This window comes from Argiope bruennichi, chromosome 1 (genome assembly GCF_947563725.1).
Source record: "Argiope bruennichi chromosome 1, qqArgBrue1.1, whole genome shotgun sequence".
NCBI lineage: Eukaryota > Metazoa > Arthropoda > Arachnida > Araneae > Araneidae > Argiope > Argiope bruennichi.
The window spans coordinates 106,138,233-106,210,321 of record NC_079151.1 but is presented as its reverse complement, the minus strand read 5'-3'; the positions used below and the strand labels follow the sequence as shown (position 1 = coordinate 106,210,321).

Below are 72,089 nucleotides of genomic sequence, written 5' to 3'. Positions count from 1 at the left end.
TTTTAATATCTGCATCATCTTGCGTAGGGCATCTGGAGACATTGGAACTCTTCGTATCTGCTTCATACCATGAAATTCCTTTAGAATTGGAACGGAGTTTTGTTGGTGCTGGTAGAATAATTTCATCAGTAGCGCTTTTTCTTGTAACGTAGGCATGGCGAACAGAGAAGAAACTAATGTTGATGCAGAATCCGCCTTCGTTTTATCCAAAGAAAAATGGTAATAAAGGTCATCTGTGTTACAGCGGCATCTACTGGTGAATTTTTGTACTAAATTTTTTTTAGTTAATAAATGTAAAGCGTATCATCTGAATAATCTGTATTTCAAATTTTATCTTATTTGGACCAACAGAACGCATTTTTGAGCCTTCTGAAGTGGGTAAATAATTTCTTGCTAACCCTGTATTTGGGAAAATAAAAAAATAATGCTTTTTCTATTAAGATTAAAAATTATAAGTAAAGAAATAGGCCATTTACTAATTTTATGTAATGAATATTGAAAATCTAATGAGAATTATAAGAAATTAAGAGAAAAATAAAATATGACGAATTTCTCCAAACCAAATTGGATATTTAGTACTTCAAAGAAGAAAAGAAATATGTTTCAGGATATTTACTTTATCTCACTTGTCAATGGCAACCACCACTTTTCCATAATATGACATTTTTCTGAACTCGCTAATCTTTATTGCGACCTTGAAAAACTCTTGGTGTGACAAGAATTCATGTCGCGTGATCTTGTACCATTCCTTTTAAAGAACATTCTCTTAAGTGAAAATGTCTGGTTTATTTTTAGCAATAGGCGATGAAAAAATTTACTTTTCTTGATTGCCTAGCACGGTGGAAATATTCTTAAATAAATGTGAAATTATGGGGCATTAAAACAGATCATTACCGATACGTTAGGTAATGTACTTTACTCATTCACAGGTTATTACTGAATTGTACCAGTCGAAACTTAACTACTCTGCCATAAAATCTCATACAACCGATTTCGGATCTGTTAAAATTCCATGTTTTATAGATCAATATCTGGAAGACTAAACTTCTCTCGGCAAGTTTTTTTTTGGTAAAATTGTGTTTTTTTTCGGAAAAAAATATTTAGATATGAATCTCATACTGATTACATATCATTATTTTTATTTCTACCTACATATGAACTGGTCATTTAAATAAAAAAAAATCATGAATGCACTGAATTTAACATGTTATTCTAAACAATCTGCAATATTACAGTATTAATTTTACAGTTTTTCGATCATTACTTTATGTTTTTGTACTTACGCTCAATTTTACCATGGTGAAATCGGGTCCGGGATGGCGCTATATAACATTGTCAGCATGAGAGTGTGGTGAATCGCATATAAGCCAGTAACAGCGCTTCTGTCCGAACAGCTGTTTTGGCAAAATCGGAATGTTACTGGACTGCTAACCTAAAGGTCCCAGGTTCTATCCTCACGCGTCTCATACCGCTAAAAGAGCAGATAGAAAAAGGCTCTAATAGTTAGCTATAAAAAATTTTTTTCTTTGTTTAAAACTGCGTTTTTTTTTTTTTTTTTTTTTTTTTTTTTCAGGAAAGACACCTATATAGATAAAAATATTAAATATAAATACATAAGTAAAGGAACAAAGTAAAAAGCGTGACTGGAACCGAGAATCACGTGACTGGAACCGAGAAACCGAACACACGCGTCATTCATGTATTCTTACCGCTATATTGCACTGCCCACATTTCGAAGGGGAAGGTGAATATACTTATTTTAATAGTTAGTTATAAAAAATGATTTTTTTTTCTCTCTGTGTGTAAAAACGATTTTTTCAGGAAATACACCTATATAGATAAATTTAAAAAGCAAAATTTTGCCTAAATATAAAATTTAATTCAAATCGTTAGAACCGTTTTCGAGATACACGAAATAAATTTATATGTACACAAGAATTGCTCGTTCAAATTTATAAGATTTTGTTAATGTTTTACCATATACGTAAGATGGTATCGTATCGATCACTGCTGATGTTTTACCGTATTAGAAAAAGCTCGAGTTTTATACATATTACAAAATGGTTTTCCCTATTAATAGTTTAGTTTGTTTATATTAACTTCTCGTTTTGAATCAACAGGAAAGCTATTTTGGGAAAGCTATTTCCACCATTTCAAACTATGGCATATCCGTGAAAACGACATTTGACAAGGAAAAAAAAATCGAATTACAGAGAATTTGAAATAAAATTATTCAAGTTAGGCAACTTTAATTTTATAAATATTTGACTTTAATAGTAAACTGCAAGCACGTTTATCTTTACAAATTAAATCTGCATAATTTCATTATATTGACTATCCTTACCTCCCCTTCAAAATTACTCTTTCCGTTTAGTGACTGAATACAATGAAAACAATAGTTAGACACGCTTTCTCCACCATTTCAGCAGCTAATAAATGATTAAAATTCCTGAAAAAAAAGGAAACAAGCGAAATTAGCGGTTAATTACTCTCATATTTTATCAGAATAAAGGTGCCATTAAGTGTAATTATCTTATCCAGTAAGTGGGTAAGTATATCTTGTGGTACATAATAATAATTTACGAAACTGCAATTTGTTCCACATTTGTTTTTCTAAGCCTTTTCTAGAGAATTTAATGGCGTTTACGTGGATCAGATTTTAAAATTTGGAAATATTCTTTGTTAAAAGCATCGTTTGGTATAAAATGGGTTTCGAAACATTAGAAAAATATTAACAACAGTATTGAAAAGAAACTAATTATAAATCAGATTTAATTGAAATAAGAAAACAAGATTAGATTAGAAAAAAAATTACATTATAAGAAATCAAGATTTTTACATCAATACCGAAAATATTCATAGTCAACTTGCTCAAATGAATATCAATAATTCTAATAAATTATATCCTATAGAATTTAATCATGGATTTTTTTTATATAGGATAGAATGTTTTCACTTTTAACATTCACGGCTCCTTTCCATTTAAACAGTAAATATCTCATTTTTGTTCAAAAATTTTTTTGTCATGATTGTGAGATTTAAATGATATAATTCAAGTAATGAAAAAAATTGTGCAATTTAAATGATATAACAGCCTAATGACAACATAATTGTTCGTTTAGTATAAAATGAGTTTTGAAACATTAGGAAAATATTAACAACAGTACTGAAAAGAAAACTAATATATAAATAGTATTTAATTGAAATAAGAAAAAAGGATCATAAAGTTTTTACATAAACAGTGAAAATATTTTTAATAAACTTGCTCAAATGAATGTCATCTTGATAAGTAATACCTAATACAATTGACTCATGGCATTTGATTATTTAGGACATATTTTTTTTCACTTTTAACATTGACGACTCCTTTACATTTAAAAAATACTAATTACCCAATTTTTGTTCAAAAATGATTTTGTCCGGATTGTGAAATAGTCCGACATTTTACACTTTTGAAAAAAAATCCAAGAATTACAGAACTTTAATAAAGCTAACACATACTACCAGAATATATACATTGCTATTTCCAAAAAAAAAAAACAAAAAAAAAAAAAAAAACTGGTGGCTATTATTATATTTTAATGCATACGAAACGCCTGCAAAAATGCCACTTTTATTCACAGGTGTTTCCATTATTTTGATAACCACCTGTAAATATATAAAGCGCCAATGTACTTGGCAAAGAAATTGCTCTTTTTATTTATTATCAATTGTCAGCAGTCAAATGTAAGCGAAAAATAAACGTTTCAGATTATTTCACTGAATATTTTAAGGTTGCACTTCATTCCACACTTCACTTAACTAATTTATGAAGACGCAAAATATTATCAGAAATTCTCGGAAGAGAGTTTGACGTGTCATCGAAATTTCCAAAACTCCAAATCAAGATAATAGAAATAAATTTCAATCAAAAAATTTAATTCATATTTAATCGTCATTAGATGGGTAATTTCTATGACTTACTTATGGAACTGATGCTCATATCTCCAGAAATTATTATCTCACAAAAATGATTTTTGAACTCTCTTAATACTCAAAATATTATTCTTTTAATAATACAATTTTCATTTCTGTACAGTTTTGCTCTTTATTTTTAATAAAATGTTATAAAATTAAAAGAATGATGTGCAATCCGCAATAATGTTTTTAATGTTATGAAATTCAAACTCATCGATCCAAATATTCAGTTGCGTACTTTCGCCAAAGACTAAAAAATTCTTTTCTTTGGCCATTAATTCGAAATTGGAGTTATCCATTTAATTTCGTAATATGCACACTTAATTTGCACTCATTCCTGCATTAATTTGTTGTAGATTAATTAAATTAAATGTTTGTTTTTCAGTTGTATTAAATAGGAATGTGTAATTAAAAAATGCATTCCATATTAATCATTTAACACCAAAAAGCTAACAGTCTAAGCGAACAAGCTGATTTTCAATGGTAACTTTTATTATAAACATGCCCATTAATATCCTGCACTTAATTTATATTTTTTGAGTGCGTTTTCGTTTCGCTTTTATAATGGGAAAAAACACAACTGTGGTTCATATGTTGAAATTTCTAGTTAACAATCTGGAGTATTCAACAGCACGGATTATGTATTATGGAATTATGGGTATATATTTTTTAAAAACATAACAGCATTGCTTAAGTATCATATAATACATTGTATTTTTTAGATCTATCTATAATAATGTTTGCTAATCAATATGGTATAGTATATATATATATATATATATATGTACATGGTATATTTATGTATTAACTTTCAAAATATAAGAATGTAATTTGATAAATAATTTAAGTATAATGAACTAAATATATAATAAATTTTGAAATAATTTATCGATATATATTATTTTGAAAGTGCAATATTAATATTGACATTGAATTTCCTTATAATTTTTCTTCAGCCTTCATTTCCTGAATTTCATTTTCCATTTTTTTTAATTGAGTTTTTGTTCATGAGCTTAATAAATAATAAAACATAAAGGTATAGTATCTTTTTTTATAATTTTTAAAAAAAATAGAAATTTGTTTTTAGACTTTCATATATTATAACGATTTAGATTCTTAATATTACATAGCGTATGGACTTTCATTCTACAAGAAAAAGAAGTAAAATTACAAAATATTAAAAAATCGTATACAAAATTTCTCGGTTTTAATTGCAACAAAAACTGTAGTTTTGTATTTGTAAATAATAAAAACTGTTTTTCTTTGCAGAATTAAGTTGTGATGTTATCAAAAAGAATTTTACCACCAAACAGAACAAGGTAAAACCAACCAAGAAAGAAAATAAAAAGAAGTTGGAAAAAGCTCCAAATTTAGACAGTGTGCATATTCTCCCAAACACAGTACCGATGCAAGTACAGGACCTTAAATCCATAAAATCTGAAAAATTGCCCAAGAAGACTACAACCTTTGCTAAAAAAGTCTTGATACTATCATACTTTAAATCAGGTTCTCTTGAGCTTGGCGACATTCTAGGTAACCATCCTGATATATTTTATTTTAACGAACCTCTCTATCCATTTGACTCAACTGCACAAAAAGATGGCGAAGAGCCAATCTCTCGAAGATACATTTCTGAGGCCACCGAATACCTGACAGATCTTTTCGAATGCAAGATTGTTGATTCAAAATTAGGTTATTCTGAAGATATGGTAAAGAAAATAGCCAAGAAAGCTTATACTCTTTGCCAGCAGCAGCAGCACAGTAATGTTTCTGAGTGCGTCCAACAACTGTGTCTCTCCAAACCCGTTATCTTATCCAAGACCATTCGTGTGTACATCCAGGATGTCCACTCATTTTTGATGAAGAACAGAGGATCTGCAAGAGTGATCATACTTCAACAAGACCCGAGAGTCAATCTTCATTTGCGAAATAGAAAAAGTCATCCGGGATGGACCACAGGGTCTGACATGTTCTTTCAGGGTAGAAGTCTTTGTGCCAGGATGCTTCATGATGCCCAGAATGCTAAACGTCTTGAAGGCAGCGGGCACAAACACTTTTATAGAATTGTTTTATATGAGCATTTTTTGAAGAACCCCGAGAACATTTTAAGGGGTATTCTTTCATACATAGGTATGAATTCAGATCTTGAAGATGTCAAAATGTTGCTGCGAAGTGCCAACGTTTACAAACACATACGAAAAGTTAATCTTAATAAGTGGGAATGGATACCTGATGATGAAGCTGGACTAAATATTGACAAAGCATGCTCTTTCTTTTACAGATATTCTCTTTATAATCCAATGGTACAGCGAGCCGGACTAGTGCAGAGATACAATTTATGTCAATATTGTGATTAAAAACTTTCCGCAGATCTCAGTTAGCTTGTGAAGTTTGTTAGTTGTTCTCAGCGAGCTTGTTTTCATGGAAACTGAAACACTGCAAAGTATTTGATTACTTCACAAATAATATAAACATTAAAATTCTTTTAAAAGGTCTAATTTTTATTTTAAATCTTACTTTTATGAATATCAGTTTGATGATTGTTTCTATTGTTTAATATCTGAATAATTAGCATATTATGTGCAGATGTAAATAAGGCATTGCAATGTTGTTTAATATTATCATAACTTTGAAATTAAACTTGTTTATAAAATACTGAACGAGTTTTTTTTCTCTCTAATTGTTAAGAAAATTCATGAAAAAAATGTAGTTAAAAGTGCTTGTTAAAATTTCTTTATAATAGAAAAAAAAAATTCTTTTTCCCCTTCCCCCCAAAAAAAGAACAAAAAAATATCCCCCCCCAAAAAACAGGAATGTTTTACAGAAAGACAAAATATTATATATTTTTTATTTCTCCGTTTGAAAGTTAAAAGCTATAATTTGTAAATCATAATGAGATACTGGAAATGTATATAAATTTCTTAACTCTCGCCTTAATTTAATTCATACTGAAGTGAAGATACTATTTAACTACTATATATTATTAATAATTAAAAGTAACTCATAGGCAAATTAAGTAAATATTCAAAATCATGACCAATGAAAGTGGCAAACATATTTACCAAGCTAAATTGGACAATTTCTTTTTTTTTTTAATCCTTTTTTCTCAAGAATTTTTTTGTTTAGTAATAAATTAATTATGTACTGAATGGCTGTTCATTGTCTTTTTAGCAATCAATTCTTCAAATTATTCAATCAGTCATTTTGGGACAATTCACATCAATCATAATGAATACCAATATGGTTATACATCATGATAAATACGACATAATCAGCTGAATTTTCCTAAAAAATATTTAAAATATTCAAAAAAATTTACTAACATGTTTATATTTTAAGTATTTTCATAAGTCAGAAGCCATGTAACCAAGATGGAACAAGTTCCGTTTCGATTTTCTCTCATTTCCCTTCAATTACAGTAATATTAGATTTTTTTTTTCAGTGACTTTCTTCGCTATTTTCTTCTTTCATTTCGAAAATTTCTGATTTTAAATTAAGGAACAAATACAAGATAAAAAAATAAAAATAAATATCCGAAATGAAAAGAAAACGTGTCTTGCATTTTTTTTAAATGAATCCGTAACTTTGTTAGTAGCTGATTAGGTCGTTGATGTAATAGAAATTGTCAGTCATCTCAGAACATTATTAAATTGATAGTCATAACTCTTAAAGTAAAGAACTGACAGACGATATACTTATAGAGATATTTAGGCTAATCATTTATAAAAAACCGGCGCCTTAGACACAGATATTCTCGAAAATCAAATAACAACCATAAGTAGGGATTGCAATACCGGTATACCGGGATACCGAATACCGGTATTTTGAGCCATTTAATATTAATCTATCAAGAATTGCTTCCTATAATTTATAAAGTTCGAAAAATTGTTAAGATATTTAAACTTTCCCCTATAAAAAAGGATATATTACTAAAATATATACTAACTGAAAATAAAACAGAATATATGTTAATATTAGATTCTAAAACACGTTAGAACAGTTTACTCCTAATGATGGAACGATTTTTGAAACTGAGAAATCCAATCCAAAAATCAATATCCAAAACTATATCAGCTCTACTTCCAATAAAACGGACTACTGTGGTATTATGTCGGAGAGATTCTAATAACAGCAAATGCAACAATAAATTTCATGTTGCAGTCACTGAAAGAACAGCACACATCACTATCTAAAGATTATATATTACACTGAAAAATCGCATAGAAGAAAGGCATACCGAAATAGAAAATGTCTTATGGTATTAACATAATTAGAATGATTTTAAAAATGAAAATGAAAAAGAAGAAAAGAAAATAACCAGTTCAAATCTGATTAAGTTTAGAGTAAATTTTCTTAAAATTTTTTACCCACAAACCTATCCACATTTAGAAGAATTCAGTTCAATTATCGAAGATTATGATGTCACTACTGTCGATAGTGAAAAGGAATTGTCTCTTGAACAAAAATTAAAATTAGCGATAGATAAAAAAAAATTTCAACGAACCAAAATACAATACAGAAATTAGATATATCCAAAATCATCCGACGAGAAATCGATTTATTTGAAGATGAGGGATTTAGAGGTAAATATATCGCGGATTGCTAACAGTACCACCAGCTGGCGTGTAGATACCGAAAGAGAGTTTTCGACAGCTGGCCATTTACACAAAATTACTTTTCAGGCTTAATGACAGTACAATGATACATTATGTTTTTTTAAGATCACATTTCAAAAATTTGTAATAGTACCACAGACTGAATAGTGATATTTACACTTTTTTTGTGATTTAAATAAATAAGATGTTTCTTTACTTTTTTGTGATTATATACTGTTATAATTTATAAGTTACAAATTAATTTTTTGTGATATTTACACTCTCTAACAAAACTGGCAAATAAAACAAAGAAACACCTGTGTTTTCTTTCTTTTTCTAAAATTTCTAATACCGGTATTAAAACCGGTATCCCGGTATTAAGATTTAAAAAATACCGAATACCGGTATTGAAATTTTGGTCCTGTATTGCAATCCCTAACCATAAGTATGACTGAATGTTTAGCACATTTAAAAAAAGTTTTCAGATCTTGAAGGCAATAAATTTTAATAAGGAATGAATTATTGACATGCATGAAATGAATATTATTAGCATGCCATGAAGAAATTTTACAAGAGAAAACCAGCGGGACAGGTCTTCCCAAAACTTTCTCGCAATAAAGTTGTGATGATTTCGTACAATGTTATGAAATAACAGACTTCGGCATGAATTTAGTATTTACTGGATCTATCGGGTCATCCTTGTAGAGTTATGTGGCAATTAATCCCAAGCGTGCAGTTAATAGAACCCGAAAATCGAATTTGTGCGTTTGGATGAATTTTTCCCATCCTTTTCAAATAAAAACTTGACTCAAAACTAAACTTGTAATCTCAAACCAAATTTAATAAACTCAAATATTTCCGCTGAGTTATTGCATTTGCATGTTTCTAAAGTACAGACCGACAGACGATCAACCTCTTATTGAATTTGACGATAGGTATTTACACTATAGATATTAAATGTCTGTACCGTATTTTATTCTTGTAGCTCTCTTCGTTTTGTAGTTATTCTATTAAATTACATTGCAACAGCTGGGCAGACGGACTTCCTCTGAACAGAATTTACTCAAAATTTGACTAAAATCTGCAAATTTGGTGCAAAGACCGTATATCAAATTTCAACCGTCTACTTCAAAGCGGTTTTGAGTTATCGGTGTCACAGACACAGACACATTTTCTAAAAATGTGTTTTTAGACAAAAAGCACATTTTCTAAAAATGTAACAAAAAACACACTTTTTAAAAATGTGTTTTTCGAACTCAGGGTGTCTAAAACGTGGAGATTCGTTAAAATCTCGAGTTCGAATTTTGTGACCATTACTATATTTTCTTTATACTACGTATGCTAGAAAGTAAAAAAAGAAAAAAAAATGTTTCACGGAGTTTTGACATGAATTCCTCAAATTTCACTAATAACATCTAAATAATTCATAATTTTGTAACATTTTTAGTTTAATCTATGCTATTTTGAATCGATATTTATAACAACAATATTTTGTATACCATATTATTTAAAATAGATTTTTTGAACGCCTTTTCTCTGTTCAATTAAAATTCACATATAATTATAAGCAAGGTTATATTTTTACTTAGAAGTCTTTTTTTTATCGGTCTCATTCATTGCGAACTTGGTCTTGTTATTATAATTATGATGTTAAAAATAAACGTTTTAAATTTATACGTTTATAAATTGAGTTACAATAATTTTTTAAAATTCTAGTTATAGTTTGACAATTTTAGAAATAATCACGCTATTACATTGGTGACAAAATTCAACGTGGGTATTTTTTGTAACATTCACCAAACGTACATATTTAAAAAAAAATCTAAACCAGCGGGGGTGATTTTCCCAAAATTTTCTCGCACATTCTGTTATAAACTTGCCATGCCTTACATGACATTGGCATATAATAGTTACGTTTTTTAACTTTTGACCTGAGTTTAGTATTTTTATGGAACCTAACGGCCTCCTTGGCGAGTTATTTGGTGATGAGTCCTTGGCATGCGTTAATAGTATCCAAATATAGCATTTGTGCTTTAGACACGTTTTTCTCAATCGATAAAAACAAAAATTTGACACAAAGCTGTACTTATAGTCGCAAAATCTCATACCAAATTTGATGCATTTGTCATTGCAGTTTAGAATTAGTACAAACAGATAGACGGTCAACCACTTGTTGGATTTTACTCAAAATTTGGTACTTGTCTAAACTATAGATGTCGAATCCGTGTATCAAATTTTATCTATCTAACTCACTGTTTTTTTCAACTATCATGTTAACTTCATCCGGCTGTCATCAGACAGCCGGACTTTCTATGAATAGATTTTACTCAAAATTTGATAGAAAGCTGCAAATTTTATATAGTGACTGCGTACCAAATTTAATCCCTTTGGGACAAAGCATTTGTGAATTACATTTGTCACAGACAGATAAGACGGACATTTTCCGAATTTGTGTTTTTCGAACTCAGAGAGGCCTAAAGCGTGTAGATTCATTAAAATCTCGAGTTCGAATTTTTTGACGATTATTGTATTTTCTCTATACTACGTATACGAGAAAGTAAAAAGAACGGAAGCTATGTTTGTGATTTGCATTTTAATATTCTTACTCTTCTATTGAATTCCAATTTCAAACCTTTGAATTCTTCCTTCTGTCAACTCTTAAACGAGATCTGACATACCAATGAACAGGGATTCAAGCATGTCACTTAAGCAAAAGCGGCCATCTGCCTCGATAACGATCCCACCCTGCCAGGAAGAGTGATTCAATTTGGCGAGACAACAACGGCTTCAGGAGCTTCAAAAGGTCCCGCAGCCCTGAAGGGGTTATCCATCCAGTCATTTACGGGCAAACGGATACTTTGACTTTGACGATGCCCTATTAAAAATTCTTTGGCATTCCGAACTGCAGGCTAAGTCTCCGGGTAATTAGATACTAATTAAAGCGGTTAAATGAGATGGTGACTGGCTTTGTCCGATTGCTGTAAAAATGCCATTCTTCCTCCTCCGTTGGGAAGGAAGTTATAGAACTGCCTTCAAATTTAATTACTTCACTGAAGAGTGAGATCTCGCGTTCCGGCCGGAGATCAAGAGACCCAAGATAAGTATAATTAAAATGCAATGCGGATAACGGAGAGCTGCATCGAAGGGTTTTGTAAAGGAAGAGAGGGAGAATTATAACGCGGCTATGAATAAAAGGCGCAGTTAGTTTGTTTATTTTGAAGGTATGCATAGAATATTTCATAACAAATGGATAATATTGTGTTTTAAAAATTCGGTAAAAGTAAAGGTTATGGATATTCAGGATGTCCAATCTAATTGTGGCCCCATAGCTAATTTCTAAATCATTAAGAGCTGGGAAGTTGGATAATTTCTCTAAACGATGTAAAGGATTACAATTTATGTTACTTCAATTAATAAATGTAGTGCTAAAAATTACGAAATCTAAATGTTTAAATAGTTCTCTTATATCTAGCAACAAACTTCATATCTTGATACAACGATAATTTAATCTAGAAATTTTCATTAATCTTCAAGTTAAACTGGCCAAGTTATAAAACTTTGAATTTTATTGTTTTAATTCTATGAGTCCGGTTAATCTGAGAATTCAGTACTTCAAAACCAGGGGTGATTTTTCGTGCACGGAAGCAAAATGGAATCATCCCTTTGGTATGAGCGACCGATAGCGAATTATTTTTTATCCCTTCATTTCAACTACGAACCGGTTGTCAGGTTTTTGTCGAACAGAACGATTTTGGGGCGAATCCGGACTTATAGGGTTATAGTATAAACAACCCGTTGAAGTTTAGTCCTTTTTTTTATGTGACTATTGAAATTTATATCACAAAAATGTTTATTCTTTTTTTTTTTAAATTTACAGCTAGCTACTTTTGGTGACCAGCTAGCTCACCCGAATGAATGGACACTAAAATTTTTAATTAAAAGTTTTATGTAACTTGATCTTAATGGCTTCTTCAGGAAGATATTTTTTAAGTTTAAAATTTAATATTTATATCATTACTATTTAAAAGCTTTATCGCATTTTACTAATTTTACTATCCATAATTTTTTACCAGCTCCCCGAAAATTCGTAAAAAATGGGCTTACTTTAGCAATGTAATTTAATTTCTAACTTTTTTTTTTGCATTATAAGAGTTGTAAAATAAAAATATAAATAGCATAGCATTAATTCAATTTTGAAGCAATCTTTTTTAATTGCGGCAATACATTTTGCTATTACAATATAATTAAATTATACACATTTTAATGAAGAAATAAGGCTGAATTTAAAAATGCAATATTCTGTAATAAACTTCAATTTTGATTGCTATGCACTTTTATTGATTATTGTTAGAAATGTGATTTGTAGGAATTCGAGCATCTAAAAGCTTATCTACTTTACAATGTAACAACAAAAAAAAAACCTCAAATGAAATGAATATATCTCAATTTCATGGCTCATACAGTTATGCACATACATTACTCACTGGTTTCCATCCTTGTTGAGTATAGTTTTCGTCGAATACATTCATCACTTTTTATTGCTTCTTTTCATTTAACGCCGAGCTTCATGATTTTAGCCAGACAACGCTAAACCCAAAACAGTTTATGCTAGTTTTTTTGCTCTTGAAGAAAGTATGCGATCGCTTCTCGAAATCTTTCCAAGGTCAAATATGCAACTATTCATTACGAAGTGATCCAATGTTTACATAATACTGGATCACCGTGTCCAATCAAATTGCATTTAATTCCAGACGAATGTGCAAACGATTTTAGGTAATCGCAATTGTAGGTTCGTGAAAACGTTTCTACGCTGGCTGAGCTGTATTATAACGAGAATTTAGTTTGTAATTTTGATGTACGTACCGAACTAGTTAATATTTTAGTACAAAATGGAATATATAATCTCCTCCCGTAGATATGACCCTGGAGAATTGATACTTAAATCAAAACCTTATATGAGAATTATTCGACGAGATCTATGGGACATCATATGCGCTTGCTGCTTGAAACGGTATGTTTATTTTAATTGTATGAAATATTGAATTAACCACTGAAATGACTTAACTGTACATCATTCTAGCATAAAATTTTTGAAATTATCATATATTAAAGTTGGTCATTCTTAGAAGCTATAATTTGATAAAAAAATATGTGGTATCTACAGAATGGTAACTATAATACTCTTTAAAAATGGTACTAATAATGAATTTCTAGCCTAACTTAATCACATGTCTGAGGGAGATTGATAGATGGTTTGAAATTATTTTATGAGTTTATTATGATGTTATATTAATTAAATAATACAGTTTTTGTGAATTATAGAGTGTTAATTGAAATTTTTTCTAGTGTCATTTCTCAAGTTTCTGCTTTTTCAAATATATTCTCTTAATAATTGCAACATTTATGAACATAGATTATCCACGTTAATAATGGTGTGAACATGAATGGATGTTGCGCAGTATTTAGTAATAACAAATGAAAATGTATTCTTTATTAAAAGAAGACTAAATAAAACATAAAAAGAAATTCAATCCAAAGCAATTTAGTAACTTGCTGTCAAGTTAAAAATATTTTTGGTATCTGAAATTGTGTAGATATTAAAAGAGAAGCTTCATATTTTAAATAAAAACTATTGTGGCTATGTGCTATATCTATATATTGTGTTCTATATGTCCTCCAGGGCCGAAATCAACCAAATTTTCTACATGTATTATGTTAGACAAAAGTCAACTTTCGTTGTATTGTCTCAAGCTAACAATACTGTCATTTTTAAAAATTAAAAATTAATTAATTTTCAATTGATTAAAAATTAACTGAAATATCGCCTGTAGTCCACTGTAACTTCAGGGGAAATTATTCCAAAAGAAATATTTTTGAACCATTTGAAATGCCGGAAGCATCTCATCCTCATTTCGAGGTGCCCCCCCGAGGGACAGCATTAATCGTAAAAGTGGAAGTAATTTTTCCCCAATAAGTTGCAATTATTTTGTGCTTAAGTGTGAGATGTCCGAGTTTGGCTTACGGACTCTTTTTCACTAATTATAATTTTATGACTAAATTTTTAATTATAATTTATGAATTGGTGCTATTTGACTTTGTTTTCAGTTGTACAATACATTCACTGTCAAAAAATCTTTTAGTTTTTTTTCTAATTCATTTTAGCTAAAATATTTTAGCAGAGCAAATTTTTTTCCTTTGGTGTCCGAGTTTGGCTTGTAGCAACTGTATATTGCATTTGTAATTGTGTAAAAGTTTATTGTTTTTCAGTTCCATAACAAAAATTGAAAAGTGCTTCATATTTATTAGAAATATAACAGTAAAAAAGAAATTATATTCCATTAATATAAATACACTTGTTTTCAATCTTAAATTTATCCAATCAATTGATCTTTTCCAATAGACAATAAAAGTAATTAAAAAAAGGCATTGTTTTTTTATTTTGTTGTTATTCGTAAAGTTTCTGTATTTTTATAGGTTTAATATGAAGCGTTTGTTATTTAAGGGCATGGGAGTGGATATTTCTTTCAATGCCAAAAGTACAGATATAAGTATTTTAATAAGGCATGAAAAATCGCACACCTTTAAAAGAACTGTTGTATTTCGTGTTATTGTGTTAGATACCGTTCAGTGAAGAAATCATTCATAAAAAATATAATATTGATTATTTTCATGTCATCCATGTTTCATATGGCGTTGTTGCGACACAGTTGTATTCAGTATTTGTAGCACTCAAGGAGAACACTTGAAAGAAGAACGCTGGTCTTGACGCACCTGATTTTCTTTATGTCTATCGTCCATTTTAATGTTATGCTTGTCTTGTAAAATAAACTGTAGTTATTTAAAACTTACAAGCTTCCTGAGAAAAAACAAAACAACCACAACGGAACAACACGACAGCCACTCTGGTACAATTGAGGTAATTCTTGATCCCTTATATTTCCTTAGCTACCAGTGAAGACCGAGCCGTCATTTAGGCGGTAACATATTGGATATTTTTCTGAGTATCGATCTCATGACAAAACGAGCTTGGAAGATTAATAATAATAATAACAATAATAAAAACCCCGCGTTGCTGTACATGGAAGCGCTACCACAGTCTTGAATAAACTTGAAACCTTATTTTCTTCAGAATTATTTGAAGATTATAAGGAAAATTTAAGCACGTCACAAGAGCTTTTCATTGAATATCAAGATAAATGAAAAATTATTGATTCAGAGATCTATGTTTTAGTAATAGTCGAAACTGAATATTATAATGAGTTACTTGCATGTGAAGAGTATGAAGAAAATATGGTTTTTAAATCTAAAATTGTCAGTAAAATAAAGAAAATTTACTGAAAATTCTAAAATAAATGTACCTGCAGCCAGTAATATGTCAGCAATATATTTTCGAATAGTGCATCAATAAAGTTACCTAAATTAAATTTGGAAAATTTTGCTGTTGATCCGAGCAAATAGTTTGAATTTTTAAATCTATATGATAATGCAATTAATTCCCAACATGTCTAATCTCCCGCTGGTGTGGCGTGGTGTGGAGAGGGGGTGCCAGCTTAGGTGTCGTCCTCGTCATCTGACAGCGGTTCAAAATTACGAGGTCTGTCCCACAACAGCCCTAGTGTTGCTTAAAAAACGGGACGTTAATATAACTAACTAACCCAACATGTCTAAAATTGAGAAATTTACTTTTTTGAAAATTTTATTGATAGGTAAAGTTTGGAACAATGTATCGGGGTGTAGTTTATCGGAAGATAATTATGATATATGTATAAAAAATGTAGAGCAGATGTTTGGCCGTAGAGACGTGTTACTGATGAAATTTATATACTAGATGCTCTTATAGTTGGAACAATTGAAAAGTTCTTCTAATATTTTTGTTTTAAGAATATTCTATTGTCAGTTACAAATATGTATTATAACTTTAAGTAGTTTCGATGCCACTAGCATTTCATATTGCCAGTTATTAAACTGAGTCATTCTTCGCTACCCGAAGATTTATCTCTTGAATTTCTTAGAAGAATATCACCCTAACAAAATATTGGTGACTGAATTAATAGAATTCATCAAAACTGAAACAGCATGTAAAGAAGCCACTGTGTTGACTAAGAGCTCTAAATATCTGAGATTCATTCAAAACAAGGATTCAAAAATAATAGCGGTCGGTTTAAAAATAAATCAACTAACGCATTTAGTATTTCCTTTAAGAAATATTGTTTTTTTTTTTGTAATATTTATAAATAATTCTCTTGAATGTATGAAATATACTGATGAATAGAAAAGAAAACACTTAAAAGTTTAATTTATATTTTATCATTGCTTTAAAAAGCACAGTTTAGTAGTGCAGTATAACAGTAGAACGAGAATCGAAACTTGTAAAAGTTGTTTAATTCGTATTTTGGTTTAATTTATTTTTTATCCTTGCTTAAAAAATCATAGTGTATTGTAACTTTAGAATAAGAATCGAAACTTGTAAAAATACATCCCATCATAAACTTTTTTAGCGCGACCTCAAAGAAAACGGAACTATCGTATTAACTATGCAATTGAATAAAAAATACTCATTATTTTAAACATTTTCTGTTATCGCTTTAAAGTAAAAATATGTCTAAAGGCTTTTTTGTGCTTTGATAGATCCGAGTTCTGAATTTAGTTATTATTCAAAAAAATTAGTTAGAGCCTTAAATTAGCTCAAAAAGAGAATAGAAAAACTAGTAGGATACTACACTTTCTCGCATACTCTATAATAAAGTTATACCAGAGGACGCCTTGCATGACATTAGCGTACAATCGTTAAGAAATTGCGTAATTTTAACATTAAATCGTTTTGGCTTGATTTTAACATTTTTCCTGAATCTATCGTGCCTGTTTGGCTCCTTTTTGTATTTGGCTCAAAATTTAATCGATGGTTACATTATAGATGCTAAATCTATCTTGCTCTCTTTATTTTGTAGTTATTGTGTTAACTTATATTCGGACAGACGGACTTTTCTCCGATCAGATTTTACTCAAAATTTGATAGAAATCTGTAAAGTTGTGCAAAGATCGTATACTAAATTTCAACTATCTGCATTTGAGCGGTTTTGAGGTTTTCTTTGTCACAGACAGTTTGACATTTTCTAACAATTTGTTTTTCGAACTCGGTTAGTCCAGAATGTTGGGATTCATCAAAATATCGAATTCGAAAGTTTTAACGATTATACAAGGTGTCGCACAAGGTATGCAGCGTCTAATTTTTACAAATTCGGATAGAACACATCAAGACGAGTAAATTGACGTATAACATGTGGGGTCGCAGAATATAGCGTCGTAGTCTAAGATTGTGTTATGAAAACTTCAAGAAATGAAACAAAACCAAGTGAAAATAAATGTTTATTGAGAATTTTCAATACAATAGATTTTCGACGTGTCGACCTTTCGAACAAATAAAATTTTGAAGTTTGGAATCGAAATTCTCAAATGTTTTTTTTTTTTGCAAAACATCTGTTCCAATTTCCTTGACTTCGGTTTCAATTGCTGCTCTCAAGTCATCTAGTGTTGAGCGTTGTATGAGATACACTGTGTCTTTCAAACATCCCCGTAAATAACGGGTTAAGATCCTGGGAGAAAGGTGGCCATTCTCCACCATTACATCTTTCGTAATGGAATCCAACTCGATCAGTCTGTCGTGAAAATGTTCAGCTATGAGATCGAAGTTTCGAGAGTGGTGAGCTCTAGCATTATCTTGCATAAACCAATAATCGTTTATCTTGTCTATGCCCTGCAAGAATGGGATGTCACTGACATTCAAAAACTTTCACTTTCTGAACATTAAGTTCTCTTCTTGCACGCGTCTCTTTTTTCCGTCCACATTTTCGCTAGCACATTGTCCAACACAGTGCCGGTTTCCTTAAATCTTTCATATGTTCTTTTGATCGTCGTGACGTTTATGTTACGGTGATTGTGTAATTTTTTTCACCACACTGTGAAATGATTGCAATTCGTGGTAAGTCAGCACGATGAAAACATGTTCAATCGAATTTCTGCAAATTTCAGAGCCTCAACAAATCAACATATTACACAGAAATTTTTTAACGAATAACGCACGATTCATTCTCATCTCAAACTCATTTTCATCGAACCTGTTTTCTAGCCTTATATGCCGCTACAGGAATTTGCATTTTCACTTACAGACACGCTTTTCCTCTCATTCGTTGCCACGAATTTACATAATCACCTAGGGAAGTTCCTATGTTGGGCAATCGTCATATGCATCATAATTTGGAAAACAAACTGTCGGATTCATAATTAAAGTTTTCATGTAATTTGACTATGATGCTATATTCGGAGACCCCACATGTTACAGATCAAAATACTCGTCTTAACGTGTTCTTTCTGAATATGTAAAACTTAGACTCTGCATACCTTGTGGGACACCCTGTATTTCTTCTATACTATCAATTAAAACAAATCAATACAACAAATCAATTAAAAGTCTGTTCATTCGAAAATTACTGGAAGAAAAAGAATTTCCAGTTCGCTCCATTACTTTAAAAAGTAGAATCATTCCTTCAAAAAAATTAATTATTGAGGTTTACATAAGGATAAATAACAGATATCACATGATTCATGATAGTTTCATTCAAGGTCAAATATTTGTTTTAGTTATGGAGTTTATGAAAAAAAAAAAATAGAAGCAGATGATGCCTTAAATGAACGCAAAGCAAGCATATTAATCGGAATGAATTACTTCTGTAGCATTCAATAAATACCTTAAGCCGTATTAGAAAAATACCCGAGGAATTATTTTTTATTCAATGTTTTGAGAAACGCTCTGTGGGCGAACCTCTTCAAATCAAAACATTTCCGTTAATAATTCATGCCATACTTCAAAGTAGATGAGTCAGCTATCTAGTTTAATATTCGGCCTTTTTTGCGTGTAGAGGAATTTCTTCTGACAGACGGTGATTCATTTGCGTGAGAGGATTTAGAAATCATTGAAATGTTTAATAAAAACTTGCGGTTTAAAAAAAATGGAAAATCTCTCTATAGACGATACTAATGTACATGGCCCAGAAATCACCTTATTACTTATTCGTGAGTGCAAACAATCAAATGTAAACAAAATATCATACGAATTTTAGACTCCTTAATTGAATATATTTACAGCTGCATTAAATTGAGTACTTCGTTTAGTTAAATGATGGAGTTGCAAAATATTATTAAATGTTCGGAAAGTTTTGTTTTTGTCGTGTCAGATAAATAGTCAATTTAGTAAGAGGAAAGAAGCAATGAAACAAGTTTCAAACAGAAAGTTTAATCGTAAGCAAAAATAGGTAATCGCTGACTTGCTTGTGGAAAATGACGTTAATATCTTTCAAAACAATTATCTCACAGAATTCATCTTCGTATTAATCATCTTCATTTTAGGATTAAAAAAATTACGGAAATGAGATTGATTTCATTAAATAGCTATAGTTAATATCTCTTAATTTTAACGATATTGTTTAGTTCAATTTATTACACGTTTTTAAATGTTATGTTGGAATTCAAACTCATTTTGTTTTTATTTTATATACAATTTTTAATTTTAATTAATTCAAATGAATTCATGTTTTTCAGTTCGTTTCAAATAACAAGGCGAATTAAAAAGTACTCTCCATTACATATTAAAAAGTCAGTAATGTACCTACATTACTGACTTAATGACAAGTTGGACGCCACAGGCAGCAAGTATATCATTAAGTTGTTATATAATGAATTTAAATCTCAGCGTAAAAATAATTTCTTGATTGCTAAACAGAGATTTTTAAAGTTCGAAAATATGTTAAAGAATAAGCAATGGTTACTTCATTAATACAAGAAAATAATTAATCAGCAATTAGAAACGAGAATAATCGAAAAATGCTTTGTCAGGAATAATTGTGAACATGAAAGAGATAGCTGTTTTGCTCCTCATAATCCTATAATTCGTCCTGACAAGACAATATCCGCTGTTCACATTGTTTATGACTGTTCATATAAGAACAGAAATGATAAATCCTTAAACGAATGTTTAATTCCGAAACCCAACTTGTGTAGCGACTTATTAGATACCATTTTAAGATTCAGGTTTTATGAAATAGCCTTTGGGGTTATACAAATGGAATACAAATGGTGCTTTTTATTCTATTTTACCCTAGGAAGGTTCGAAAAATTATTCAAAATTTATTTGGGTTCGGAAATGATGAAATCTCACAATTTCATGTATTCAGAATGTCACGCGTGCCCTTTGGAACTTGTCAATTGCCTTTCAACTAACTATTAAATATCACTTAAGAAAATATAAAGAGGAACAACTTGTAGAAATGTTAGTTACTCCCTGTACATAGATGACCTTCTCCATGGGTGAAAGATACAAACAAACTTCTTCGTAAAATGAAGAGTAATTCTATAAATTTAAAAGAATTCTGGGTTAAAAATGGTGCAGATGAAAATAATTAAATTAAAAACTCTAGGTTTGAATTGGAATATGTAATTAGTTGCTGCATATGTAATTAGAGCTAAATTTATGATACAGGAATTATGAAAATCTGACTACAGTTGGAATTATGAGGTATCCGATGAAATAAGAAATGAATTCTTGATTTAGTATTCTGAAATCGAGGAACTTGTATACACTAATTCATATTCCTAGAGGATATTTCTTGAATTGTTCAGCTATTAAGACAGAAGATATGATTGTAATAGTATTTGTTGACGCTATTATCGAAAAATAGGTTGGTATAACGTATTTTCAAAATTCCAATTAAAAATGATCATTCTTATTTAAGGAAGTTCGTTTACGCAATAAACAGAACTGTTGTTATGCCTTTAAATTAAAATGGTTTTAATGCCTATCACAATTTGAAAGATAGATATTAGTTTATCATAGAAGGATCTTTTCACCGAAAGCTTGATAAATGCAAGATAATTTATGTATCTTACAAATGGACATTTATTCGGTTTTGATGGTCAGAAAATTTTGCTAAAATTACAAATTCTTTTTCAGATAGTTTTATTTACTTGATTAATATTTTCGTATGTCGTATTTCATTTATGGTAGATTAGAGAGATTAAGAAGATATGATCAATAAAATTAATTATACTTTGAAAGGTAATGTCCCATAAATTTTATAATGCCATTACGGCTGTGATATCTAAATTTGTGTGAACGAATCGTTTCTGTTTATTTAATTGAATGCACGATCCGCGAGTTAAATAATAATAAAAAGAAACGTCATGGAATAGTAAAGTTAAAATTGAAGGTAAGTTCTTTTTTATTTATCCAAAAAGATGAAGTACTTTTTAAAAATGGTTTCGGTTTCTCATTTTCTTCTTCAATAATTTCTTGATTTTTAGAAATGTATTTGTAAAATTTGTGTTCTCGATTTTTTTTTCCTGCTGTAATAAACTTTTAAAATTCCGTTTCTAATAACTGGAATTATTCATTTGACAGAAACTTCTTCCTTTAACTATAAAAATATACTTTCATTTTCAGAAATTTTCTCTATTTCCCCCATATAGTGAGCAATATTTTGTGCAAAATAAACTTAACTATTGTATTTTGTCACAGAAAAAGGCTGGGTGTGTGTGTGTGGGAGGTATTGCAAGTACGTAAGCCGGACACGCCCTGACAAAACAATTTAAAATTTGAAATTGAATTGCTATTATATCTGTTATACAATTGATCTTATTCGCATTGCTTGGTAATTTTTGAATTTTTGTTATATCTTCGTTAATTCCCGGCATGCTCATAAATGAAATATGAGCTGTTTTTTCTAGAACTTTTAGTTCTTTCCATAGCATGAGCTTTTCTAATTAGATAGATATATATTTAAATATTGTTTTTCCTTCCCGCAAAATTTATATTTGATTTTTTCACTTTCAGCTCCAGTGAATTAAAGCGCTGTTCAAGCTGTAAAATTATGAAATATTGTGGAGTGACATGTCAGGTAAATTGATTTTAATATTCATTTTGCATGCAATTGCCTAAGTCTGTTTATGGGGTTATATTAATATAACTATATGATTTGTAATAACGTATTTTAAATTAAAAATATGTAAATTTATTTATTATATAAAACGTTTATTGGTTATATTAATAAATATTTTATAAATTAAGGAGCATGATATACCTTAATTCATCAGAAAGCTTTTTTTTAAAGTTATAAAAGTACTGAAAAAAATATAAGGTGACCATAAATGTTTTCCTTTGTTTGAGGTATCTGCAACTAAAATTAAAGAGCAGAATGAAACTGAATTTCATATTGTTAAGGATTTGTAATGTTTCATCCCAGTATTCCTCGTCCTTGGTGATGAATTTTGGCGGTTTTAGCAATAAAATCGGAAATTCCAGAAATCGCAAGAATTTTTGCGGTAGTTCCATTAGAACTCTAGTTATGTTGATTTTTCTGGAACATTCGTCACTCAGCGTCGATTGTCAGTCGTATAGAGGTAATATATAAATGGAGGGAGCTAGTCGTATGTTTCTTATCGAAACAAGTGTACCCAACATGAGTCGGGTGACTTAGGGAGAATCTGAGAATAAGAATACCTTTTTTGGCGACATATCGCAAATCTTGGCATACTCAAAATCTGCCGCGCAATCTTTAGCTTCGTGGCAGTGAGCCTGGTCGATTTTCATTTCCTGAAGTTTATTTATTTATTTTTTCTTTTCTTGTTTTGAGATTATCATTCTACTAAGCAAACTGGTTTCGAAAATAATTTTTCTTTTTCATAACATCAATAGCTGAGTTTGTTGATTTAAACCACGTTTAGTTTTTTGCTTTGTTTCTTTGTTACATTAATTAAAAGTGATTATTTTTCTTCTTTAAGTTCACATTTTATTTCTTTTATTTACCTAAAAACATCATTTAATTTTACATTACATGTTCAGATACTTCTATCATTATCTCAAACAGATAAAAAACTTTTATAAAAACAGATTATAAAAGTGACCCAAGTCTTTTTTTGTTTCTGAATATTTAAAAAAAATACATTCATATTTATAATCATTTTTTTTCTAAAAATTAAATTTTAATCCAAAAATTAGGAGAATAAATATTTATTTTTGCATAAAAAATGAAAAAGATATTAATTAAAACTATTAAATTATTTTGAAATAATTTAGAAAGAAAAAAAATACTTACCCAGGATCGAACCCGGACCCTCGCTGATGCCACTATTCGAGCATGGTTTCCTCTTGTCCTATTCCAAAATAGGGTTGCAGTCTCCCTCTAACACTATTTCAACTCTACGGTCAGTCGTCACTGTCGCATAAATTATAAAAAGATAATAAACAAAGTCGAGTCCAATCTGTAGCTTGTCAGTTGAGTTCTGCTCGAGCGAATAGAGAATCAAGAAACGTAAATAGTGGATTAAAGTCTTTTTTGTACGAGTTCTCTCTGAGCGCTTTGTGCTGTTTCGTTGTAATATTACCCATCTGCCGCTGGTTGTGCTGCCGTTTATATCAAACGCTGCTTTGTGTGCACTTCGTATGTGTGTCTTCTGTGCTTTCATGTAGAATTAAGTGTAGTTACTTGCTATTGCAGTTGTTGAACTCAGTTCACAGTGCATCCACTGCAATGAAACTTGTTTTCAGAAAAATTTCCTTAATAATATCGACTTTATTAAGAAGACATAAGAAATGAACCCCTCTCCCCCCAAAAACAAGAACAGCGATTTTTTTTCGTCTTCTTCTAGAACATAAAAGAATTGCAACGAACACAGAGAGAAATAATTTTGGGAAAATTTTATTTATGTTTGAGTAATAACAAATTGCACTTATAGGGATAAATGACAAACAGTATGAAGTTTATCAAACTAATTTTTTTATTAAACAATATTAGAATCCATTTACTACATTTTCAATGTGTTTATATTTCCTTCGTTCAATATACACAAACTAACTTTTGACGATTTCTGATATGATTTATTTTGCGAAATATATAGCCCGGTACTTTTCACGGCTCATTTATATGAAATTTATTTTAATTCATACACCTTGTATATTAACGTATTTACATTTTGTTCAATAAACATGTGTGCTGACAGTAGAGAGAAGTATGATTAAGACTCCAGCCCAATCAAAGTCCTACGATTATCTTGAATGGTCAAGGACGCCATGGCAATATTGCAGGGAACTATCGTCAAGTTCCAAAGCCATAACTGGCCGCGATGTTTCCTCTCTCTCGTAGGAATCCACCTCTTTTCATCTGAAAGGGGTGACTCGACCCAGCAGCGTTGATATGCAATACGGAATTGAGAGAACCAAATACTACACCGAAGCTTCGCATCCCCATTTATTTGAGACGCATCATTGTTGGGATTAACAATAGAGAGAAAAGACAAAGCAAATTGCAAATCTCATGGAATGAATTGGTCATTCAGTTAAAGTGCAGAAAAATATGATAGAATTAAGACAATATATATTTGAATGCGGGCATATTAACTTAAAAATTTTAATGTTCTAGCGATCAAGTCAGTTTCAATCGCAGTGAAAATATTCGCATATGTATTAATACACTCACGGACATGTTAATACATATTAAAATGTTATACTTTCGGTGAAAATATTGTGATCGAGGAATTTCTCTTAATCATGATACTTATTTAAAGTATTTATTTCCTGATTTGGAGCTTTATTATGTATTATTATTTTTTTTTTATTTCGTGTAGCATGTTATATTTTCATTGAAAATTTTTCCAATGAGGATATTTGGCTTTATTATAATATTTGATAATATCTTTTTTTCCGACTCTGAACCCAGGTGGCGCAGCCTGTTGTACAATATTGTACGATATTATATTATTGAATATTCAACAGTATTACACAATATTGCGATTATGATCAATGTCAAACAATATTGCACGATATTTATGTGCTACTAAGGGAGACTTGCTTATTTTTCCTCCTGCTTTTTGTTTAGTGTAGCATATTTTCGAATAACATGGCATTTTTAGTAACTTAATAATCATGTTATGTGAAGTTACGTATAGTATTATTAAAAATATTAAATAATTAAATCTCTTGATATTTCCCTACAAGTTTGATTAGATAGATTTTCCAGAGAGATTTAGTATCAATATTGACTTACTTAATAATAATGTCAAATTTTAGACTAGAATTTTGGAAATTTCAGTTGTTCCGCAAAAAACACAAAAGAATTCATTAGTTTTCTGGCAAATTAAGAATTATATCAATTTAGAATTCTTGAAAGAAGCTTCTACACAATCTAAAATCGGAAACTTGTTCTATTTGCAGATCAAGTTATTTGTAAGCCTTTTGTATTTTCATTATAGTGTTATCAGTTTAGCAAAATATGTACTCTATTAACCAGGTCCCTCTTATACATCGTCACTTTTTAAGAGTAGGTAACTGTTATTAAAATTTCCGACAGTAAATATAAAGAGTGGTTACACATTTTTAGAAAGATTTCATTAAAGAATTAAAAAAGTTAAATGTTTTAAAATAAAAACTTCCTGGCAATAGTTTATAATTTGAAATGATAAATATCATCTGCTGCTTTTAAATTTATTCTCTCAAAATGTCTGGTTTATATAAATTGTGGATTGTACATATGTTTTTGCGTTTTTTTGAAGAGAAGTATTCCTGTTCCAAAATACAAAAGTTTTATGAAACGTTATATTAAAATTTCTTAGTAGAAAATAAGTAGTATTGTTCATTTAAAAGGTAAAAAAACGCCAATCGTTACTTTCAAATTGAAAGAAGAATTCTAACGAATACTCGATAAAGTTAATCGTGTTCAGATATGAGGATTATTCCAGAACTAACTATCGTTTTTTTTAATCCCATATAAAAAGAAACGTTTTTTTTTATATTGTTGACATTTCAAGGGTACAATATGCAGCTTTTTTTAAAACATTGAAATTCATTTAAATTAAAACACTTATAATCATGCACCAGCTTGTTATTAGCTTTGTCATAGAATGTAACCGCTGAAGGTTTTGTTATGCATAAACGCCTTCTTGCAATTCCTCAATCATTATCGAACCTCTGTTTTGCGAGCTAAATCAACATAAGTGAAAATTTCTCGAGGCAAGGTCCAGACTAGGCAGTGAATGACAAAACAATTCTTATCCGAGACAGTCAAAGAGCAGTCAAATTTGAATGGCTGTTTGAGGGGCGTGCATTGTCATGGATGAAAAAATCTTGGAACTTTATTTCTGGTGCACCGTTGTCTTCATATATATATAGACTTTCTTGCACTTTTCAGAATTCTCTATAAATTTCAATTGGTATAAATTTTTCAACGAACGAAAACCTAATCAATGATTTCACTCAGTCTCTCTTAGTTTTTTTTTTTTTTTTTTTTTTTTTTTTATCGCAGCAAACATTTTAAACATTTATAATGAGTAAAAGCTAACAAAGATCACACATTCGCAAAGATTACAACACAATGCGTGATAATTCAGTAGATGCTAACGCCATCTGTTATCGCTGAGCGGCGAAAACTAAGTTACTCTTTCAATAAATCTCTCATTTCACACAATGCGTGATAATTCAGTAGATGCTAACGCCATCTGTTATCACTCAACGGCGAAACGTAAGTTACTCTCTCAATAGACCTCTGATTTCTAAAGTGAAATTAGAGGTACCTAGATGAAATTCGGCGAGAAGAAATTAACCGAAGAGTCTTTTAAATACATTAGTAGCAACAATGAAGAGAATGATTAACCAATAGTTATAACTTTAAGACTTAAGGTAGTTTACAGCTTTAAGATTATTTAAGATAATTTGCAACTTTAAGATTATTTAAGGTAGTTTACAACTTTAAGAGTATTTGAGATAGTTCCAATTACAAGATTTTTTATTTTTATTTAATGCGCAACAAACGTTTGCCCAAGTGTGTGGTTCATCGCAGATCAGTTTATAGAATCCTGTATTTAAATTTTGTAGATAGAGTGACAATACATTGTGATTCTTGATGAAGAATGGGTTTTAGTAAATGACTAACAAAAATATATTTATTTACTATCAAAAGCGAAAAGGAAAAATGTACAGACTTGGTTCTGTCAATACAGTAAATTTTATAATTCAACAACATACATGGAATGGGACAATACAATGGTTTCTTATAGAATGGGAAATTAAAAATAATTGAAGTAGAAATAAAAATGTTAAAATCATTTCATCATACTCGAATTGTTTATATAAAATGTTCTTCTAATTCCTTGATTCCATTATTTATTTTCTTTTTTAAATATGCAGAAAGAAGCTTGGAAAGACCACAAATTTGAATGCCCTTTCTTACCAGGATATGTTGATGGACGGCAACATTTCATTGTACAGCTAGTTGGAAACCTCATACTGAAAACCAAGGTATAATTTCTGTAATAATTTTTTTTTCTACTGATTGAAAATAATCGAGTTTTCTAGTATTAATTCAATTGATTGTTTACTTAAAATTCTCGTTACTTCATTGTAAGTAGCGTTAATGTCTAGAAATATTTATCTAGATATAAAATTATTTATCGCCATTAGACATGAGAATTCCGTACGGCCGTATCACTATCATTTGAGATTTTTGTTGTGCAAAGATTACGAAATTGGCTTATATATAGGAGGGAAAAAGCGAGATCCGAAATTTGAGGTTTGTATTTAAAAGTGGCTTCACACAAACAGTATAAGAGCACGTGAAAAAGTGTCATAATTGAATTTAACATAAATAGAATTTCAATTAAGACAAAAACTGCATTTTTATCAGCATATTATAATGTAGAATTTTTTTGTCAGAAATATGGAGGTTGAAACCAAATTCTTTATATAAATGTTTGGCATTGTTAGAATTAAGAAAATTAGAATTATAATGCATGTATAATATATTAAGAATTTTAATGAATATGAAAATATTGATTTTTTAATTATAAATTTTAGTACGGTTTAATTTTTGTTTCAGGCCCTCATGCTTTGATTTGATCAGCATATTTTTGATTAAAATTATTTTCTACTTCAAAAGTATGTTTTTTTTTTTAAAAAAATATTTTATTTTTCTTATTTATCGTGCACTATATTATACGAATTTTAAGATTAATTATTATAAGTAATATATATTCATTTTATAATAAATCTTTTGTCAAATTCTCTGCCAGAGGGTTTTTTGTATATAGAATAAAAATTAAATTAAAATCAATCTATAAATCGATCACTAAATTCTAAAAAAATTAGTCTGCTAACACCTAACTTAATTTAAAGCATAGATTTTATTAATATTTTTATAAATAATAAACAATATAACAAAAATAAGATAATTGAAAATTATCAAGCCAAATCAAATCAAATAACCGAAATTTTGACTTTAAAATTTTTCTAATGGATGGTGTATTGTTATGAATTATTCAATTCAAACTTTGGGTCAAAGATTTAAATCAGAATTCCACGCGGTGTGTAGCGCCGGTCTAATGATTTTGCTGAAAAATTTCCAATCGCCAAAAATCAACAAGAATTCTGTACAATAGGTGTACAGGGGAACAGTCCAACAGACTTAGGAACAAAGAATGACTTTTTATGAATATGAAAAGGGTTTATTCTGCAGGAATACTCGAATATAAAGAAAATAAAACTCAGTCAAAGTTTACGCAAGAACAGTACTTGCAATAAACAATAGCGCACAAGAAGCAAATTGGTGAATAACGCAAAGTAATTGCTCAAAGCCTTTTCATGATTTCATTTGAAATGATAGACAATTTTTGAACATGCAATGTAAAATTAAAAATTATTTATCTAAATTTTATTTAGATAAATAAAAAAAAGTTAAGATGTTCACATAAAGAAAAATAATCACTTTTAATTAAAGGAACAATGAAGTAAAAAAATTAAACATAATTTAAATTAGCAACTCAGATGTTATGAAAACGGAAAGATTAAACACTGTTCTTACTTTTCAAAGAATGATAATCTCAAACCAAGGGACTCCCCCGCTTGATAACAAGAAGTTGCGCAACAGTTTTAGAATAAACCAAACATGCAATGTAAAATTAAAAATTATTTATCTAAATTTTATTTAGATAAATAAAAAAAAAAGTTAAGATGTTCACATAAAGAAAAATAATCACTTTTAATTAAAGGAACAATGAAGTAAAAAAATTAAACATAATTTAAATTAGCAACTCAGGTGTTATGAAAACGAAACGATTAAACACAGTTCTTACTTTTCAAAGAATGATAATCTCAAACCAAGGGACTCCCCCGCTTGATAACAAGAAGTTGCGCAACAGTTTTAGAATAAGCCAAACTTCTCAGTATGCCGCCTAAAAAAGATATTCTTATTCTAAGATTCACCTCAAGTCTTGTGACATGTTGGTTATGTTCTTTTTGAGGGGGAATGAACAACTAGCGGCTCCATTTATATTTCAACTCAATGTTCAAGATCCATCAGAGCTATCTGTAAGACTTCTCTCCTTGCCAAGAAACTTACTGCACTTTCTTTCTTTCGCCACAGAATATCCCCAAACTTGGAATCTCTAGGATTCCCTGTCGGTTGAAAGGATATACGTGGGAGTATTTACCAAGATAAAAAAATACACATAAAAAGACATAAAATATCATCAATACACATAAAAAGTAACTATATACAATATTATAAAGATGAAGGAGGTGTTCGGTGGGGAGTATGAGTAGATGAAATCTGTTGAAGTTAATATATTCTGGAGAAGAGCTTGGTTGAGAAATGAAACGAAAATTTATAATAAATACAAATTTGTAACAAAAATAATCCTAATTGGATTCAATTCACAATTGATGAAATTTGTTTCTGAAGCTTCTCCATATTTCATATGTTTGTTTTTAGAATTGAATATTGTTATATCAACTGGTGCTAATTTCAGGAAAGTGAAAATGAAAGGAGGAATGAGATGAAAGGAGGATGAGATGAAATGAGGAATAGATGATTGTTTTCATGATCAATATTTAGACACCTAGCACAAATATTCAATTAAAATATGATTAAAAAAAGAAAAAGAATGTCGATTTCGGAGAAGAATAGTTTACGATTACTATTGTTAAATAATTAATCAAATTTGTATAATCGATTAATGACATTTGCCTATTCTTATTAATCACTTATACTTATAAATATTATCTTACATAACATACATATTCCATCTGATATGAAAAAGTTTGAAAAAAAGATTTTTAGGTCCTAAATGCAAGACAAAATTCTTGTTTCCTATTTCAAATCAAATTGTGACGTGATTTTAAGTATGCTGAATCGTTGAAATTCTTTGCAAGTTTTGAAGTATACATTATTTTGATGGTTACCGATTCAGATAGTTAAATTGAAATGGGATTATTGTGCGTCAACGAATGGTGATATCTTAATTTACTACTATGTGCCTTGCATGAAGGGCATTTTCAAATGACTTTTTTTTAATCTTTGGCTTCTAAGGTACCTGTTAAATTAAAAAAAACTCTGAACATTTTCCTATTTTTTATATAAACTTGAAATTATATATTTTCTTAGGGAAAGAACTGGAAAAGTATTACCGAGGATGTGAATGGACAAAGATTTAGTTTTGACGGCTTGAAGTATCGTAAGTATCTTAGGAATTTTCATTTTTAATATTGTATTGGTTGAGATAAAATATTTTTGGTACAGTATTAAAGAATTTGCCATAATTTTCTTATTTATAATTTTTTATTGTTTTAAATTAATCTTAAGTATTTTTAGATATCTTCCTTTTTGTACCGTTTTTGGGGACCAGCGAGTTTGTTAGACAGAGAACTAATTCGTAATCCACCAGAGGACTTAATTGTATTTTTTCATATACCAATATATATACAATCGGTATACCGGATTGCAATACCGGTATACCGAATACCGGTAGTTTGAGCCATTTGTACAATTTTGTAATACCGGTTTTTCGGCATTTACTAGAAATTTTTAAAATTTTCTTCACAATATGTTCCGGTATCGCGAATATAGCAATATAGTATACGCTTTTGTTTTTATGTCTCCCTAACGGGCGAAATTAATTAGCTAATTAATGGCTAAGTTAATTGCTTAAATCTAAATTAGCGAACCATGGATTATCCCTGAAAGAAGATGTTGTATCCATAACGACTGATGGAGCAACAATTATGAAAAAAGTTGGAAAGTTGATTGGTGCAAATCAGCAGTTGTGCTATGCACATGGAATTCAATTAGGAGTAATAGATGTATTATACCAAAAATATAAAGAACAGAAGAATCCAAATACTGTGGATATAGAAACTTCGGAATCCAACTTTGAAGAGAGTAAGAGCGAGAGTGATATTGACAATGAAGATAATGACAATGTAATTGTTGAAGAAGATATTGCTAATGAGGATGAATATTAACCTATCAAGAATTGCTTCCTATAATTTATAAAGTTCGAAAAATTATTAAAATATTTAAACGTTCCCCTATGAAAAGGATATATTACTAAAATATATACTAACTGAAAATAAAACAGAATATATGTTAATATTAGATTCTAAAACTCGTTAGAACAGTTTACTCCTAATGATTGAACGATTTTTGAAACTGAGAAATCCAATCCAAAAAGCAATAATCGACTTAAACCGGTAAATTAATTTTTCAGATAGTGAATTCGACTTAATATCCAGAACTATATCAGCTCTACTTCCAATAAAACTGACTATTGAGGCATTATGTCGGAGAGATTCTAATTTATTAACAGCTAATGCAACAATAAATTTCATGTTGCAGTCACTGAAAGAACAGCACACATTAATATCTGAAGAATTATATATTACATTGAAAAATCGCTCAGAAGAAAGGCATACCGAAATTGGAAATCTCTTATGGTATTTAGATAATTCTAATGATTTTAAAAATGAAAATGAAAAGAAGAAAAGAAAATAACCAATTCAAGTCTGATTAAGTTAGAGTAAAGTTTCTTAAAAATTTTTTCCCACAAACCTATCCACATTCAGAATTTGGTTCAATTATCGAAGATTATAATGTCACTACTGTCGACAGTGAAAAGGAATTGTCTCTTGAACAAAAATTAGAATTAGTGATAAATAAAATTTTAACGAACCAAAATACAATACAGAAATCAGTTATATCCAAAACCATCCGACGGGAAATCGATTTATTTGAAGATGAGGGATTTAGAGGTAAATACTTGGAAAAAAGTATATCGCGCATTGCTAACAGTACCACCAATTAGCGTAGATGCTGAAAGAGCGTTTTCGACAGCTAGTAATTTTTACACAAAATTACTTTTCAGGCTATCTGCCTGGGTACGGAGGCACATTTAAAAAAATCTCTTTTATATGAATTTTAACAGATTTTTTTTATTGATTATGACTCAAAACAATAAATAACGTAAATTAGAAATTTTTTTTAAACAATTTTATTAATTAAATAGAGGTATTTTCGGTAAAATTTGATAAAATTAGAGCAAAACGCAAAACACTCTACACTAAATTCAAATCATCCAATTTAAATCATTTTTCTACACAACACACTTATTGTATTTGTAAAGGTAATGAACTAAAATCTAAGAAAAATATACAAGTGAAAAAAAGTTATGGGCCTTCAAGCATTTTTATAGTAAAAATTTTGTAAAAATCATAGGTACTAATGTCAATAAACTGCTAAAAATCAAAAACTATCAACAGTAGACCGAAATCTTTAGTACATTGCCTTCATAATAATTATGGTAATATATATATAAAATTTCATGGATATATATATATCCATAAGTTTTTGTGAAACTAGGTTTTGCGTAAAACAAATTTGACAAAAAACACATTCTTTAAAAAATGCATTTCAAGTTTTTATTAATATACATCTAAAATAGTATTTCAATTTAAACAGTTAAAATTCACCACTTTTGTAGCAAATGCCCTCCTTATTCTCTGCTTTATTGATTTTTTTCTTTCTAATTGCCCGTTTTATTTTTCTGGACAATTTTGTAGCATTCAAAGACTGTCTCTTTGCAGCAATTCTCTCTTTGTCGAAGCTACTCTATTGGGTTAGCATATGATGAGCTGGAATAATATATAATTCATTAAAAAATTTTATTATTCCAGAAAAACCATCATTGAATATCAATAGAGCAATGTTTGTCCCTAAACGCAAAGTTTTCAATTCAACAAATGTATTTTTGGGAATAATCGTCCATAATAAATTGTTCAAACTTTCATTGGCATTTTGAGTTTTTCCATGAAGGCATTTTTTTAGAAGAGTTTGATCACATAATTTAATATATGTAGATTTAATAATGTTCATAATATTTTTTGAGAGCCCTTTACCTAAGTCTGTATATTCTTTCCCTTCTGAAAGTGCACGTTGGTATTTACACCCAGAAACCTTTCCCTTTGGGCATTGTCCATGCATAGGTTTTTTATTGCTTGAACAAACATGAGCAAATGCTGTAAGTGTTGCACTTTGCATCTGTAATAAATTGCCAACATTGGATCTTATTGCAATGCCATAATAGTTCTGTAGTTTATTTATAACATTGTCTGTAAGTTTTCCTTTACCCCCGAGACCTTTAATAGTTTTTTTAAAGCCCTCAAGTGAGTACCCACTCGCTTTTGAACATGTCCTACACATTCATATTTTACAACAGAGTCTTTACTATATATATATATGTTTAACTTTTTCATATGCTTTTGAGTCACCATCACCATAATATTCTGAGTAAATGAGTCCACGGCAACTTTTAGAACGTTCAAAAATTCTATATGCACCACACACTTCCATGCTTCCAGATGAACCTTTATGGTTAGCACACTGGTGTTTTTGTGCAGGCTTATGTTTTCGTGATGATGAAGTCTTGATGTCACATTTTTTACAAAATTGTGACATCACTTCAAAATCAATAAACTTACCGGTAATGACTGAGATAGCACTAACAACACCATTCAGTGAAGAGTAACCACGTCGTTGCCAAGTTCCATCAACTGAAACACCACTTTTAACAAATGTTTCAGAATTGTTGTCCTTTCTTATCTCAGATGCAGCTTTCTTCATGGAGCTTTCTGCAACCGAGTCTGAAGCATGAAGAAGTTTTAATTCCTGCGCTCTAAAAGAGCATTTTGACAAAAAGGATGGCGAATTCAATGTTGCACAAAGTTTCTTACCAGCAGTAAAACCTTTACCAATCAAGCGTAGAGCACACACAAACCTCAGATTTATTTCACTCCACTTATTCTGTTTTTTAGATGATACAAATCATTTTGAGAATGAACAGTATTTGCAATACAAGCATAAATTAGAACATAAGCCAAATACTGAATCTTCTTTCCAATATAGGCCTTTCTCTTTACTGCCAGGGCATAACAACACAGACAATACACTAATAAATATTTGTATGTCGAATATGCGATATCCTGACAATTCATTTTCATCTTTCATATCATTGAAACATTCTTTATACGATTGCAGTTTCTTTTCACTACATGTCAATTCTTCTATAGATGTGCTAGATTCAGAAGTGGCTGTTGAAGCAAATCTATTACCATGAAACTTACGTTTCTTGGAGCGTCCAATGCTTTTTCCTCCCATTAAAAAGCCGACAAAAACAATTTACATATAAAAAAAAACAGAATTCAAACAGTATTTAACGAATAAGTCGAAGTCAAAACAAAGCGAGCTGGAAGAGATAGCCGAAGCAAAAGAAACTGACTTCCGGTTATTTCCGCGGTACATCCGGTTTCGTTTTCGTTGACGTTGACCTAAAGAAAAATCTATATCTTCTGATACAATAATCGTAGAAACAAAACAAACACAGATTTGGAAACCTAAATAAATGGTCTTTCAAAGAAAACAATAAAAAAAAATTTGTAATTTTTGGTCAAAAATCGACTTGCCAAACCAGGCAGATATCTTGACAGTACAATTGATGTATTATGTTTTTTAAGATCACATTTCAAAAATTTGTAATAGTACCACAGACTGAATAGTGATATTTACACTTTTTTGTGATTTAAATAAATAAGATGTTTCTATACTTTTTGTGATTATATACTGTTATAATTTATAAGTTACAGATTATTTTTTGTGATATTTACACTCTCCAACAAAACTGGCAAATAAAAAAAAGAAACACCTATGTTTTCTTTCTTTTTCCAAAATTTCTAATGCCGGTATTAAAACCGGTATCCCGGTATTAAGATCTAAAAAATACCGAATACCGGTATTGAAATTTTGGTCCGGTATTGCAATCCCTAATCGGTATATATTTTGACACCTGATATAACAAGGATTGTTTGTGAAAAAGTTCGATTAATTTTTAGCAATAGTTTTTGATATGGTTCCCTTTCATATGTATATTGAAAGGGAAAAGTAGCATTTATGGCATATTTTATTTTTTTGCTATCGAACTGGTAAAAAGGCTGTTCATGCAAGAAAAAAAAATTATCCGATATGTATGGAGTAGATGTACTGACAGGAAAGCCAGAGCCAAAATTGGTTTTAAAAATTTCGATCCTACAATTTTGATGTTGAAGATGTTCTGGAAGGCCGGTTAAAGCTGATGAAGACACAATAAAGGTCTTAATTGATGTAAACCGACAAATAACAATTCGTGAGATCACTGAGAGATTAAATTGATCGAATTCAAACATTCATGATCATTGGGAATGTCTAGGTTTAATCTCAAAGTTCGGTATATGGTTCCCTCATGTTCTTTTGGGAAGAAATTTGTGTCGTCGCATTCACGTCTTCAATTTGCTTCTCAAACATCAAGAAAGTGATCCATTTTTGTAACGCATCATCACTGGGGACAAGAAAAGGGTTGTCAACAACAATGTTAAACGCATGAGATCATGGACTTAAAAAAGAATTGTCTCAAAACATTTTAAAAGCCGATATTTATCAAACAAAGGTGATGCTGTCTGTTTGGTGGTATTTCGAAGGAATCATATTTTTCGCTTCCACCGGACAACACAACGATTCTTAAGTGTACTGTGGTCAGCTGGACAATTTGAATGATTAACTTAAACAAAAAAGTCAGAACTTTCAAGAGGGTGTAGTGTTCCATCGTGATAATGCGACAAGTTTGGTAACTTGCCAAAAGATTTTACTGCTTGGATGGGATATACTATCACACCCACCATATTTTCCAGATCTGGCATCTTCTGATTATTATTTGTCTATGTGTTTACCTATTAACGCCATAATGGATAGCATAATAAGCAATATAATCTAATAAATTGAATAAATATCATACAAATATAATATTATAGTAAATAAGACATTTCTAAATAAGCATTAAATAGGAATTAGAATAATGAATGTGCGTATGTCTGTATTTCTGTATGTGTGTGCGCGTATTGGCGCTCTACAGATCTTACTTTTTGACCCATAACAGCGAAATTCACAGATATTCTTAAGAAGTTAGAAATGGCATAAGTGTCTTTCCTGTGATATGGGCGTCCCGCGTTCGAGTCCCGGTTCGGGCATGGTTGTTATTGTTCTTCTGTTTTCTGAGTGTGAGTTGTGTGAATGTGCCCCCCATTAAAAATTGGTTGTGCAAGCAAATAAGTAGCTAAGTCGTGCTTTTGGCCCTAGATGGCGCTACTTAAAAGACAAGAGACGCTCACTTGTCTTAAAATCGCTGACATCCTCAGCTGGCTTGTCAACGACAAGTGCCATTAGACACAACAGAAGTTGGAAATGCGCTCCCAGGAGCGTTTTTCAGATGATTAATAAAAATAATTAAGCTAATAATTAATGATTTTCTGCGTTAACTTCCGAAAATATAATTGCATAAAAATGAGTTTTGCATTATTTCAGAATTTCAATTTTGATTTTTAAAATGATATTAATTTAACATTCATATATGTATATATAAACTTTTTCTCCTAAACTTTGGCAATTTGTAAAATTATTTTTGTTTGTCTAATTTCCAACAATAGATTACATTATTGTCCCGAAATTCAAGCCATTTTCATCGTGTCACTAAATATTTAATCTCCTAAATTTGAAAGCTAATGAAAGAGGATTCAGCTGAATATTTGCATAACTTAAAAGACAAATAAAAAAAATAAAGCTATAATATCACGAAATTTAATATTTCTGTATTCAATTATCATAATTATTTACTTTTTAAGAATGCTGTGATGCCATGGCATTGGTATCCATTAAAATAGTTCATTCGCACAAAGACTATGACTTTAATTTCAAACAGTTTTATAGAATCATTAGAATCATGGATACAAATTCATATTAAATCTAATTAGTTTAATTAAAATGAAATGTAACAATTATCTCTGGCGCCATATCTGGTTGCCAAAGGTAACTAATAGATATTAAAAAAATATTTTAAATGTGATAAAAATTATAGTATTTACTTTGATGCCTCATGTTTGTGCTATTTTTGTAATGACTGCTTGATTTCTCATTAGGATTTTTATCTCATTAGGGTTCTCATTAGGATTTAGGACTCTTAGGCATTTTTGAAAAATATGTTTCTAATGTAAACATTAAAATGAATAGGAAAAAAAAAAAAGACAAAACGGCTAATTAAAGCGGTTTTATTATACGCATTATTGATCGTATAACTTTATATTCTGTTTTGTTTTGTATTAAAATATTATATTTTACTAACTTCTAGATGATAAACGAATTCTGTAATTTTTAATGCATCTTTTTTTTTCAGATAACTTTCCAAAAATGAGATTACCATGGTTCAGAATCGCCTTTAAAGAAATAGAAACTGCTCTGAAGTCTTATGTAGGGGAAGAAAATATGCCAGATGAAGAAACGCTGCTGCAGTTAATTGGAAAAGTAAGTAATTAAAACATTTTCAAATGTATATTATTCATCCTCGCTTGTAGGTTTCATAATAATAATAGATGATTTAAGGTAAACTATTTTTTTGTTGTTGAATCCGAAATTTTCTTGTGTTTATTTTATTCCGAATTACAAGGAAGTATATAATGTATTAAAGTACCTAATATAATGTAGATAATAAAATTCTCCATAGTAGGTTGGTTATCAAAGGTTAAGAAAATCAATTTAGACTATTTTAAATATTTTTAAGAAAGTATTTCTAGTTTATCTTTTGGTCATTAATGTTTGAATAAAAGTATCACTCTCTCAGAAACCAACTTTTTTTACTTACTCGAATACGAAGTATACTGATAGTTAGAACCGTATTTTAGATTTTTGAACTAAACAGAAAACTGTATACTGCACATACGAGGCTTCTCCCTCGCTCATGTACATATAGGGTGTATCAGTATAGCTGTTACAAGTTTCAGGAGAGATAAGAGTACGGCTAGACATAGGGTAATTACATAGCAATGCATGGTAGGAAATGCTTCCCTGATACGGTAGTGACGACACAAAACATAAGAGAAAAGGAGACATGGTTATTATTCTTAGTACAGCAAAAATGCCGGGGAGTCTGGCGGTGAACTCGATTTTGCTCTTTAAACTGAAGCATCAGTCGATATTGCTTGTTTACACACGGTTGGTGCTGCCACTCTCGCTGTGAAGCTTCATTTCGCCTGCCGACAGAGTAGTAGTAGAGAGCGGAGCTCGCTGATATGCATCTGGCATACGGAGCCACTGATTACTTTGGACAAGACGTACTGTGGTTGTACGTCGCACCTTTTTCCAGGAAGCAAACTTCTAGCCACGCCTTTTTTGTACGCTTGCACCAGAGGTAGTCCGATAGCGGATCCTTCATAGTGTGCACATAGGAACGTGATCAAAGAGTAAGAGCGCCAAACAAGGAGAAGACTGTGCTGGGTCTGGTACAGAATAACATCGGTACCAGTTCGCGGCTATCGTCAGTCATGTTGGGATTTCCCATATGATCGTCTGGCGGATCCTGCATACTAACGACATGTACTCCTATTACGTTCAGCACGTGCGAATGTGATAGGAGACGAATTCGATTTCGTACCACGATTGCCCTTTGCACGTTGGTATTACGTATGTGGGCAAAACATCCTCGTTTCCCAGCCACCGTTTTGTTCACTGACGAAGGCGACCTTCACGTGGGAGGAGAACCCACATGCAACAAGAACCCTTGTAGCCCAGGAATTGTTTACAGCGAATGTTTTGGGCAGCATCGTAAGAGACCACCTCGTTGGGCCATATTTGTTTCCCCAACGTAAAGACAGGTACTGTAAAGTCCCCCGGTTCCCTCACATGATAATTGGCATTCCGGCCAGATGTATCGTCAACTGTTTACCCTACACATTTTTAAGTGCTTCTTGACTTGCCAGACGGGGGATCCTCTTTGCCAGTAGAATCATTGTGTCATGTCATTAGTTGTATCCAGATAAAGAACCAGATGTGCATTTCGTCGTTTCAAAGAGATCCATCATATCTTCAAGGAAGGAAAACGTCAAACCATCCGGATGTTAAACTTTTTTTTCTCATTATAAAGGGACTGTAATTAACATGTGTTCGGTAAGTGTCAGCTACAAAGATGAATTATTAACGGATATTCCCACGATCGACTGGAGACCATTGAGGAAGCATTGCTAAGCAGCTTTTGGGTGATGAGTGCACCAATGAGAAAATCAGAGGCGGAGATTTGACGGAAATAAAATGCGGTATTATTGTGAAGAGAAGGGGAGAGCAGTGAGAGGCGTGGAAAGAAAGTCGGAGAAGTTCCAAGGTGTTCCTGATTTTGTGAGAAGCTTCGCGTGATTCGGGCTTCTGTGTTAAGATCCACCCGATAAAGATAGGTGGATTTCTAGAGCTGGAGTAGCCGTTTGAGCTAATAGTCTGTTAGCGGTTTTTGTGGTGTTTATTCTCCGAATTGATCGAGGAACTATTTCATGATTAACTTTCAACTATTGTGTAAATTTTGTAAATCATATTAACCTAGATGAGAACAAGTTATTCTTGTGTACATTTAAGGCTGTAAATAAAGGAATTGTTTGTTACGTTACTCTCTCATTTGATCGATCCGGTTCAATTCAATACAGTACAAACTATCTGCTCCTCCTTCAGCAAGTATTGCCTCAGTTGCTGGAGGATTTATTTGGTATTGAGTTATTGGACTGGTTATTTGTTATTGAGGCCTGTTGGATTGTGACACCACACACGCACTACGAGTGAACTCGTTGATGATACGGTTTTAGTGGAGGAATTTCCATTTCGATATTCAGTTTTTATCCTCCTGATTCAAACTATTTTTGAGTTAACATGTTCAGAAATATAGAGACAGATATGCCTGAAAAAAATATTTTTCGGACTCGGTGCGATTCCTCAAAATATCAGTGTTGTATTATTTTTGACGATTACAATATTTTCTCTTTATATAGGCGAGAAAAGTGAATGAAGTTGACACATGGTTAATCACCAGATTTATTACTTTATTTAAAACTTAATACAGTACAGATACAAGAAATTATATCAGCATAAAATCATAAAAGTAACTAAATACTAAGGACTAAAAACAACACTACGATGAAAATAAATCTCGATAAATATAATAAAAAAAGAAATTATCTGAACATTGATTTCAAACTAAAATTCGTGATAAATGTTATTCAAATACTAATTTATTTAGAATATTTATTTTTATAGGTGCTTACGTCTACTGTTTTTTTTTTTTACTTTCATATTTTAGATTTTTTTTTTTTTTGCTTGTTATACACAATTAAAAGAATGTCTAAAAATCTTATTTTTAATGTCTCTGCAGGTGGAATGCAATTCTTACAAATTTGGCGGCGACGATTATGACGGTTGGGCATTATTCATTGGGTAATTATGAATTTGAATGATTAATTTTATTTACTTTTGGAATTTTTATATTACTTTAATAAACTGTAATTTGCGCATGTGTTGAATAAACTACTTCATCACATATTGCAAATATATACAGGGTGGGCAAAAAGTCCGTAAAAACTTTAGCCCAACGAGCGGTTAAGTATTCTGAGTAGCGCTTCTCAAAAATTTATCTCTATTTGTCAAAAGATTACTTCAAAAAATATCAGCTTCACAAGAGAGAGTGCTTGGAAAAGAGACTCCCCTTCCTTCCCAGCCGCGGAGGTCCAATTACCCCATTGGGGAGACAGGATTGTAATCTTTCTGGCTATCTTATCTTACTGATTGACCACTTCCCCCCATTCTTCACTCCCCAACTTTTTTTCCGCATTAGCAATATGTAGTTCCAAATTAATTTACGATGCGAATTCATTTTTCGAAAAATTACCACATCTTGTAAAGATAAAAAATATTTTCCATTTGAGGTCTTGCATTTTTAAACTAATATTTTTGTATAATTAAATTTATTATTACATGTCTATCTTTATTCCGACATTTTTACAAAAGACACTATGCAATAAGCTGCTTTTTCATTAAAAATATTATATAAAAACGAAGAAAAGCATTTAGAAATATAAACGCACTAAAATAATTCTACACATTCATACTTTTTCTGTAAATATTATAAGTAATATTTAATGCAAATAAATATTTGTTTTTTAGAACGCATGTTAATTTTTAAAATCTGTGTCTCCTACACTTTATATTTTCTAAAGACGTAATGTAAGATATCTTTTACACTGAAAAGTGAAAATTTTATATCTTAATTATGACACCTCACCAATTAATGTTGTTGTCCTTTTATAGAGTAGTATATACCTCGATCATTCTTTGACAAACTGTTTAAAGCTGTCTATCCACACTTTTGGAATAAAAACATTTATATAAAAGCTTGAAAATATCTTTTAAGGGCGTACCTACATTTAAGAACAATAGGATCTTCCAATTTTGAGCTCATAATTGAATGGAATTTTTCAAAGGAAATTGAAAGGAAAAAGAAAAGGAATTTTTCTCTAAATTTTTTGAAAATTTCAAATTAATCAAATCAATTTTTAGTGAGAAATGAAGCGATATTAACTGTATTTCGTCCACAGCAATTTTCGTTATTTATTTTATATCTAAGGGCCTAAGTCATCTAAGTATTGCCATGAAATAAAGCAAAACGCTTTTGTCAAAATAATGAATTGTCTGCTTGTTTTATTAAAATATAGTTTCATTTTTTTTAAAGATTTTGTCTTAATATCTTTCTGTCTGTTTTGAATTAAAAGTGATTTGTCACTTTTAATATAGTTTTCTTTTTGAATCAAAAATCACTTTTGGCAAGAAAACTCTTTTCATTGCTTCAACACAGTCTATCTCGGAATCTCTCTTTTGTAAAAATCAGAGTTAACAACTAGGAACATTTTTTTAAATTACGAATGCCAGAATGTAAGTGTATGAATCGAATATTCCAAATTAAATGGTTTCATATTTGCCATATTCCTCAAAGAAATCATGACAAAACAGGATATAAACCGAAATTAATGCTATTGGGAATGATAACAAGAACATGTTTGTATCGACTAAACAACTTTCAAAATTGATTTTACTAATTTTCATCCAAAATTTTTGAGCTGATTCTTTATACAAAATTTTTTAATGGTTTCCTAATTCAAAAAATATTATTTTGAAGAAGTTGAAATACCTATATGAGAATATTTTCCTTATATTTAAATACTACTTGTTTAATTTATATATTGTTCAAAAATCCACAGTTTTTGTGAGTGATTCATTAATGAAGTACAGAATACAGAATTAGTACAGTGATTAATGTATAAAATACAGTACTACATTAACCACGAACAGAATCTTGTTTAGATCCGAAATTAAATTTAATAAAGTAGTGAAAATTGAATTTGCATTTAGCATATTGTATCAATTTTCAAGCCAGTTTTCATTTTATTATAATCACTGCGTTCACGATTCCTATTTTTTCATGTTTCTCAAGAATCGGACGCTAAAACGTAAGATATTTTTTCTTTTTCAAATTTAATTCTCACAGCAATTTTGAAACTGTTAGCATGAAATCATTTAAAATTGTAGAAATAATTTTTAAAGATCGATTTGTGTTTTTTTTTCTCGTACTCATAAAAAAGTATTTAAACCCAGTTTTCCATAGCCATTGTTTTTATTCCGAACAGAGTTAAGTTTCAGAAAATAATGCAAATATCTTTACCATTTATTTCTTCTATAACTTTTACCATTTATATAAAAAAAATTACTATTTATTTCTTCTATAAAAAGCGTTCTTAAATGAAATTTTAAAAATTTATCTCGTATGGAAAAAAAAAAAAAATGCTTTTTCCAAATTTTTATTTATTATTTATTTATTCATTATCTCAGTAATTTATCATTACATTTTATAGCTCAATTTATAGGATTTTATAATATAGATTCATTTTAAAGGACTGTTATATACTTTTCCTCTAAGTGTAATAGCATTTTATATAAACTCGAAAATTCGATATAATCTTTATCTTTGTAACACTCAGGGTAAAACGCAGTGGCCAGTTTTGTATGGATTGCTCAACAGCTTTCAAATTTACTTTGAATGAACTTCAATTTGAAGTATTTAGTTTAAATAGCATATGTTCATTTCTTTACTACCGTGATTCCCTGTTCCATTGTAAACTTCGACAACGATGTAAACCATTTGCGGTAATACACACCTGGTGAACTACGTGTCCTGCACCCATGTGTTTTGCATCCATTACCCCACATTTATCCCATAAGGTGTTCAACATGTGAATATTCATGGAATATATACATTGATAAGACATATTTGCCAAGAATGTTCTCACAAATGCATGTTTGCTATCAGATACATCACTATAGATATATTTCTACAAATTTTCAACATAACTTTCACTGAACGCTAGGATTTTCGGAACAAACTTATATGTTAGGAAAAGTGGAAAAATCTGAAATATTCTAAAAATATCCTGAACATAATAATACAAGAATGATACTGCATATAAAATTGTATGATTTTGATTAAATTTCTTTTTTTTTTTTAACTTTTTAGTTATTTTAACCAACGTGACAATTAATAAATCATTAAAAATACATTAAAAATTTTAATGAAACAGCATTCAAATTTATAAAATGTTCTACTTTATTCATGTCCATGTTCTATTTTAGAAGATTCATTCCTTCGTCCAACCTTCTTCAGTGGAATGAGAATTTATTTTTAATAAATTTCATAATTAAATATATCAGCTATCACATTTTTTTTATTTTGAAAACTATTTTATAGATGTAAAAGTTTTAATATTTTCTGTTAATCCTTTTACATCTTTTTCCGTTCGAAATTATTATCCATAATAAGAAAGAAAATGAAATATTTTCAATGGATCAAAATTTCAATAAATTTTATTTAAATAAAATTTAAATTTTGAGAATTTCTTCTCTTATTGAACATTTACTTTGTAAGTAGTAACTATAAGACAAATTTGGCAGCTCTATTCTCATTTATCTTATAGAGAGCATTTTTCACCGATTTTTTGCATCTCGGTATTCACAGAAAATAGGTCAACTTAAAAACGTTAAAATATTTAAATCGGGAATTCTTAAACGAAATTTTCGTCCCTTCCTTGTTAACGTTTGTAATATGTAAAAAAGAAAAATGTTTGTGAAAATTTATTAAGTGATGTTTACAAGCAATACAAATATGTTATGCAAGGTCGTACCTTTTTTACCATGCTTTATTCCATTCAAAATTGTGCAAAAAAAAACTCATAAATTTATTAACTCATAAAACTCATTTTTTCTGTTGAAATTAGGAATTATCTGTTAACTCATACATGTGATTAGTTATGGAGTAATTATAACCTCATTTCCTTTAAACCATTTGTGATTTTTTTTAATTCCTGAGTGTTTCAGAACGAATAAGTGTGCCATAAGCATTATTAAAAAATAGAATGAATATGAATGCTCTTCTAGAAAAAAAACATATAGGAATAGATTTCTGCATATCTTCCTTCCTAAAATATTCTTATTGAACATTTATGATTTATTCTTCATAAAATATTATGCCGATAAAGGGAAAAAAAATTAACATTTTCTTTTAAGATTTACTGGAAATGCATTTCTTCTCAAATACAATTCTGAAACGCATTGATATTTCAAAAAGTTTTAAATCTGAAACAAAACCTATTTTTTAACAATTAATGAAGCAGGAATTTCTTTCAAAACTTTATTTAGTATTTGAAAAAAAAAAAAGAATATGAATAGAGAAACTCTTGCCACCTTTTTTTCAAAATATAAATACAGCAAAACTCTCTCGACATCTTAATAGATGAATATTTCTATTTTGTGCAATTTAATTCCTATCCCTAATTCCACACATAAACTTTGCTGCAAAGTTGTGTGTGTGTTTTAATATAAAAGAGGGAAAAACATCTATTTTTCGTTGTTATTATTACCTTGATATTAATCGACATATTTTACGAATAATGAATTATAATTTATATAATACGATACTCAAAAACATTTTTTTTTTTACTTTCGAAATTAAGTACTTATAAAACTTTGCCTCTGTAATAATAATATAAGAAAGATTTTCTTCCATCCGAAAGCAACATAATAACTTTTCCACTTAAATCGTTTTCGAGATAAGGAATTTGTTAGTCAGCGCAAATTATTTCCATGTTTACTACCTGCGGTCATTCTCGTTCATCACTGTCAAAGAAGTCATTAGTGGTGGGGGACGGTAAAGGCAAAAAAAGACGGTTTCGCCGATTACAACGGCAAAAACCGGAGTAGGAATAAACCGTTTGCGCCTATCTTAAAGACAACCGAAAAGGGTGAAACACGTCTCCGGCGCTTGGAGGATTAAAGATTCATAAAACCCAGAAAATTAATAATGTTACAAATCCATTATGATAGCAATGTGTGTTTCAAATTTAGACGAAATTTCCACATTTAGATTCTGACTCTAATGTTTCCATTTCGGCTGCAACGCGTGCTGAACCGTCCGGATCTTACACGATCCTCCATCGAACCATGTTCCGCAAATCGCTGAACAAGCTTTATGATGCTTGCCATTTAAAGGCCACTTCCCTCTTCATATTTGCAATAGTTGCTGATTCCTGGTTCATGTAAAACAGCTGCACCAACAAAAGTTTATTTTTCCCGCTCAACATCCTCATTCACTTATATGACATGCAGCGGAGAATTGGTTCTGGATCAAGAGCTAAGCATTTATAATCGTCTGTGTCTTAACATATTTCCAATTAAATCGTTCATACCAGCGCCGTTTGTCGGCTGTGTTATGATTTTTTTTCTCATCTTAAAAAAAACCCCATGACCTATCATGACTAAACCTGCAAGCCATTTTTCATTTTGGTTATTTGGGGGGGGGGGAGGGGGTATGTGTTTTAAAAGTTTTTACGAATTTTTTGTCCACTCTATCAAAAAGGATATTATGGCTACATGTTTAATTATATAAGATAAAAATTTTTATAAATTAAAAATTTAGTTCATATTTTGCTTATCCATGAGATAAAAATTGCAAAATCCGAGCTATTCTATAAGATTTCAAATAAATTCAAAAAAGTTATTAATTTACCATACACTGTATAATGTTTTTAGTTATTTGTTTCAAATTTTTATCTATTAAAACATTTTGCATATTCGTATACATTTTATCTATTAAAACATTTTGTTTCTCGATTTTACAATGTGTTTCATTTGATGTTAATTATGGAATACTTTAACCATTCTTTTGACTTAAGTTATGCATAAATTTATTTATTGGATTTTTTTAACTAGATCAAATTACACCTATAAATTTTCTATATATTTATTGATCTCATGGGAAAAATGAAATATCTTATGAACGAAGACTTTTTATCAATATGTCAAAAAAAAGTCTAAGCTACTCCATGATGGAAATAAGTTTGCATCTCTGTCTATTGAGCGTTTAATTCATTTAAAACAATGTTATGAAAATTTCAAATTGATTCATAATATATTTTCGTACACAAAATAGAAAATGGAAGTTTGCAGTAATTTTACGATGATAATAACACATTTTGTCAATAAACTAAATGCCAGAAAGATTTGCTGTATCTCTCTCTCTCTCATTTTTTTTTGAGAATTGTGCAATCGTGATGGGGAAGAACATTTTATATATAAAAAAATGGCATAAAAGGAAAATATTGAAGCTTGTAGTCAAACCTGTTGAAAACTGTGCCATCAAAGCCATTTGTCCTATGTGTTATTCCATACATAATCCTATTCTGTGTAATTTATGATTCAATAAAAATATTACAATTTAAAAAGAAAACTGTGTTTTTTTATTTAATTCAAATCTTGCGTTAAAAATGTTCTATCATGTAACGGTCCATATTTACTAACCCTAAACTGTCAGCTGTCAAATATTTTTTTGGTTGCCAACATTTTACTGCACAAATGGTGGCAAATTCAAATCTTGCTTTAATTTTGGGGCACCCTTTATTATATCACTTTATTTTATTAACAGCTTGAATTAAAATAATAAAATTTTTATGAATTTCTTGATGTTGCCTGAAACCCAGATAGCTAAGTAAACATATTTTAAGTGATTCATTTTCTTCTTTATAATTTTGATATTAAATACTCTTAAAATGAACTGTTATTAAGCCTTCTCAGTTATTTCATTTTTCTGTCACTGCAAATGTAATTTGATATATTGTAGAACCAGCGAGAGTAATCTTTCCGTAATTTTATCATATACTCACCAATAAATATATTTGTGTAATATTAACTATATGCCATTGGTGAATAATACTTATGGATGAGGCTATTAAAAAGCGATCTTTGGCGCTTTGTTTGGCTTATGTTTTAAATAATGGCAGGAATGTTTTATATAATTGATTTGTTTTGAAGCATTATCATTTTTTTTCTCTTCCACAGAGCCTCAAAATTCGACCATTCTTGTGTTCCTAACGCTAATATTCACTTCAGTGGGACAGACATTCAAGTTAGAGCTTTTAAAAAGATAGAGAAGTATGAAAAGGTAATTTCACTTAAAATTTTTTTAAAAATTTCTGCTTAATTTTTAAAATTCCATTTTGAAATCCTATCAGATATCAGCAAGCATTTAACAAAGTATTTAAACAAAGTATGCTTGCCGGAGTCCTGGCAATAGGGGTAACGCGTCTTCCCCGTGATTTGGGCGTCCTCGGTTCGGGTCCCGGTTTAGGCATGGTTGTTCTTCCGTTGTTCTATCTGTAAGATGTGTGAATGTGCCTTCCTGTGAAAAGGAGTTGTGCAAGCGAATGAGTGATGCATGAGTAGCAAAGTTGCTCTCTTGGCCCTAGTTGGCGCTACTAAACAAACAAGAGACGCTCCGCCATCGGCTTAAAATTGCTGTCTTCGTAACAGCGGGTTTGTCCATGGCAATAAGAAACAATAACACGAAGTGTACTTAAACCTTAGATTACCAATGGATCTATGGCCGATTTCATACTATGCAGCCTTCTAACTCCATTCGTCTTAGACAGGATCACAATTGGAACGATTAAAAACGATTGTTTTCCTGAGTTACCAGGTAAATAAATTAGTAAAAGATGCAAAATCAGTGAATTACAAAGTATTTTGTTTGTGGTGACGCGTTAGAGTCTTCTGTATATCTTCATGCAATTTGCATTTCTGATTTGATTTGGATTTAACGATGTCAGCAGTCTTTTCCCATATTGTATATGCATATTTTTAAACACATGCGATGAAACAAGAAATTAGCTTTTTCTTTGCCTTTCCTCTAGCATTGTATTTTCTTTAGGATAAATGTTAAAGTTTAACATATGTAAATATGTGGATAAATAAAGTATTGAAGTCGACCGTGGACATCTTCGTTCACCTTATTAGATTACAACACTTATCAGGTATTATTAGTTACACTCTTTCATTTCGTTTATTAAGTTTTCTATGTTATTTTAGGTATTAAAATATTTATAATATGAAACACTTGCTTCCATTCTGTTGTGCACAACTATGGATATTGGACAGTCCAGAATCATAATTGATAAGTAAAAGCATTTTTATAAAGTTTATGAAATAAAGAAATGATTAACGTACACTAATAAGAGGAGACAATTGCTAGTGTAATAGATTGTTATTATTGGTTTAATAATGGTCAAAATTTTTACTACTAAAAAGAGGTTAGACTTTTAACCACTAACAATAAACTTAAAAAAACTTTTTAATTTTTTTTCTTTTTAAGGTAACATTTTCCTACTCCCCGATGTTTGCTCTTTCTGATGTGGCAACTCTGCATTTAAGCATGAAACATTCATTCGGAGAAGGTGGTTGCTACTGCGAGGATTGCTCACAGCCATATGGAGTAAGTAATCTTCATTATAAGTAAATGTCGGTAGAGTATGTCGATAAAGAGTGATATTCTGATTGTTTCTTTCTCTTACATATTTTTTTTAATTGTAAATTGTTAACACTGCAAATATTTGATTCAAAGTTTATGTTAACACGCACGCACGCACGCACGCACGCACGCGCACACATTCAATCGTTTTTTCCCAACAAAACTAGTTAAACAACAAACAAATGAAAAATAGATACAAAAAATGAAATCATGTAGAGCGATAGACAATATTTAAATGAGATATCGTAGTAAAGATATAATTTTAGTATTTAGAAATTATAACGCTGAACATAAGTTGCTATCATTCGAAATTCATGTAAAATAATTTTTTATTCGATAACTTTTCGGTCTTTATTTTTATATGAAGTTTAAAATATGAAAAAGAAAAGGTAATACAATGTTTACTAATTTTGCATTAAAGCAGTAGGTTATACTTCTTTGGATCTTTAACATACTGGTAGAAAGTGATAATTAAAAAGAGAAAAGTTACTTAAAAGAAGTTTATCCCTTTGATTTGTTAAGTTACACCTCTTTTTTAAAATCCTTGTTGTGCTATTGCTAACAATAGATCTTGTCCAGTTATAACAAATGTGCAGAATCTCTAAACATTTTATGAAAATTATATAAAATATAACTCGCAAAAGTTAAGAAAAATATTTTGATCAAGATTTGAACACTTATCAAATTCAAACTATAAATTGCCATTTGTAATAATTTCTTTTCATTCATTCCTAGTGACAAGTTTTTGAAATTGCTGATTCCCCCTTTTTATGTTCACGTATACAAAGTAGAAAAAAAGTATTGAAATCATCAAAAAATTTGAACGCGGTATTTTGACAAATCTCTTTTGATTTCCCTGAGTTCGAAAAACACATTTTTGGAATATCAGTTTGGAATATATCATTATGTCTGTGTCTGTGAACGCGATGATTAAAAAACGCTGCGAGTTTGCCCCGTTTACTTAAATCAAATTTGTACATTTTTATTAAATTTTGAACGAAGTCCGTTCAAAGTAGTTGATATGTCTGGTAGTTTGCATACAAGTAAACTCGTTAATTAAAAAACGTAAAAAACATAAAATCAAATCAAATTAGCATCAAATTTTGAACCAAATGTCCTATATAGTTGAATTAAATACCCAAGTCCTTTATTAGAGAATGTGGGAAAAAATTTCTAGGCCCCCCCTGGTTACTTCTTTGTGTATGATCATATTGTAATCGTCAAAAAATTGGACCTCATGATTTCGATGAATTTCAAATTCTTCTGATTCTTAAAATATCATAATGCATGGTTTGCAAATCTTTTTGTCAATACAGCACTTCACAGACAAATAGCGACGTAAAGAAAATTTAGTATGTTATATTTTCCCTATTTAATGTGTATTGATCAGATTTTAAACGAAATATGTCTACTGAATGCCTATGTTCGGTTTTATACATGGAATACTATAACTTTAAACTAATCCAACCTAGGTGGCTAAAAATTAATTCCACATGAATTGCTGACTTATAGGATTTTGAACAAATTTCGTTTACTGGTTTGCAGCCTGTCGATAGGATTTTGAACAAATTTCGTTTACTGGTTTGCAGCCTGTCGGGCTGTCTATTCTATTGATTACTTTTATTCTAAGTCGTAGAGAGCTTCGTAAGTGGAATTCTATATGTAATTTTTATTCCAATCTTTTAAATTAATGTCAAAACGTGAACTTCGATCATTGAGAGGAAGTCGTAAATATTTATTTTAATCTGTTTTGTGGGCATGGAACAGAAAAATACATTATCCTGTGTGATTTCCATTGGCAGTTTAATTATATTCAAAAGATTTATTGTTTTGAATATATTTGATTTTTATGAATAGGGTGTCGTTATAAAATGATCAATGAAAAACAAAAGACTGCATGTGTTACAGATCTTGTATCTATTCGATTAGATATTTATATACGATTTTCATTTCATTTAATATAAAAACCAAATAAAAAAATACAGGGTGATTTATAAAGAACTATACACTTTCTAGATGCTGTAAAACAATAACAGTCAAAAAGATACGAACCATCCTAGTGAATCGTGAAGTCGATGTATTCTTAAAGTTTGTGTCTGGCCCTTGGCATAAGTCACATAGGCAGTAGCATGTGTATCATGTGGCTAGTCAGTCGAAATGGCAGCGTCTGCAGTGGAGAAGGCTTTTTATGTTCTTATGTTAACGGAATCCGTAACTGTTGTGCAATGGCGTTTTCGATTACAATTCGGAAAAGAAGTTACAATTACAAAATATATCTATAAGTAACATGATAAATTTAAACCTACGGACTGTTTGTGCAAAAGTACAAGTCCTGGTCCACTGACTGTATCAGAAGAAGTTGTCATTCAACAAATTCCAGGCAAATCAACGTAGTGGGCGAGTCGTGAAGTGCAGATTTCTCAGCCCATTGTCTAGAGAATTTTGAGAAAGAAGCTTAAAATGATTTTATGCGAAGTTCAGGTGTTGCAAAATCTGACCGACTTTGACCAACAAAAGCGCCTAGAATTTTGTGCTGATACGCAGCTTAGTTTTGAAAAAGATGATTTTACTGATTACTTAGTTTCCATTGATGAAGCAACATTTTATGTCAACTGGAAGATATACAAGCACAATTTTCCCTTTTTGGGAAGAGAGAATCACAAATTTACAGTGCAACACATGCGATTTCCCCTAAGGTAAATTTGTTCTGTGCATGTTCAGAAAGTAAGTGTACAGCCCCCTTCTAAGGCGTCATATCGAGAACATCTGCTATTGTCTCTAAAAAAATTAAAATACACCCCTCCTCCCAATACAATTCTCTTACAGATACATATAATATATTACATTGTTCTTGATTAACAGTGCATTGAAACAGTATATTTATTTATGAATCACTCTGCATAATACTTCAGATATGAGAATTCTATTCTGTTCAATTTATGTTGAATTTCAAATTTGTTTGGTTGATGTAAAGAAATGAAAGACATAATACAGACTTTCTGTTACTCACAATTTTGATTGATATATATATATATATATATAGAAAGAAACTAAATTGTCAGGCATACCAAATGTATTTTTGGAGCCAAATGGTATACGTAAAATACCAAAATCCCCAAATAAGGATCGCGGCAGTTAATGGGTTAAAGGTAATCGTTTTAATTTGATTTATTTGTTAAATTTTATTTTTTCTATTTTAGCAATCACTTTTAACTAAAATCCTGGATCCTGTCCGTGCCCTACCTATCCTTGAAGAAACGGAATCAAATCTACTGCTAGCGGCTTTAATGTCTAAATGTAAATGTGAGTACTTTTCCTTTTACTTAACATCTCGACTTCTAGGCAGTATGTTAATATGGTAACGTGACAAATACATATATTCTATTCATTTATGCTGTAGACAATGTATAAAAGCCAGCATTCTTTATAAAATATCTAAAAATTTTATAGAATGTCGGTCGTTTTTAGGTAAAATATGAAATATAAGAATTATTGTAAACATTTTCTTAACATCATATATAATATTTAAACCTTGTATAGAATGACAAATACTATTTAAGCAAGGTATTATTAGTGATATTTAAAAAAGGTCATTATGAAAGCTATTACTTACAAGATTTATCTTTCTGAAAATGTTATCGTAAGAAATACTTGGAAAAAATGCCATTTAATATATTTAGGAAATTCTAATATTTATGAAACGTGAAAGTTCACTGAGTAAAATATATGCCTTTCTTTTTAAAAATATTCCTATTAAGTCAAGATACACACATTAAGCTACTTTTGGGAATATTGGAGATTTGAATGACGTTTTAATTAAACTTCATTACTGTCAACCAGACATTTCATCTTGCACTTGACGATTGCTTTCATTATACTGTGCAATTGCAAATACCTAGAGAAAAATTTCAGAATCAAAGAATATCTTCGATTCTTCAATCCGCGACATGATTCATATTTTGCCGATTTGTCATTTCGCATTCTAAAGAATACGTAGGAAATGCGTAAAATGTTAATTATTTTATACATTGTCAGCCAGTTTACAGCATTATTTTAAAAAATCCTAGATAGTCATAGAATGTTTATTTCTGTACTTTGTTGGAAACGTATAAATATGTATAATTCTGGGAGTAAACGTATAATTCTGGGAGAGTGTAACTATTAACATTATTTAAAAAAACTTCGCAAAAGTTTGGTTTGTGAATATATTATAAGGATTGCCCAAATGAAAAGTGGACACTTGCGACTGCGTCAGTATAACTGCAGCTATAGCAGCAGCATCGAGAGCGGTAGGAGTGTGTACTGCATATGGCGTTCATCTATGAAAACTGTTAATGGTAGAGGAAATTGATCGAAAGTAAAGCCGTGCTATATATGGATGCTGCCATGTCAGATCATCGCACGGTAATAGAATTTCTGATTCATCGACCACTCTTGATTGATTTCCTGCCCCAAAAGAACACTATAAATTCAAACACAACACTGCAGTACTCTGACGTAACTATGGAAAGCAATGAAAAGCAAACAGCCAGGCCTTCTTACTCAATAAGTGATCCATCTCAATGACAATGCCCGCCCACACGTCTCTCATAAAACCCAGACGACCTTAAAAAATTCCGTTGTTTAGTGTAGGAACATTTGCCGTATAGTCCAGATTTGTCATCCCGTGACTTCCACATCTTGTGCCATTTAAGCGAGCAATTTAGAGGACACATTTTTATTCGGACGACGAAGTGAAAGAAGTTGTGCAGGACTTCCTCAAAAATCAACCACCATCTTTCTAGCAAAGGCATAGTCCCGCCAGTTGAGCGATGAGACTTCTATTACAACGGCCATGGCAATTTCTTTTGATTTCTAATAAAGGTATTCTTCTCTTTAAACTTTTTCACTTTTCATTTGGATAGCCCTTATATTTTCTCTGGGGATGTAACTTTGAAATGAAAATATTTTTCCGTTTTATGGAAACAAGTAAATTTATTTGCTGATCCAAAATTTCGAAAAATTAACGCTTGTTTTCTATAATATCTCTTTAATTCTATAATAGATCCTATGCAGTTGATTTCTCAAGAAAGATTAAATCAGCTTTTGAAGAAGCAGGAGGGTGTTCTGGGCGATACGAACGTACTTCGAATAAGATTGTTGGCCTTGAAATGCCTTCTGCTGGACGGAAATTATTGCGAAATGAGAGAAGAATTGATGACACTCGCAAGTTGGGTGAAGTAAGTTATTCGAGAATATTTAATTGTTTTGTGTTTTTCTTCGTTAATTATCATCCGATGGGTAATTTTGAAGAAATTATTTACTTAAGCTTAGCTTATAATTTCTTCTGTTTTGCATAAAATAGTATAAATTTTTAAAATTGAAATACTAAGAATCTGCGCTGCAATTATGGCAGCCAAGATTGTAACAAATAACTATCTTATAGCTATAATGAGTGAATGATAAAAATTTATGTATGGTAATTGATTTAATTCATCTGGATATAATTGAATATCACTTTAAATGAAATAACATATAATTAAATAATCGGTTTTACCGTTAAATCATAAAAATTATCATTACTGAAATAAATTTTTGATAAATTGAAATAATAATATGCTAAGAAATCTGTTCTATTTAAAATAACAATTGCATGCTGTATGCATTCAAAGTGATAACACTGTGAGCGATATAAACGAAAATATTTTTTTACAGATCGTTTGTCGTAGTTTCATGATTTATTGATTATAACTAGTATTTAGTTATATAAAATATTTAATTAGAAATACTGTTTAACTTTGCCAGTTTTAATGTTTGTGTACAGATTTGACCAAAATCGACATTTCGACGTTGTCGGATTTTGATTTTTCAGAATTTCCGCTGTCAGGATTAAGCGCGTTTATCAAAATCAGAGAAATCACTGATAGAAATGTCGCATTCTTAGCAATACATAATTATTTTGAAATCTTAAATTCAAATCCTTTGTTATCGGGAAAAACAATTCCCTAAATCTCGTTAATAAATATGCGGCATTTTGTATTAAAGTACGGCTTTGATCAGTCTGACCTTCTGTGTGAGTCATTCGGGAATGCATTTTATAAGAGAGAGAATATATGAGACGGTGACTAAGCTGGTTTAAAACTTATTAAGCGTATATAAAATTACTATTTAATCGAACATGATCAAAAAATAAATTCTTGCGAATATAGTGTAAAAATTCAATCAATTGTACACCATCAATTGTCATCACACATTTTTAATAAGATGATAAGGTATGCATGGTACGCTGCCCAACTTTGTGATGAAAGAGAGATATTTTTAAATGCAAATGAAGTTGTTTTCCCATAGATCTCTTAATGAAACCTTGCTCTTGTAGACAATCATCATTTATCAGTTGTGCAATATGTCGAAATATATTTTGTTTCCTATGTTTTTACTATAGGTACTATTCTGGTTCTTATTTATAATCGAAAGTAAATCTATATAGGATAATGTTTTAGAAATATTGAATCATTTTTTTACGATGTGAGTATTTATAATTAATAATTATCATCATTTATGTTAAATTTATTACTATTTTTTAAATATTAAATTACAATTTAAGTATTAATAAACATTTATGCTTGCGTAAGTAGCGTATTAATTAAAATTATTTGTAAATCGTTAATTAAATTTAAATCATTTTATTTTGTTTAAAAAATGCATCTGTATTTATAATTTTTTTTCTTTTAAAATTTTAATTTTATTATTATGTATTTCGATAATAAATATTTATTTTGGATGAAAAAAATTAAAAACATATTAATTAAGAGTATTTGTAAATTTTGAATTGAATAAAAGTTATTAAAAAAAAAAAATCCTAGCCAGGTTCGAACCCTAAATCTCTTCATTCGAAACGGTTACCTAGATAACCATGCCATCGGGATCATCGGAATGGAAATCAAGTTATCAGTATATAAGCTTTACCAATAGTTTGAGGACCATTTTTTCATTATTTCATTCATTTCATTTCCATTTTTTCCATTCTAAATGTATACTATCATTATACTAAATCTCATCCCGATCTCAGATCTCAATCCCGTGACCTCCCCTTGTCAGACAAATTTTTAAAAAAATCGAGTGTTTTAGTTCTTTTTCCTCCAGTATGTCAAAACTGGTCAACAAAAATTTATTAAATTAATTGCTTTTATTCAGTTAAGCAAAACGATCAATTTTTTCGGTTAGTTTAAAACGAACAACTGCATCAAAAGTGACAGCAGAGCTCAATACCCATCTGGATTCTACAGTGTCTGTGATTATAGTTAGAAGGTATCCTCATAAACATAACATTTATGGCAGAACAGCAATTCTAAACCACTTGTTACAGATGTTAATGGTAAACGTCGTCTACAGTGGTGTTACACACAAAAAACCTGGTCGATTGATAAGTGGAAGAAAGTAATATGGACTGACGAATCGTGTTTCACACTTTTCCCTACAATAGGACGGGTGCACGTTTGGAGGACACCTGCATAAGCGTATGATCGTGATTGTCTCCTTCCAGCTGTCAAGCTTGGAGATGGATCTGTCATGATATGGGCAGCCATGCCTGCCATTTTCTGCTGTACCAATCGAAACTCTGAAAGGAAGGATCATTGGGGTGAAGTGTGGAGAAATGTTAGCTGACCAGGTCCATCCTATGATGCAAACTTTGTTTCTGATGGAATTTTCCAGTACGATGTTTCACCTATCCATACAGCGCGACTCTATCATGTTTTGATGAACATGAGAAAGAAGTTAAACATCTGCCTTGTTCCTCACAGTTACCCGATCTCAATATAATTGAACCGTTATGGCCTATTTTAGAGCGTTCAATACGGAATCGATATCTTCCACCGGATCTTTCCCAGAACTTTCACAATATCTCCAGGAAGAATGGTACAATATTCCTTTGAACAATATTCAACACTTGTATGAATCGATTCTTTGGCGAATTCAAACATGCCAAAGGCGGTCCTACACCATACTAATAAAGGATTCTTTATATATCTTAAGTTTTTCCCATTATTTTGATAACCGCTTGTAGAAGAATATCTTATGCCGATAGGGAGTTTTACTTCTTTCAAAGGAGATGTAACATTTAAAAAATAGCAGACCTTCATCATCTTTTTTTGAAACCAAAGAAGTATATACTGGCTTCAGAAAGCAAAGTACAACATATTTTAAACTTATGTATGATTGATATGGATGAACATAAATTATGTAAGAACAGAGAAGATTAACATGATGAAATAAATATGCGTGAAATGAGAAAATATGTTTTTTAAATCGATAGCTGTAGCGAGAAAAAAATGATTAAACAATCGTAATATTAATAAAGAGTTGAAGTTTTTAAATCAAGCTGTTGATTTAACCATTATAATAGGATGACTATATTTATTTAATATGAAAAGTCAAGTCTTAATTTTATCAGAATATATACATATATCTTGGCTTCTCTAAAATTAACACATAAAATGTTAAATTTTACGTAGGCTGTTGCTAAGCATATGTACCAGGTAAGGCTGATGCTTACATAGGCATGTTACTAAGCATAACACTAAGTGTATTTTACACAATTTTATTTAAATTTCTTAAAAATAAAAATTAAATTAATATAACTTTCCTAGACATAGAGCAGCGGTTCTTAACCTATGGGTCGCGACCCAAAATTGGGTCGCGAAGCATATTTCTTGGGTCGCACTGAGTCGAACCAAAAAAGTTAGTAATACACCAAATTTCAGACATTTTAGAAATGACGACTTGAATAAATATCAACAATCGAAAATGAATGTAATTAACAAGATCAAAAAATATAAGATCCCTTTGCAACAACATATATGTGTGAGGCTGGTTTTTCGGCTCTGTGTGTAATCAAAAACAATTACCGGAACAAGTTAAATCCTGAAATAGATATAAGGTGCTCCTTGACAAACATTCAACCGAGGTTTAAAGATCTTTCAAAATGTATTCAAGCACAAGATTCTCATTAAAACTGTATGACTTGCACTTAAAATTTATAAGACTTAACATATGTATTGATATTTCTTTTTTTTTTTAGGAATAAGTTAAAAAGTCAATTATTTTCAAAAAGTTATAAATATATTTTAATTTGGTCAATAAAAATTATTAAAAACACTTGATTATTAATTAAATTTTCCTTGGATCGAAAAGTACTTTTGTTTATCTTTATTATTAAAAAAATAAATAAAAAATTTGTAAGTTAAAAAAAATTATCATCGTAGGATTGAAGATTTTTTAAAAATACGATCTAAAATAAAGCAATGAAAAAAATTTGACTTTTTTTTGGGTCGCGACATGAACATATTTCTCAAATTTGGGTCGCGGCTTAAAAAGGTTAAGAACCACTGACATAGAGTCATATATCTTAGGAATAAGTATAACAATGCACCATCAAATTCTCAAGAATTTTACTGACAAAACGGTCGAGTAAATATTAAGGTTCTGTAGACAGAACAGGAAAAAAAAAAAAAAAAAAAAACTCTATTCATACAAAAAAAAAAAAAAAAAACACGTTATCAAATGAAAAAATTTAGTTGAAAAATATTTCCTATGATGAAAACAACAACAACAATGTAACAATAAATGTGACAATCATTGTCAGTTTTCTGTAGATTATCCGTATTGCCTCACCTTATCCTGAATATTCGAGGACAAAAGATTCAGCTTGCTCTAGTTATTTTCAAACTAGTATTAGCCGCGTATTATTTTCAGTGTCTTTTTCCATTTAATTTAAAGATATTCTGTTATTATTATTCGAAGAGAAAGGACCTGCTTGTTCATCAAATTATTTTTTAATTTAGTATTAATTAGGAACTCGTTTTCAGTTTGTTTCGCTTTTTAATATAAAGAAATTATTGTTTTTTCAAGACATGTCCGATATGTGGTACTTTTTATTTGTAATTCTAAAGACTATTTTCTAAATTTTCATGGAAATAACTTTGGTTTGAACGTATGTTTTGCCTAACTTTTGTTTTTCAGACTTGCTTGGGGAGAATACTTTGAAGAACTTGCTGAGATCTACAAAAAACTGATTGAAATAAACACATATCTGGGCGATACAACATCTTGCCTTTACTATTCAGATGAGGTATGATTCAATGTTTTTGCATGTGCTTAAGTAATTTGTTTCATATTTCTAAACATAGGCGTTTTATTCTTAGTTACTTGAGTTATGAAATTTTGTGCAATAATGTGTTTTCATTGACAACTGCCGTCTCTAAAAAAATTAAGAGGGAAATTTTAGAGGTTCAGATTGGTGTAGGAGATACTGGCCCTTGATAAAAATTAAAGGAGTACATTTCGGAGAAATTTTGTGTGCATGGAAGACTCGCATGTGAAGCCATTTTTTCGACTCGATTCTCAAATGATGGTGCAGCATTTTACGTTTTTTGAAGTCAGTTATTAGTTAATCAATTAATTTAGTTTCAGCAAGCATATGATCATTAAAATACACAATATTTATAGTAATAAATAATGAAATATATTCAAAGCAAAAAGTGGAAAATAATAAAAATAAAAAGGAAATTTTTAAAAATAAAGCACTATAATGTATAGATCATTATATACATGGTCCAGTCACATTAACGTGACCACCTGTCAAAATCTAAAATAACCACCTTTCGCAGCGTGGGCAGCTGCGAAACGTGCAGGAAGAAAGTCAATTAGGTTCCTGAAGATGTGTACTGGGCTATTGAATCATGCCAACTCCAGTGTCGTGGCCAGCTGCCCTAGATTATGCGGGTGAGGATCCATGGTGCGAACAACCCGATCGAAGTGGTCCCACAGATTTTCAGTTGGATTCAACTGCGGGGAATTTGATGACCAAGGGAGTACGATAAATTTATCCTGATGCTCTTCGAACCACGCACGTACACTGCGAGCATTATGACATGTCGCATTGTCTTGCTGGTAGATGCCATCATCCTGAGGAAAAACAATTCGCATGTAGGGGTGGACACAGTCCGCAAGGATAGATGTATACTTGTGTTGATCCATGGCACCTTCCACAATGATGAGTTCACCATGAAAACATTCCCCAGATCATAATGCTCCCTCCTCCAGCTTGGACTCTTCCGGTAATTATTGCAAGGTGTTTGCTTTCAGAAGTCTCAAGCCGTATACGCAAACATCCATCTGTCCTATGGAGCATAAAACATGATTCATTGGAAAAAGCCACTCTGTGGAAATCCAGTTGCGGTACTGGTATGCAAATTCCAGCTTTCGTCGCCGATGAACAGCATTCAGCACGAGTACATTAACCAGGTGTCTGCTGCAGAGACCCATACGCAGAAACTTTCGCTGAACCGTCGTTGTGGAGACACTGTTGGTATCCCTTTGGTTCATTTTTGTGGTCAATTGCTCAGCGGTTGCATATCTATTCGCCCTTACCCATCTCCGCAGCCATCGTTCACCTCCCCATCTGTTGCCCGTGGTGCACCACATTTGCCACATCGCTGATTTTGAATAGTGTCATTTTGCCATTCACGGTATCTTTTATCACGGCGGCCCGTGAACAGTTTACAAAAATTGCCCTTTCGGAAGTGCTTCCACCCTTGACCCGAAAGCCAATGAGCATGCCCGTTTGGACGTGAGATAAATCACTCCGTTTCCCCATGATTGCAAGGACTGAAATGTTTTCCAAATGCCTGCAGAACGGTTTATATATCCACCAAATTTGCTGATAAGACGTGCCTTCCGCGATTGGTTATTTAACGTTGACGTCAAAAATAGGCAGTGGTCATATTAATACAGCGGTTCTTAACCTATGGGTCGCGACCCAAAATTGGGTCGCGAAGCATATTTCTTGGGTCGCACTGAGTCGAACAAAAAAGTTAGTAATACACCAAATTTCAGACATTTTAGAAATGACGACTTGAATAAATATCAACAATCGAAAATGAATGTGATTAACAAGATCAAAAAATATAAGATCCCTTTGCAACAACATATATGTGTGAGGCTGGTTTTTCGGCTCTGTGTGTAATCAAAAACAATTACCGGAACAAGTTAAATCCTGAAATAGATATAAGGTGCTCCTTGACAAACATTCAACCGAGGTTTAAAGATCTTTCAAAATGTATTCAAGCACAAGATTCTCATTAAAACTGTATGACTTGCACTTAAAATTTATAAGACTTAACATATGTATTGATATTTCTTTTTCTTTTAGGAATAAGTTAAAATGTCAATTATTTTCAAAAAGTTATAAATATATTTTAATTTGGTCAATAAAAATTATTAAAAACACTTGATTATTAATTAAATTTTCCTTGGATCGAAAAGTACTTTTGTTTATCTTTATTATTAAAAAAATAAATAAAAAATTTGTAAGTTAAAAAAAATCATCATCGTAGGATTGAAGATTTTTTAAAAATACGATCTAAAATAAAGCAATGAAAAAAATTTGACTTTTTTTTGGGTCGCGGCATGAACATATTTTTCAAATTTGGGTCGCGGCTTAAAAAGGTTAAGAACCACTGTATTAATATGACTGGACTGTGTATGAAAAGCTGTATATCAAGAAAGATCATTAAAGCATAAGGGCTGAAAATGAATTACGAGGAAATTTAAGGAATTAAGTCCGTGAAGTCAACGGATTCGCCTGTAGTGAGTGTATAGTGTAAAACAACCAGCTGGCCTCAATAGCAAGTTACGATGTTTATTAACACAAAAGCACGAATACGCCTAACATCAAGATGATCAAACGCAACTAACACGTACACAAACAATAAATAGCAGCAGATCTAGTAAACAGCAGAATGCAAGCAGCACAACAATTGTAAGTAACTCGTTCAACTATTAATGAGATCTGAACTCAAATGGCTGCATTCAGCTCGGTCTGACAGCCTTTTATAGTTCTCGAGACACGACAAAGAAGGTTCTCGAACAATCAAGCATATCTCAGCTCCTATTGGCTCTTATCGCCAAAATTCTTGGAAGATTCCAGTATTATCAATTTTTTTCTCAAAGTCGCCAAATCCGGGGTTCACTGATCGTGAAACTGTCTTTCATATGATTGAACCGACTATGTTAGGAAGCAAAATTACCTAAAAATTACTGAACATTAATTAATTAAGCATTGAAATATATTATTTATATCTGCTTTTGGCGGTCAGCTGGTTCAAAAAAATTATTGCTTGAGGGAACTTCTAATTAATTTATAGTTTTTATTTATATTTTTGTCTTAATGGTTCCCCCAACCAAGTATATTCAAATTTTGACAGAAATTAACTTCTACTTTTTCAAAGACCTGATACTTATCTTTTTCATTGATTGGTCTAGTTTTCTCTTTTGTTTTGTCACATGAAATATGAAATACAATCTGAAATGAGAAAACATTATACTTTAACTAACTAAATAAAGTTTTGCAGATTCAGAACGTCATCTGTATCTATACTTATAATAAAGCTCAGTATCAGTATGTGTGTGTGTGCGTATTGGCACTCTACAGGCTAGACCATTCAATGTACATCTACCAAATTTGACACATGCATACTTTGGAGGTTGGGAATGTGCACCTTAGAAGATTATTTTGAATTTTTAGTTAAAATTTTAATTAATTAAAAATTAAGCGAAATTTCGGCGTTTTCCCGCTATAACTTCCGAAAATATAACAGCACAAAACTGATTTTTGCATCAAGTTAAAGCTCAAAAATTAATCTATTCAGTGATGCTTATATTTTAACCTATAAAATAAATGTCTATTTTTTAATGAATTTTCAAAAATATAATTTAATCAAATTTTTCAACAATTTATTTTGCACAAAATAAAAGTAAAATTTAATCTGCACGATCATGGCAAAAAATTAGCTTTTATTAACGTGTTGCCATCACATTTACAAGAGCTCTGATTAACAAATAAGTCAATTACCACTGCAAATTAAATAACCAATCACCTAAATCAATCATTAAAATTGACTGGTTTCTGAAAAAACTAATATTATTATTCTATAAAAACGTACGCTTTTAGATTTTTTCCATCCACTATTTTAAAGAAAATACCAATTCTGGGTCAATCAGTGTTCGGATTTTCTCCAAGGCTGATAAGCAGATGAATGCGAATCAGATTTGTGTGTGTATTAAATTGGTGCTCTGCTCATCAGACCATATGATCTAGAGTTACCACACTTGGCATATATATACTTTAGAGGATAAAAAAGTATGCCTAGAGATATTTTTTAAAATTTTAATTAATTAAAAATTAAGCTGAATTTTGGCATTATTCCGCGATAACTTCCGAAAATATTACAGCACAAAATTGTTTTTTTCAACATCTTAAAGTTCAAAAAATGGTTTTCTTCTTCATTGATACCAATGTTTTAACCTATAAATTGTCTTTATTTTTAATGAATTATGTAAAAAATAGTATTATAATATTTTATTTAAAATTTTTTATAGTTATAAATTAGTATCATTGAAAAAAATATAAAAATATAATAATAATATTTAATATTTTTTTCTCAAAAGTGAAAGTAAAATTTAACCTGCAAGAGCACGTTAAGAATGTATCAGTGCGTTGCCGTAACCTTGACAAAAACTCAAACTGAAGGATTAAATTAACTCTTATTGCAAACTAAACTGTGGAAAGTCTGACGTTCAACAAGTGTTTAAATGGAAGCGTTATGTTATGAAATAAATATAATGTGACATTTTCCACATAATTCCACGGCAGCTGATTGCAAATTAGGGAGATATATAATATAATGAACAAATTATATTTAAGACGTCTATAATAAAACGAGTAACGTGATTATCGAAATTAGAAGTTTAAACATATTTTTCTGAAAAAATTATTAAGAGAGCTAGGTACACAAGTATTTAATTGAAAATTTTGGAAAGCATTCTTCTTGCGAACCAGCTGGTCCTCAAAGGCGGCTAGTTATAAAATAAAACAGAGTATTTCCAAAATGTGGAAAAACCATTTAATTCCTCTGCAGCATTGAAAAGAGGCAGTCGGCTCTCCATGATCGAATGGTCATAGCACTGATCTCATAATCAAGAGATCGGAAGTCCGAATCCCGCTAGAGACAATGCGATTCACAGTCTGTGCAAATATTTAATTCCCTGATTTTATGTTTCCCTTTATTTCATGTTCCAGAAGATACTGGACCTTTCTTTAGTTTACCAGATAAAGTGTTCTGGACTTTTCTTACTGTCTCCAGAAAAGTATTCTGGAACTTTCCCTACTAATATAAAAGCAGAAGATCTGTCAGTCACTGTGTTCTCAATTCAGAGTTGAGTTAATAAATTGGTTTAGCTCTACTTCTTGTGTATGTCATTGGGTTCCACACTAAAGTACTTACGTGACACCTCAAATTTGTCCATTGGACATTTACTTCAAGTGCAAAAATTTTTTATTAAAGAAATTATGCTTTTTTATGAAAATATTATTTTTTATCTCTATATATATTATATATTTCTCTGGAAATATATAAAAAAAATTACGATATTACATTTTTTATGCCCTTTTAAGTTTAAAGTCCTATTATATATCAGGACACAATGTTTTATATATCTATTAACAAAATTTCATGAGGTATAAAAAGATGAATTTGTTGACTTAGACTACTTTTCTCATACTTTAAACTGGTTTATGAACAATTCTTTCTTTGTATATTTCAGGCATAAATAATTGACGATTTTTTTTGTGTAAGTGAATATAGTGTTTGAGATATTCTTTTTCCGATTTACTTTAATATTTCAATGCTATGATAGTAATAAAAAGGTAGCTGAAAATTTTCCGAGTAACCCCTACGAGGACCTTTTTTTTTACTCTTGACGAAACATAGAAAAATATAGTAGAGGAGAAAGTTAATTTATTACCAAAAGTTATGTTTACCTTTGGACATAATGATGAGAGAAGTCTTAAAATTTATTTGGAACTCCTATGAGCTCAGTGTGCTCAATAATATATTCGAAGCCGTCCCGAATATCGAACATCGTGGAGACACTACAATATCTTTTGTTAATACGATCATATTAATCTGGTCACCTTTCAATTTAGTTAAGAGATGAGAAATCATTCGGCTTTAAGTGACTTTCTCGATAAAAGGGGGCAAGTACGTAAAAAGACCTTTTACTACTTATTGATCACATGGTTCAAAACAAACGGGGAATGCTGGAATCCTAACAACAATCCGACCTAGCAACAATCCATGCTAGCAATCCGACTAGCATGTCAAAATTGGTTGATTAGAGGATGAATGGTTAGACATTCCTACTGTATTTTTTAAAAATTCCAGATTAACTTCCAAAGAACTTCCAGATTAATAAGAAACTTCGGAAGAGCGTTAAGGATAATCTTGCATTATGAAGACAACGTTCTTCTGCAAGAGAATCGGAAACCTGGGCCATTTATGTGACAGATACTTGGATCTTGCTATTTATGCTAATATTTTGAAAATTAACTATGTTTGTACTCAATTGTTTGTAAGAATTTTATTATATTCTCTAGTCGTCGTTTTTTAATAGTACTTTTGATCTTGGGGAGAAAAAAAGGGATCTCGCATATATGGCAAATCAAATACCTTAACTTTTTTTCTGCAAAATTATATCATGTATTTTATATTATGTTAAACTATTGCAAATATGACATTTTATATTATGTATTGAGTTATTCGTAACTAAGTAATGTAATATTTGGGTAGCCAAATTTTCCTTAATGAGCATTGAATTATGTTTCCAAACGTTCTGCTCACCATTAGTTAAAAAAAAAAATAAGCAAAAAGTGGTTATTCATTTATACTAAAGTTTTTTTTATATGAATATATTGTTACGGATCTGTAATTTTGTTTCCCAGTATGGTTACTTCTATCGTAGTAAAGATAATTTTACTATCAGATCAATTGAATGTTGATCGGATGCTGGATCAGTGATCCCCGGGCTTGGTGACCATTTGGCTACAAAATTGATGATACTAAAATTTTCAAGAATTTTGGATATAAAACCGATAGGAGCCGAGTTATTCTTTATTGTTCGAGAATCTACTTTGCTCTGCTCTGATAGGGCAAAAGGCCGGTAGTCCAAGCTGAAGACAGTCATATAGTCGTATAGAGAGTCATAGTGAGTCGACGACAAATCAGTTGGACGAGTCCAGTGAAGCGTTGAGTGAACTCAAGCATTTAATGAACTGAGAATTGGTACCGTGCTCTGAGTTTTGGAGACAAGTGTTGAAGCAACATCGAGCCGTTGTGTGGAGTAGCCAGTCGTTTAATAGTGAGTTGGCAGTTAGATACAGTTAAACCGAGAAGACAGTATAGAATAGTATAATTTTGGAGAGACCATTGTGAAAAGCTGTGGGCTACTGTTTTTCTAAGTGTACTGCTTAGTGTATTATTTGTTACGTATTTACTGTGTATCTGTCGTTTGTGTCTTCGTATTAACAAACTTTTTTGCTATTGAGGTCTATTGACAATGTTCACCGTACATCAGGCGATCTCGTTCGAGTTTTTGCTGGATTTTTATTTCCGTAACAATATTATGAATTATTAAAATGTTGTGTAATGGTTTTGTTAAATTTGGGAGGAATGACAGATATTCATGAAGAACAAGATAATTCATAAATCATTTATGTCCATTGAAGAAAAGTTTCAAAAATCTGGTTAAGTAATTTCAGCAAATGGGCGTATCAAAATGAGTTTTTACTGATTTTATTTACATCTTGTTTTGAAGTAAAAGCAAGGATAATTTTGGATGGAGCTTTTAAGAATGAATCGGAGTCAGATGATGAGCGGATTTTACTATGAGAAAACTATCTGAAAGAATCTCTAATTAATTCGACACATTTTATTATAAAATGCAGGTTAGGCAATATTTGATAAAATTCTGCAACTTTAGATACAGAAATTTGTACCTTTTTAAAAATAAACACGCAAAAAGCCAATTATTCAGCATGCTTCAATAAATAGTAATTTAGTCAAAAAAATTCGAATATTATATCTTAATTTTTCGAGTGTTCTCGAATTAATTTTAATGTTATGAATTTTTTTATGAGGAACAATATGTGTAATTTTTAAGCAGTTATTCTAATGTGTAAAAGTTTAAAAATCTTTTGCCTTTTTTTAAAAAGTGTGTATCCATTTCAGTTAATTCGTTTGAAGGCGATTTGCATTGGAAAAGAAAATGTTATGAAAGAAACATGCCGCCATATCTTGAATATTCTGAAGTCATCGCCTTTGAGTCTTCTATAACTCTTCTTTGTTTTGTTATTATAACTCAGTTTTTTTTTTTTTTTTCAATTTTGTATCTAAAAGAGCATTTTAATGTTTATTGTATTTCTGTTTTTGTCATACGTAATTGCTAAACTTATCTTGAGAATTCAATAATGATATTTTAATCTGAAAATGAATGGATATTATTAATCACTAGATAATTAATCGTTAAAAATTTCTAATAAACTAAAAACTATAATAAACTTCTCCTAATTCATCAATTATTGATCTATTTTTATCATACTTAATTGCTAAATTTATCTTGCGAATTTAATAATGATTTTTTAATCTGAAAATGGATGTATATTATTAATCAGTAGAGAATTAATCGTTTAAAAACTTCTAATAAACGATACCTGATTGATCAATTATTGTGTCTTGCTATAAATTCAAATACTGGGAATGTTAACTTATTTTCTGCAGTGATATGAAGTAACACTAATACTAATTCTGGTTGTCGGTAATAAAGTAAAAGTTGTCGGTAGTAAATTAATAATTTACTCATACTTAATGTAAATTAAATATGCCGTATTTTTACTGCCAGATTTCTGTGACAAAGATTAATAACAATAAGAAAAACTCGAATACTAGAATGCAATCAAATTAAAATCCAAGTTTAAAAAAAATGAGCAAGCAGCATTTATTGAACTAATTTAATTTTTGAAGTAATAAGCTGGCTTGAAATGCATAAAACATTACAGTTAAATCTTTCGCGAAAAAAAAAAAAAAAAAAAAAAAAAAAAAAAAAATCTAATTTGGAAAAAAAAAAAATGCAGTGAAATTTTATATTTGAATTTATTGAGAATTAACTTTGTTGTTCTACATTATTTCCGTCTTACGTAAATATATTTTTTTATTAATTGTAACTCATTTTTTATTATTTTGAGAAATTTGAAGATTGTGCAATTTACATTTTATGTATATATTTTTTTATCATATTTAAAATTCTAAACACTTATCCATCTTAGTAATTTTTTATTGTTTTTGCTAATCTAATAATATATACCAGATTAATGTTTAATGTTCTTATAATAGGACATTCTTTTTGATGAGTACATTGTATTTTTATAGAATATTTGTATATTATTGTGAATTGAACTGTTGAATATAACATTTTATTTTAAAATTTTTTCTGGAATATTAATATTTTTGAAAGTCAGTATTCTGATTGGAACTTTGAAGTCCCCAATTTACTAGAAGATAATGTGAAATAAATTTGCCTGGTTTAGGCTGCCAGTTTTCTTTGCGAGAGAAAAATAAAATATGGAGTATTATATCTTTCAAAAAATAAACAAGCTTCATTTATTAAAATAAAAAAATCTGGAATACTAGATTTAAAAAAAATAAACAAGCTTCATTTATTAAAATAAAAAAATCTGGAATACTAGATTTAAAAAAAATAAACAAGCTTCATTTACTAAAATTATTGTTATTTGTAGTTTAGTAATCATGCTTGTTATTTGTAATTTTGCAATCATGCTTTTCTGTGAAAAATAAAAGCATATTTTGCAAGTTCTATAATTTTCCATTTTTGTAATATTTTTACATTTAAATTTTAATGTAGTAATCATGCTTTTTTTTGTGAAAAATCAAAGCATATTTTGCATGTTTCTGTATCTTTCATTTTAATAAAATTTTTACATTTAACTTTTATTGTAGTAATCATGCTTTTTTGTTAAAAATCGAAGCATATTTTGCATATTTCTATATTTTTCATTTTAATAATATTTTTACTTTTAACTTTTTCTGTAGTAATCATGCTTTTTTGTGAAAAATCAAAGCATATTTTGCAAGTTTTTATATTCTTTATTTCTATAATATTTTTACATTCAATTTTTAATGCAATAATCATGCTTTTATGTGAAAAATAAAAGAAAATTTGGAAGTTTCTGTGATTTGTTTTATTTTTATAATATTTTATACATTTTTTTACATTCATATAATTATAATATTTTTTTGCTTAAGTTTTTTTTTTCTTCGTAAAATAGATATGTTGACTTTTTCTTACGTGTTTGGGTAATAACCATGCCATAGACTTGAGAATACGCAGTGTTACGAATCTGTAATATTTTTTTCTTGTGGAGTCATTATTACAGATTTCCTCACTTCCAGTAAGAAAGAAAGCTTTACAGGTATTTTAATGGCTTATAAATCGAGGACTCCTGGCTTTGCCGGAGAATTGCGGGACAGTGATGACAGAAATGAGGGGTTTGGAAAATACAAGAATTGTGACGATATCTCTATGAGGAACTGATTTTTGGAGATCTTTCTAGTTTTTTAGATGCCCTATTGGTAAACTTATATACAGCGAGCCATTTCTGTTCTTTAATAACTTTGCATGTGTGTTACTTATTTCTACAGATGCTGTCTTGAGCACGTTTTAGCTATGTTTTGTTACATGTTTTTTTGTATTTTTCTCGTAGAATAAAACATCGTTTCCCGTTATCGAGCTTTTTGCGTCGATACATCTTCTGAACGATTTCTGCAGCAAATAGCGGATGATATTAGATTAATCTAAAGTGTAATTATCTTGCTGCAATGCGAATCAAAAAATGTTAATAGTGTTAATTAAGGAAGATTTGGATAATTAATATCGAAGCAGCTATGAAATATGAGGTTCCAAATCTGTAAGTTTCATTCAAGGACAACTTGTAGTTGGTTTCTTAAAATATTCATTTAATCTTAATATTAGAAAGGGGCTAGCTAAACTACTATAGTAAATCGTAAACCACTGGAAGGTTAGAAGTTTAATTAGAAAATTGTAATTTTTGTAACTTTTATTAAAGTACGGTTTATTTAATTGCTTGAGGTAAAATGCCTGATTAAACAATAGAAAATAAAACCCCAATCTGACGAAGGGATAATATGAAATTGGCGCAAATATTACAAGCATGTAAACAAATATATTATGTTTGTTTATATAAGATATTTCTTCTATGGATTAAAGCCAAATAACTACATTGTTATAAGGAGTTTTTTTAATTCTTGATTGAATATGATCAAAGCAGATGATACATTAAAGGTTTGTCTATAATTTTTCTTCTAGCATTAAAGAATATGGTTTAACGACTTAATAGCTGCAGAAATGTAATAAAATATGCTAAAATAAACCTCAGATTCTTTATTAATGTTTTTTTCTAAAAAATATTGGTGGAATTCTAAACATATTTATATAAAAACACTATATTTCTCTTTAAGGTTTTAAAAAATAAATAACATTTTTTTTATAACTTTACATTTGATTTCTGCCTACATTTGGAGGCTGAAATGTTTCAATATAATCGCTAGTTTTTGAGATTCTCTTCTAAAAAATGTCAATTGTTTTAGAAGAAATGTATCTTAACGATTCACGCTATAAGAAATGATGTTTTTATTCAATATAATTATGAATAACTAGCTGCTACCCGGCACGTTGCTGCCGCAGAAGAAATAATTTTCGAAATATCGTTTGAAATTTAAAATTCTATTTTCATTGAGTTATTTTTTTTTCTTATTTTATTTAAAATTATATATTTTTTATTTTATTATTCAAATGCTTTAGGGTAGACAATATTTTTTGTTTCTCCGTCTTCAGCAAAAACAAATAACTTTCTTGGCTATCCGACTCGTGAGCATCCAACATACAAATGACCATGCGTAAAACGTGGATTTTCTAGGTTCAATCCGCACACTTGAAGTGATTGACCTTGCGCCTTGTTGATGATCATCGAGAATGTAAGTCGAATGGAGAACTGCAGTCGTTTGAAATCAAAAGGCATGTCGTTGGGAATAATGGGAATGCGTGGAATGAGCACATCTCCAATCGACTTTCCGTTAAGAATAATTAACTCGCTTCTTACCGCATATTGGTCTTCTGATTCTGATGCGCGTGACAGGGTAGAACATAAACATTTTCTTTCGATTCTTGCCGCATGTTTATCTTGAGATTCTGAAGCACGTGAATTAGTAATTCATAAATGATTTGTTTTATTGTTCGCTTGTCGTTCTTCGTTTGTTTGAGAAGCTCGAATTGGCTTATTTCTACATGTTGCGCTGCAGATCTATTAAATGACGAAAGTTTGGGGACATATTTTTTGTCGAAGCAATCAACACAAGGTACGCTTGTATAACCGAAATATCGTTTGTCGATTCACTGAATAAATTGAAAAATTACTGT

General features: G+C 30.3%; 1 protein-coding gene across 1 annotated transcript; it reads left to right on the top strand.

Moving 5' to 3' along the window:
* Positions 1-13,377: 13,377 nt before the first annotated feature.
* LOC129971476 (histone-lysine N-methyltransferase SMYD3-like) lies at positions 13,378-67,969 on the top strand. The gene is made up of 12 exons (XM_056085286.1): positions 13,378-13,563; positions 22,435-22,498; positions 27,778-27,888; positions 31,028-31,097; positions 38,169-38,296; positions 41,178-41,239; positions 48,239-48,341; positions 49,548-49,667; positions 52,904-53,006; positions 54,748-54,922; positions 59,703-59,811; positions 67,808-67,969. The coding sequence occupies exons 1-12, from the start codon at positions 13,442-13,444 to the stop codon at positions 67,910-67,912; spliced, it is 1,272 nt and encodes a 423-aa protein (XP_055941261.1). The 5' UTR covers positions 13,378-13,441; the 3' UTR covers positions 67,913-67,969.
* Positions 67,970-72,089: the final 4,120 nt, after the last annotated feature.

What these genes read in the sequence shown, in the direction of transcription:
- LOC129971476 (XM_056085286.1), top strand. Translation starts at nt 13,442, where the DNA reads ATGGAATATATAATCTCCTCCCGTAGATATGACCCTGGAGAATTGATA. An exon ending in TGCGCTTGCTGCTTGAAACG is followed by an intron (nt 13,564 to 22,434) that starts GTATGTTTATTT and finishes TTTCACTTTCAG; the next exon opens with CTCCAGTGAATTAAAGCGCT. An exon ending in TGCTGCAGTTAATTGGAAAA is followed by an intron (nt 38,297 to 41,177) that starts GTAAGTAATTAA and finishes ATGTCTCTGCAG; the next exon opens with GTGGAATGCAATTCTTACAA.